Consider the following 67,948-nt stretch of genomic DNA (forward strand, 5'->3'; position numbering starts at 1 on the left):
AGCCCCCGTGCCCCGCAGCCCCCGTGCCCCGCAGCCCCCCCCCCCCATGCCTGTCTGCTCATTGTTTACTGAGCCTTTACTCAGGGTTTGTATATACACGTCTTATGAAGCCCAGACAGATGTTCTACTCTCGTGTGCGTCCTTGCTCATTTCTGCGATGCAGATTCCTTCCACCAGAGTGGGGTGCACCGGTTCCTCACCCTCTTTCCTGGACCACCACGTCTACGTGTGGTCTCCGGTTTTCGTGTGCATTGATCTCTCACTGCTCCGAGTTCAGTGCTTGCTTTGCTATTCTTACCTTCTCATTTCCTTCCCTCCTCACCTGTGTTTAGCTCACATGACTCTTTTTTTTTTTTATTTTGGTTCCTGTTAATCATAATTAAAGGTGACCATTTGCCTCTAAGATCGGTTTCCTCCATCCCTGCTGCAATGCCTTTCTGTCTTTTTTCCCCACAAGCCCCACATTTAACAGCAACAAAACTATGCCAAATTCCCAGTGCTTCAGTTTTTATTCATTTCTAAGCATTTTTTTAGTCTTTTTAAAAGATTATGGTATTTTGACAGATTCAACGCAATGCCCATCAAAACCCCAGCAAAATTCTTCAAAGACCTCGAAAGAACGGTACTCAACTTCATATGGAAAAGCAAAAAACCCAGGATAGCCAAAACAATCCTGTACAATAAAAGAACTTCTGGAGGCATCACAATCCCTGATTTCAAACTCTACTACAGAGCTACGGTACTGAAAACAGCCTGGTACTGGCATAAGAACAGACATGAGGACCCATGGAACTGAATAGAAGACCCGGATATCAATCCACACATCTTTGAACACCTGATCTTTGATAAAGAAGCAAAAAATATCAAATGGAAAAAAGAAAGCATATTTAACAAGTGGTGCTGGCATAACTGAATATCAACATGTAGAAGAATGAAAATAGACCCATATCTATCACCATGCACAAAACTCAAGTCCAAATGGATCAAAGACCTCAACATAAAGCCAGCCACACTGAACCTCATAGAAGAGTAAGTGGGAAGTACACTTGAACACATTGGCACAGGAGACCACTTCCTAAATAGAACCCCAGCAGCACAGACACTGAGAGAAACAATTAATAAATGGGACCTCCTGAAACTGAAAACCTTCTGTAAAGCAAAGGACACAGTCAGCAAGACAAAACGACAGCCTACAGAATGGGAAAAGATCTTCATTAACCCCATATCAGACAGAGGTCTGATCTCCAAAATATACAAAGAACTCAAGAAATTGGACACCAAAAGATCACATAATTCAATAAAAAAATGGAGTACAGACCTAAACAGAGAACTCTCAACAGAAGAATCTAAAATGGCTGAAAGACACTTAAGGAAATGTTTAACATCCTTAGTCATTAGAAAATGCAAATCAAAACAACTCTGAGATTCCATCTTACACCTGTAAGAATGGCCAAGATCAAAAACACTGATGACAACTTATGCTGGAGAGGTTGTGGGGAAAGGGGAACACTTCTGCATTGCTGGTGGGAATGCAAGCTGGTACAACCCCTTTGGATGTCAGTATGGTGATTTCTCAGAAAATTAGGAAACAACCTTCTTCAAGACCCAGTAATACCACTTTTGGGTATATATATCCAAAGGATGCTCAATCGTGCCACAAAGACATGTGCTCAACTATGTTCACAGCAGCTTTGTTTGTCATAGTCAGAACCTGGAAACAACCTAAATGCCCCTCAACCAAAGAATGGATAAGGAAAATGTGGTACATTTACACAATGGAGTACTACACAGCAGAAAAAAATAACATCTTGAATTTTGCAGGCAAATGGATGGAGCTAGAAAACATTATTTTGAGTGAGGTAACCCAGACACAGAAAGACAATTATCACATGTACTCACTCATAGGTGGTTTTTAAACATAAATCAAAGAAAGCCAGCCTACAAACCACAATCCCCGAGAACTTAGACAACAATACAGACACTAAGAGAGACTTACATATTTCTAATCTACATGGGAAGTAGAAAGTAGAAAAAGACAAAATCTCCTGAGTAAATTGGGAGCATGGGGACCTTGGGGGAGGATTGAATGGGGGAGGGGAGAGGCAGGGAGGGGAGTAGAGAAAAATGTAGAGCTCAATAAATATCAATAAAAAAATGAAAAATAAAAGAAGGTCACTACCCCCCCCCAAAAAAAAGATTATGGTATTTTGAACTTTTCATCTTGAACTTCAGACTTGTAGAAAAATTGTAACAAAACCAAGAAATCTTGGACTGGCTGATTTGACCTCTACACACACACACACACACACACACACACACACACACACACACACACACATCTTATTACACTTTATCCAGGTTCGGATTCTGCATTGTCTGCATGTGTGAACATGTACCACGTGTCCACAGAAAGCGGAAGGTGTTGAATCCCCTGTAGCTGGGGTTCCAGGAGTTTGTGAGCCCCTATATGAGCGCTGGGAATTGAACTCAGGTCCTCTGCAAAAGCCGCCAGTGCTTTTAACTGCTGAGGCATCCCTGCAGACCCCATTTGGCTTTACTCGATTCCTTCTTCCTTTTAAGAGTATTTTAAAAATATTTTATCATTTTGTGTGGATGGGTGTTTTATCTACACATATGTCTGTGCACTGTGTATGTGTGGTGCCCTCAGTGGCAAGGAGGGCATAGAATCCATCAAACTGGGTGCTAGGAACCGATTGTGGGTGTTTTTAACTGCTGGACATCTCTCTAGCCCGTCAATAAAGACTGTGTGTGTGTGTATGTCGCTGTGTGCGCGCGTGTCTGTATGTGTGCGCATGTCACTGTGTATGTGTGTGTCTATGTGCGAAGGTATGTCTGTGTGTTTTTTTTTTGTTGTTTTTTTTTTTTTTTTTTGGTTTTTCGAGACAGGGTTTCTCTGTGGCTTTGGAGCCTGTCCTGGAACTAGCTCTTGTAGACCAGGCTGGTCTCGAACTCACAGAGATCCACCTGCCTCTGCCTCCCGAGTGCTGGGATTAAAGGCGTGCGCCACCACCGCCCGGCTTGTCTGTGTGTTTTTAACTGCTGGACATCTCTCTAGCCCATCAATAAAGACTTTGTGTGTGTGTGTGTGAGTGTGTATGTGTGTGTCTGTGTGTGTATGTCACTGTGTCTGTGTGTGTGTGTCTTTGTGTATGAGTGTGTATGTCACTGTGTCTGTGTGTGTGTGAATGTATGTATGTGAGTGTGCATGTCATTGTGTGTGTGTGTCTGTGTGTATGTGTGTGATGTATGAGACTCTGTGTGTACACACGTGTGTACCCAGAAGCCAGAGGAGTGTGTCTGGCATTCTCTACCACTCTACTTACTCCTTTTGAGGTAGGATCTCCCTGCAGGTCACATTTGGGGACTCAGCTGAACACCAGCAGGCCCTAGCTACCCTGCCCCTGCCCCCAGGCCTGCATCTGATGCCTGGCTGGTTACAGGAGTGCTGGGACAGCAAGCATTCCACCTCTGGGCCATGGCTCCAGTCCCTCATTTCTTCCCTTTTCCCTAGCTGGCTGCCCTTCAGTCTGGTGTCCTGCGTTTCCGCAATCTTTCCTGTCTCTGGGGCAGGTTCCAGTCTGCAGGAGTCCAAGAGCTTATGGTTTATGGAGGTTTGATTAATAAGCTTAAAGTTATGCAATTTCATTGTGCTAATATTTAAGGTCCTTCCTTCTTCCCTTTCCCTCCTTCCCTCCTTCCCTCCCTCCCTCCCTTCCTCCCTCCTTCTCTTCCATTCCTTCACACTGGGGCTCAGACTCAGTGGTCTCCACATGCCAGATAAATGTTCCACACCATACCAGTTATCCTTGGCTGCTGTGACAAACACCATGACCAAAAGCAACTTAGAGAAGGAAGAGCTTGTTTTGGCTTGAGAGTTCATTGACGGGGAAGGTACAGCATGCTGGCTGAGCATGGAGCTGGCTGGTTACTTTTCATCCACAAACAGGAAGCAGAAAGTGCAAGCAGGAAGTGGGACAGGGCTATAAGACCTCAAAACCCATCCCAGTAACAGGCTTCCTCCAGCAAGGCTCCACTTTCTAAAGGTCTATATCCTCCCAAAACTGTAACCGGAGACTTCTTTTGTTCCCGACTTCCCAGAGCTGAATAATCACACAGAAACTATATTAATTATAACACTGCTTGGCCTATTAGCTCAGACTTCTTGTTAAGTAATTCTTACATCTTAAATTAATCCATTTCTATTAATCTGTATATTACCACGAGGCTGTGGCCTACTGGTAAAGTCCCAATGTCTGTCTCCTTTGGTAGCTACATGGTATTGCTTTGAATCTGCCCCCCCTCCTCTTCCAGCCTGGCTATTTTCTGCCCTTCCATAGGCCAAGGTAGCTTCTTTATTAATCAATGGTAATAAAACATATTCACAGCATACAGAGGGGAATCCCACATCACAAAACAGCACCACCTATTGGTGACCAAGTGTTTAAACACCCAAACTTGTGGGGGACATTCTCATTCAGACCACCATAGACACTGAGCTACAAACCAGGGCCTTTTATATTTTATTTTGTGTGTGTGTGTATGTGTGTGTATGTGTGTGTGTGTGTGTGTGTGTGTGCCTGGTGCTCACTGGAGGCCAGAGAGGGCACTGGATCCCCTGGAACTGGAGTTTGGAGTTTTAGATGGTTGTGTATTGCCATCTGGGTGTTGGGAACTGAACCTGGGCCTTCTGGAAGAGTAGCTAGGGCTCTTAACCACTGAGTCATCTCTCCAGTCCCCTTATATTTTTCTGAGGCAGGGGCTCATGTACCCCAGGCTGACCTTGAACTGCTATTGTAGCCAAAGATTACCTAGAATTCCCCATCCTCCTGCCTCTTTACCCCAGTGCCACAATCCCGTTTTTAATTTTGTTTTAGTGAGACCCCGCCTCACTGGAGAAGTTGGCAACAGGCATGAGCTGGGCCATGTGACGTCTCTTCAAGTGGATGTTGGTGAATTCCTTCTGGAGCCCGGACCTCCCTTTGGCTTGGTCAGTGGCTCATTGGTTTATTCGGAGCTGGATTTCTGGGTGTTCTCTTTTGTTCTCAGAATATTTGTTGGCTAACACGAGCCCCTTTCCCCTGCCATCACCAAGCATCTAGTTCTGCATGTCCTGCGACTTCCCTTGCCTATTGTAGCCAGGCATACTTCCGTTCAGCTTAGGAATTCTCTGAGCACCTCGTCGCAGAGACACCGAGGTTCTCTACCGTGTTAGCCCGGTGCTGGGTTAGAAAGAACCTCATTCGGCACAGCTGTGAAGACACACTTGCGACGCCATAGACCAGCATCTCGAGCCCTTTCATGTGAACGGATAGGGTAAATCTAAGAAGGATTGAAAGGCTCACTTCTGTGTGAGACCCGAGGAAGCTACTTCCCACAAGCAGCAAAACATGAATCCTACCCTATAGCAAGGGCTGCGCAAACAGAGAGATTCAACCAAGGGGAAAATGCTTGGGTGGGGAAACACTTTTGCTATGTAGACCAGGCTAGCCTCAAACTCAGAGATCCATTTGCCTCTCCTTCCCCAGGGCAGGGATTAAAGGTGTGAGTCACCACACCTGACTCATATATATCCTAAATTTTTTTTTTTTTTTTTTTTTTTTTTTTTGGTTTTTCGAGACAGGGTTTCTCTGTAGCTTTGGAGCCTGTCCTGGAACTAGCTCTTGTAGACCAGGCTGGTCTCGAACTCACAGAGATCCGTCTGCCTCTGCCTCCCGAGTGCTGGGATTAAAGGCGTGCGCCACCGCCGCCCGGCTCCTAAAAATTTTTTAATGCTAAAAAGCTTTTAAAAACTAAGCATCCCCAGGGTATGTTTTCTTATGTGGGGAGGAAGCTGATCTTGAGGCATGTAGGGCTACGTCCTGTGATAACCACAGTTTTGTTGTGATTGTTGCTGACCCAAACCTCCTACTTTATTCAAAGCAAGTCTTCACGCTTGAGAATATTCAAATTCTCACTATGTCCCCAAAGACCTCCCTTATTGTCTACAATAATTTGGCTTAAAGCATTTCTAGATTTTGGCTGGACAGAGCCCTATTTTAAAGCTATCTAAGGGAGTCCCCGGAGAGGGTAACTTGACCTAAACTCCTAGAACCAAACCCAGTAATTCCTACTAAGAAAAGTTATTAACCACGTCCAGCCAACTGGGTCACTTTGTTGATAACAATGACATTAGGGGGCCGTACACTCTGCCAGCAGAACTAAAAGCTCAGAAACTCTAGGGCACGGCAGACATCTGTCTCCTTAGAGTAACTTAAGCTCTACTGACTATTAAGCCCTAAAATCCTGGGTCGACTTTTCAAATCCAAGTTGTACAAAAACAACCACTCTCCAATGACAGAAACAATCCTGGTGGGTTCACCAAAATTGGCCAAGTGCCAACAGTAGATCCAAAGAGACCTTCCTCAGGGTGTATGTACAAGGACAAAATACACGTTTACAAAACAGTTCCTAAGGCCAGAAAGACAGCTGAGTAGGCAAAGGCATTTGACCCCAAGGCTGACGACCCGAGTTCCATCCCCAGGACCCTCAGGGTGGAAGAAGAGAACCAGCTCCACAAGCTTCCACACAGAAGCCTTAGCACGCATGTGTTAGCATGAACACACTCAGAGACTGTTTCAGCGGGGCTGTGTTAACAAGCAGAGGTAGCTGCAAAAACACAGAGTAGAGGTGGCTATAAAAGTCTGTAACCTAAAGCTGGGAGTGGTGGTGCACTCGGGAGGCAGAGGCAGGAGCATCTCTAAGTTTGAGGCCAGCCCCGTGTACAGAGTGAGTTCCAGGACAGCCAGAGCTACATAGGGAGACCCTTAACCCCTCAGCTACCTTGCCTCTCACCTTCCGGTCTCATATAGCCCAGGGTAGCCTTGAAGTCTCTAGGTAGCAAGGATGACCCTGAGCTCCTGATCCCCTACTGCATCTGGAAATCAAACCCAGAGTTTCCTTCATGCCAGGAAACCAGTGAACCAACTGGCCACATCCTCCCCCCTGCCCCCCAAGACTGCTCTTTGGCCTGCTCGACTCCATCTTTTTTCAGACTGTAAAGATGTGCCTTCCTGGTATTGTGGCCAGATGCATGGAAGCCGGAATTCTAACACCCCTTCCCAGGCTTGTGTTTGTGTGGTCCCTGCAGTGAGATCCAAATCCAGACTCCTGGTTAGCAACGTGAACAAAACTCATCAAGAAATATCCAGGGTTGCATTTGGTTGGGGGCTTATGATAAGAGAGAGAGAGAGAAGACAGGGAGGAGAGAGGAAGGAAGGGAGGGAGAGAGAGAGAGAGTTAGAGAACACAGCTCGCAGAGGGGAAAGAGACAGGCAGATCCCTGAAAACCTCTCTGCTCGGGACAGCTGCATTTCCTGATCAGTCTTTGCTGACACCTACAGGCTACCATGTGTTAGTGATTTTTAAATGAAAATTTAAATTCTCCCTTTGTGGGGTGCTGTTTTTGTGCTGTATATCTGGCACCTCTGCAGGTGTCAGTGGACACGAGACAACGCTATTTGAATACCCCCACCCCCGTTATCATGTTGACGACTCTGTAAGGTTGGTTGGCTGATTGGAACTTCCTGATTGTGGAGAGCTGTGGAGCGGATCCGGAGTCAAACCTATCTTGCATTATCTTTAGTGTCCTAACAGCCGTACGGAGTCCATCTCTGTAGCTGATGTGACATTTTGTCCTACTGTAATGTCTGCTGCACTGAGGAAGTACGCTGACAAAAAGCAGCACGGGAGGGAGGGCTTATTCCCGCTTACGATTCCAGGTGTCATCCATCACTGTGGGGACATAAGGCAGCCATTGGAAACAGCCGGTCACTCCACACCCGCTGTCAAGAACAGACAGAAACGAGTGTGCATGTTTACTCCCCGGCTTACACTTGGTTTCTCTCTGCTCTTACACACTTCAGGACGCCTGCCTAGGGAATGATGCTGCCCACAGTGGGTTGGGTCTTCCCACATCAGTAACTCATAAGGCAATCTCCACAAACGTGCCCACAGGCAACCCTGTGTGGAATGCTTTGTTGAGAGTCTTTTCCTAGGTTATCGTGAGTGAGTCGTTGGTTAAAGCTGACCGCCACATGTCCTTCCAACTGTCAGGAAGAGAATCTTTGGTGTGTATTAACTTAGCAAACTGCTGGCCTCCACCAACCCCAAGTACGATAGAACCTGACTTCTTCACCGTAAACTGCTTGCCCTGATGTCCCCACTACAGCTTGTTTTGCGACTTCCTTTGGTTCTGTGACTATAAAACATTTACGTAACTGCCTTCCTGTCATGGGGGCAAACGAAGTCAGTGTTCCTGAAATCTAGAATTTGAGATAGCAAACATTTTCTCTCATTTTTAAAAAGAGGAATCGAACCAGCTGGGTGGTGGTGGCGCACGCCTTTAAATTTCAATACTCAGGAGGCAGAGGCAGGGGGATCTCTGTGAGTTCGAGGCCAGCCTGGTCTACAGAGTGAGTTCCAGGACAGGCTCCAAAGCTACACAGAGAAAAACCGTGTCTTAAAAAAAATCATTTTATTCTAATTAATTCACAACTAAGAAGATAACACAGCTGGGTTAAGGAAGCCACTCAAACACCCGCCCACTCCCAAGATATCCGCCTCAGGGAGCGTCTACATAAATTAGAACAGCTGAAGCCAAAAGAGCGTCCATACAGTTAGAACGGCTATGCTGACTGTAAACCACAGGGCTCTGCCCAGGCTCCACGCTTTCACTCCAAACTGTATCCTTATGCAGTTATCCACCACACACACACACACACACACACACACACACACACACACACACACACCACACACACACCACATACACACACACAAACCACACACACACCACACACACACACACACACACCACACACACCCACCACACACACACACACACACACTCACACACCACACCCACACACACACCCCCACACACACACCACACACACACACACCACACACACACACACACCACACACACACACACACACACACACACACACACCCACCCCCACCCCCCACACGACAGTTGAAACCAGGGGAAAAATACCTTTCTATTCTCTTTCATGACTCCGTGTTTGAACTCCGCCTTTCCTCATTAGCTAATGCCACCCTTCTTGCTCTTCCTTGTATGGTGCCCACACTTATGCCTGCTTGCACACATGCACATATGTTATTGGTGAGAATCTGCATATGATGAAAACAATTTTTCCCTTTGGATTTGTATAACACTGCTTAATGTACTTTCCAGAATCATGTATTTTCCTGAAAGTGTGATCATCTCATTGTCTTACAGCTAAATAATATTCCATCTTGTATAAATACCACATTTTCTTTCTTTTTTATTGAAACAAGTTTATTTGGAATAGCAAGCACAAATACGGGTGAGGGGTTCTGTACAGGATCCGAGGTGACTCAGACAGCTGTGTCACCAGAGTTCATTACAGAATGGATGCCACTCAGGACAGCTGGAAACGCGGAGCACTGGAAGCCTTGCTGGAGATGGTTCTGTTTGTCTGGACTTCCTCTCTGCATCTCCGCGTGTCCGAGAGCGTCTCTCCCTCATTCTCACTCAACTATAGAGGGCTGCAGTTAAGTCTGGTCAGTCTCAGGGGCTTCCTGAAGTGATTGAATTGATTCTTCCTGAGGTTAGTGAACTTCTCTGTAGGATAGACTGTTTCGTCTGCCCTTGGATTAATGGTTTGCAACCTTCCTAACGCTGTGACCCTTCAATACAGTTCCATACGATGTGGTGACCCACAACCAAAAGTTATTTTTGTTGCTATTTTACAATTGTAATTTTGCTAGTTATAAATTGTAATGTAAATATCTGTATTGTCTGATGTTCTTAGGCAACCCTGAGAAAGGGCTGAATATTATCCTAGAACCCCCTCTTGTTTTATATCCGTTTGAATAGCCTATTTATTAATTAGATTCTCTCCAAGATGGGCAGTTTTGATCTTAGAGAAAACTGCTACCCACATTGCACTGAACACTGTCTGAGAATATGCATGAATTTCGGGTTTCCATAGCTCTCCTCAACGTAGTGAAGCTCACAGGACCTTTTTCTTTTTTCTCTTTATATTCACAAATGCACCTCCAGATAGCCCAGATAACTCACATCAATTAACCCCACTCTTATGTAATGGAAAATACAGGTTTATGAACATGAGCTCAGATATGCATCTAATATATAAAATGCATACCTTATAAGCACACAACAGTATCTGCAATCTGGAACATGCAATATATTCTACATTATATTTAATATAAATAACATACCTTCAATATTCTATCAAGTACATATACCCATGTCTATATCAATATGGTATGTATTGTATGTATGTATAGACATACCACATTTTCATAGCCCATCTGATGACCGATGTCCGGGATAGTCCCATCCCCTTGCTATAAGATACAAAAGTTCTAACAATGGCTAATGTTCACGTTCTGGACACTTAGAAAAGAGACAAATTTCCTTTGAAAGTTCCTCTAGCCGTTGTCGTTTTCAGCTTCATACCTTGCATTCAGAATAATAAAAGCATCAAGTTATCTCTTCACACTCCCAAACCTGTACATTTTCTCATCAGGCAGCCAATACCCATTTGTCCACTAGGTGGCGCCAGAGACCGACTCTTCCACGGCTCAGACTAAATTAGGTACTTAACATTCTTGGTGCTCATTAAAAGAGCAATCCTAGTATCAAATTTACAGTGTGGGGAAAACTGAAAAACAAAAGATGAAAACAGGAGTCCAAATCTTGCTTGGTGTGTAGGTTAGTTTTTTGCTAACTTGACATAGCTAGGATCATCTGGGAATAAAAGCCTCTTTTGAGAACCGTCTGGTCAGGTCAGACTGGCCTGTGGGACATTTCCTTGATTGATGAGGGAGGGAGCAGCCCATTGTGGGCGGTGCCACCCGTGGGTGGGCGGGCCTGGGTTCTGTGGAAAGGCAAACTGAGTGAGCCCTGGGTCACGAGAAACGCTCCCCCACAGCCTCTGCTTCAGTTCCTGCCCTGCCTTCCCTCAGTGATCAGTTGTGAACTGTGAACGGGCGTGTAAGCCATATCGGCCCTTTCCTCCCCAACTAGCTTTTGATTATGATATTTATCATAGCAACAGAAATCAAACTAGGACTTGATAATGTTTCTCTGGAGAACACTACTGATGTTTTTGTGACTGCGTAAGTTTTCAGGATGGCTTAGTCTACACTCTTGCTCCTATTTTGTGTCTGATTGTCAATAAGCCCATTTTTAGGAAGACTTAATTTCTGGATTTTAAAAAAAGCCTTGTGGTGGCGCATGCCTTTAACCCGGTACTCGGGAGGCAGAGGCAGGTGAATCTCTGAGTTTGAGGCCAGCCTAGTCTACAGAGTAAGTTTCAGAAGAGTCAGGGCTATACAAACAAGCCCTGATTTTTTTTTAAAGCCTTGTTGGTTAGTAGAAATTCAAATGTATGTTCCATGAACCGAACAGAAGATGGTGGAAGTTGGTAAAGCCACCACTGTCTAAGATGCAGTCTAACTTCAGAGTGATGCCAGGCAGGTCTTGGCGAAATAGTCACACGTGGGTGGCTCCTCTGCTCTGGTCACAGATGGACACTTTCTGCTTTCTTAGCACCTGAAGGCTTCTGCTGTGGGTCACCCGGTAAAAATGGGACCTCTGAGAGAAATGACAGAGAAGGACACTTTTCAAGCTCCGTGGAGTTGAGCCCACCAGGTATTCTTTACCCTTGGTATTTATAGAGAATAGAATTGCTTTGAAGAAATTTACCCAGCTGAGGGATATCGCCACCTGTCAGGTTCTAAGAGGACTTCAACATTCTCCAGAGGGCTGGAGAGATGGCTGCTTCTGCAGAGGACCCAGGTTTGGTCCCCAGCATCTACACAGCCCCTCACAACTGTCTGTAACTCGACTTCCAGGGATCCAAACCCTCTTCTGGCCTCTGTGAGCACCAGACACCATGTGCGTGTGTGCGTACACACACACACACACACACACACACACACACACACACACACTTGGTGCACATACATGCAGGCAAAATACACATATAAAATTTAAAAGTCCTTAAAATTCTTATCAATGTTTTATTTTGTTAGATTTTTGTAGCCCAGGCTGCTTTTTTTTTTTTTTCTTTTGTTTTTGAAACGCGGTCACTCTCTGAAGTCCTGGCTGTTCAGGAACTTGTTCTGTAGATCAGGTGGGCCTTGAACTCATGGAGATCCACCTGTCTCCTGAGTGCTGGGATTAAATGTGTGCACCACCATATGTCTCACTTTGCCTGAATCTTAAAACAGGCTAGATAAAAGAAACGATGCACACACGTCTTAATTCCTTTTCAATTGTTGTGGCAAAGCACCGTGACCAAGGCAACTTACAGAAGAAAGAGTTTTCTGGAGGCTTATGGTTTCAGAGGGTGAGTTCTGGTAGGATTCGCTGCAGCAGGCAGATTGGCATGGCACTGGAGCAGTAGTGAGAGCCCACATCTGATTCACAAGCAGGAGGCAGAGGTGGGCAGGGAGAGCTAACTGGAAAAGCCCTTCCCCAGTGACACACCCCCTCCAAGGCCACACCTCCCAATCCTTCCCAAACAGTTCCTCCAACGGGAGCCAAAGCATTCAAATACACAAGCCTATGGGGGCCATTCTCACTCAGACTCCCATAGTGTATGAAGCTAAACTGAACCACTTTGGGAAATATAGTCTTAGAGACTCAATTTTATTTTTATTTGCATGTGTGTGACTATGTATGTGCATGAGGATGCAGTGACCACAGAGGCCAGAAGAGAGCATCAGATTCCTTAGGGCTGGAGCTACAGGCGGCTGGGGACTGAACTCTGGTCCTCTATAACAGCAATGAGCTCTCTTAACTATTGGAGCATCTCTCCAGTCCCGTCTTGTCCTCCTCCACACTCCATTCTTCCTTGCTCCCTCCCTCCTGTCTTTCCTTTTTCTCCTCTTCTTCTACCTCCTCTCTATGGTCCATCTCTGTTTATTTGAGACTGGATCTCTCCATGTAGCCCAGGCTGGCCTCTCACTTCTACTCGTCCTGCCTCTGCCCCTGAGTGCTGGCTTACAGCTGTGTATGCCCAGACCTGGCTGGAGTTAGCTTTTCAACAGGAAATGTGGAGCAATGTATGGGAGCCTCCTCTTGTTTGGGTAAAGGGGAATATTCTGAACCACACACGATCCAGTAGCTGGCATCCTGCCCCTTTCCACTCACCCCCCCATTGCTGTTTGTCCTGTGGAGAGGAACTGACTTCACTGTGGAGATACCCAACCCATCTGCTTGGCCACTTCTGCCCCAGGAACCCCCCGTTACTTCTGCTTCCCCAAAGCCAGCCGCTGCTTCTCTTTCCCACTGCCCTTTGCCAGTGAGATGACTAACACATGGATCTCGCTTCCTTACGCTGCTCTTTTGAGAAGTGTCAGGTGCGTAGCTCTGATGGACAGGACTCAGTTCCTGCATTGGTGCCCTGACTTCAGAAAAGGTGGGGTGGGGAGCGAGTCTTTTTTTTTTTTTCATTTCTAAGAAGGTGGGATTTATGGAGCAGGGGAATTCCGCAGCACCCTGACATCTCCGGGTCTGAATCAGTGTAATCCATCAGTGTCTATACCCTGGACACCTTGAGGTGGCGGCTGTCAATGAGAGGTTTGCTCCCTAGCTTCACGGGTTATGGCAGCGGCTCTTAGAACCCAGGCGGCTCACAGCTCACCACATAGGATAAAATGGCTGCTTTTGCTCTAATAGCTAAGTTTTGGGAAAAACTCAGCTCTGACAGGCAGTGGGAAATTACAGTGTGAATTTTCTTTTCTTTTTCTTTTTCTTTTTTTTTTTTTGACAGCTTCCCTGTGTAGCTTTGGCTGACCTGGAACTCACTGTGTAGACCAGGCTGGGGGAGACAGCCATCCCTCTAGGCATGACTGGGGGTTATTTTGGGTAGATGAATTAAACCGGGAAGCTCTGTCTATGGTGGGTGGCACCATTCCCTGGAATGGGATCCCGGATGGTATAAAAACCGTGTTCTGGATTTTCAGCCATCTGCACTCACATGAAGATACAAATATATACATAATTTAAAATAAAATAAATCTTAAAAATGAAGGAGAAGTGAGCTGAGCGCAGAGTCATTGCATCCTGAACTAAAGTTGCCAGGCTGACGTGGTGTTTGACTTTGGCTTGGCTCCCCCTCTCCCACTCTCTCTGCCTTGTCCTGAGACAGATTTGCTCTGCAACGTCATTTGGAAGCTTTTTTTAAAAAAAATCTTGACCAGTTCCCACTGGAATGAAACATTCTGTAACTCATGAACTTATGCAAGATCAAGGGGAAAAGTCTTTCCAAAGTTTTTTCTTTCTTTTTTCTTTTTTTTTTCATCTTGGCATAAAGTCTGTCAAGACGCCTAGGAGCCCTGAAGGCTACAGCCCATGGCAGCAGGGGTCCAGTTGCATCCTGGAAAAGGGAGGAATCCCGGGCCCCTCATATGTCAATGGAACAGCGATTTTTGCGCACCATGGCCTAAAGTAGATGAAGCCCCTCACTGGGTCTGCTTCATGATGTAAAGACAGCAGATCCAATAAAGGACTGGCTTCGCAGCAGCCGTGAGCTGCCTGGCATGGTCCTGGGAACCAAACTCCAGCCCCTGGTGAGGGCAGTATGTGGGCTTTTTAAAAAATGGATGAGTGTTTTGCCTGCATGTGATGTTCACCGTGTGTGCAGTGTCTCAGAAGGTCAAAGAAGGCACCAGGTCCTCTGGAACTGGAGTCACAGATGGTTGTGAGCCACCATGTGGGTGCTGGGACCAAACCAGAGTCCCCTGCAAGAGCAAGAAGTACTTTACCTGCAGAGCCTCTGACCAGCGTCTTTCCCAGGTGTGTGTTTGTTTTCTCTGACTACGTAGCCTGATTAGCCTGGAACTCACTATGCAGACCAGGCTGGCCTTGAACTCACAGAGCTCCCTATGCCTCTGCCTCCCAAATGCTGGGATGAAAGGCGTGCATCACCAGCCCCAGATCTTTCTCAAATTTTTGAGAATTTTTAGGTCATTTACTTCTAACTTCTTTTGTTATAATAAAAATATATTTTCTCTCAAAATTACTGTATTTGCATTGATGATGATGATGGTGTGTGTGCATGCACGTGTGAGCACACACACTGTGCACAATACGGTGTATGTGTGGAGGTCAGAAGACAACTTTGAGGAGTCGGTCCTCTCCGTCCACTGTAGGATTCAGGAATCAAACACAGGACCAGGCTTGGTCAGCAAGTGCTGTTACCCACTAAGCTATCAAGCCATCTTGAGGGTCCAAATCAATGTATTTGAAAGGATACAGCTCTTTAAAGTACAGATTTAACTACATCCTATAAAATTTGACATGTGAATTATTTATTGTACATAGCACTGGATCTCATAAGGACATTTTCATATAAGTATTGTTGTGCTAGGTATTTTTTTTTTTTTTTTTTTTTTTTGGTTTTTCGAGACAGGGTTTCTCTGCAGCTTTAGAGCCTGTCCTGGAGCTAGCTCTTGTAGACCAGGCTGGTCTCGAACTCACAGAGATCTGCCTTCCTCTGCCTCCCGAGTGCTGGGATTAAAGGCGTGTGCCACCCACTGCCCGGGTCCTGGGTTCTATAAGAAAGCAGGCTAAGCGGACCGTGAGGAGCCGGTAAGCAGCACCCTCCATGGCCTCTGCATCAGCTCCTGCCTCCAGGATCCCACCCTGTGTGAGATCCTGTCCTGACTTCCTTGGATGATGAACAGTGCTGTGAGCCAGATCAACCCTTCCTCCCAAGGCTGTGTTGGTCATGGTGTCCATCACGCCAGAGTCACCCTAACTAGGACACGTATAAAAAAATGTGTTTGATCACATTGCCCCTTCCACTGCCTCCTTCCTGCACACACGGCTTCACTTCCTATAGACAGTGTGTGCTTTCCTGGACACTGAACTATTCCTTTGAGTCAAGATCTCACTGCCTATTCCTGTTCTGCCTGCACTACCCCCCTAGTGCTGGGTTTGTGCCTTGAACTCGCAGAGATCTGCCTGCACTACCCTCTTAGTGCTGGGTTTGGCCACATGTAACATTTTTAACATATAACATTTTTACCAGTCAGTTCCCAGTGAGCTATTTTGTGCTTTTGTCTTAAATCCTTGTTACCAATATTTTGTTAGTTTCCAAAGCATGAGGATTCTAAGCATCATTTTGTTGCCATGTTCTAATTTTCTCCCAGGTTGTTACAGAGCACAGTTCACGGGCCTCTGGTTCTCTGAAACTGACAAGGGATTGCTTTAGTACAGGTGTAAACCACTCAGTTCCCGGCCGAGTGACTTCAAAAGTTGAGCATGGCTTTTGGTATTTGAGATGGCGATTTAGAGACAGGATTTCCTTTCTCTTCTACCTGGTGTTCATTCCTTGCTTTCATGGACTTGTGGCTCAGAGCCAACTGTTGCCTGTTGATAGCTTGTGACACAAGTGTGCCCCTGTTAAATTAACCCTCTGAGAGCTCAGAAAGTCCCAACTTGAAGTGTTCTGATTTCCACAGTATAGACATTTCCACTGCAGATATCAGCAAGTTGCCAGGGGCTAACAACCGCCTTTCAAAATTCTCCGGCAATTTACATGGATCTGCCAACCAGTGTGCGGTGGTGCCACACTCTTTATCTATTGGCTTTCAGGATGCATGTGTGCCCTGAGGTCAGAGGACAACTTCAAGGAGTCAACGTTTTCCCTTGACCACGTGGGTCCAGAGACTAGAAGCTGGGTCATGGGGTTTAATGACCGGTGACTTTACCCACTCGGTCATCTAGCTGGCCGTTTTACTTTTTGACACTTATGCTGTGTATTTGATTTTTGTTTGTTGTTTGTTTGTTTTTGAGACAGGTTTTGTGTGTGTGTGTGTGTGTGTGTGTGTGTGTGTGTGTGTGTGTGTGTGTAACAGCTATCCTGGAACTCACTTTGTAGACCAGGCTGGCCTCTAGCTCACAGAGGTCTATTTCTGCCTCCCAAGTGCTCGGACTAAAGGCGTGCACCGCCACCGCCCAGCTGTATATTTGTTTTAGCCTTGGCTTTCTTTATTTTTCTTACCCTTACTTTCCCTTTGTCTCGGATGATTTTTAGACTGTCTGCCTCTGCTAGAGTTTCTGACTCTTGGGCTGAAGAGTGCAATGGTGTGGCTGTTTGAGCGATAGAAACAAAACGAACCCGTCCAGCTTGAACGGGTTTATATTTCGGTGTGTTTCTGCGGGTCTGTGTGGAGCTGGTTCAGGCATGCCTCAGGCTTGAGAGTCAAGGCTAACTGAGCTTGGAGAGTCCCCACACTGTCCTGTTCACAGTCCCTTCTCAGTTCCTCTCACTAGGGAGACCGTCCTGGCTGCCACTGAGCAACTGTGGCTGAATCCAGGGCAGGCTGGGTGTTCTGATTCTGCTCGCTGCCCACTTTCAGTTCTTGCTTTCTGAATCCTACCCAGAATTCCCAGTGGCCATCGTGTGTGTGTGTGTGTGTGTGTGTGTGTGTGTAGCTCTTAAACTAGCATTTTGATTTCAAAATAAATTAAGCAGCAGGGCAAGAGCAGCCCTGGCATTGCAATTTTAGACACCCCTACAAGCACCCCCTTCCAGAGGCATGGGATCGCTCAGTGTACCTTGAATCTGTGTGCTCGCTCCGCCTTCAGTCTTACTCGCCGTTCAGTTTAATATGCTTGCTCTTTTAGTTGTTATAACAAAACAGCAGTGCATACTGGAGACTCACACTGCCTCAAGGTCACCAGGGCATCATCTGACAACAGGAGGATGAAGGGGTGGTTGGCTCTGCTTCAGGACACAGAAAGATGGGAACTGGGAGCTGGGTTTACTTGGTTTCTGGGACACTTGTGACGGTTGCCTGCCAAGGGACAATGGCTCTGTACTCTCATCTGTGAGCCCCAGAGTGAACGCTTATCTTCCTTCCTTTGAGCTTTACCTCTGAGCTGCACCCAGCAGTTGTGTGAGAATTTTTATGGCTTGCATTATTTGAAAAAATTATTTATCTTATTTGCGTGTGGAGCCCAGAGGTCACTAGCAGGTGAGTTCCTCAGTCACTTTTGAGACAGGGTCTCTCACTGAACCTGGGACTTAGTGATTTGTTTGGCCATTGAGTCCACGAGTCTGTTCTGTCTCCCCAGCACCGAGGTTCCAGGCAGGTACCACTGTGCCTGGCTTCTGCATGGGTGCTAGGAATCTGGTCCCCAGTTTGTATGCACATCCAGCCCTTTACTGACTGAGCCATCTCCTCAGCACCTGGTCTACATTATGTAAAAACCACCCAGGGGCTGGAGAGATGGCTCCGTGTTTTTGTGGAAGATCTTGGTTCAGTTCCCAGCACCTACGTGGCAGCTCACAACTTAACCCCAGTTCCAGAGTTTCCAGTGTCCTTCTGGCCCCTGCAGGGACCTGTACAAATTCATGAGGGGAAAAAAATCTATATGCAGACAACAAAAGTAAATAAATCTTTAAAAGTTAAAAAAAAATCAGTACACAGCACCCTCTCATATATGAGGCTTTTTCTCCTAGCGCCCTCTGCCCCCTTTCTCTGGGGATGATGATGTTTTAGGTAAAGAATGATAAGTTGCCAGGCGGTGGTTGCGCATGCCTTTAATCCCCGCACTTGGAAGCAGAGGCAGGCGGATCTCAGTGAGTTAGAGGCCAACCTGGTCTACAGAGCGAGTTCCAGGACTGGCTCCATACCTTCTGGGAAACCCTGGCTCATAAAAAACCAACCAACCGGGCTGGAGAGATGGCTCAGTGGTTAAGAGCATTGCCTGCTCTTCCAAAGGTCCTGAGTTCAATTCTCAGCAATCACATGGTGGCTCACAACCATCTGTAATGGGGTCCGGTGCCCTCTTCTGGCAGAACATTGTATAATAAATAAATAAATAAATAAATAAATAAATAAATAAATAAATATCTTTAAAACAAAACAAAACAAAAAAAACCAACCAACCAACAAAAGAAACAATGGTAAGCATGAGTGTGAAGCTTCACAGCTGCCACTTGGACTCCCAAGTCTAACTGTTCATTGAGCTGTGAAGGTTTTGGATGTGGTTAATTTTGGTGTTGGATGTTTTCATTTATTTGCAATTTATTTATTTGTGTTTTATTTATTTTTTATTTGCAAGTGTTTTTTTTTTATAGCAAAGTTTATTTAAAAAAGAATGAAAACGGCACTCTGATATCTGGGTCGGGGAGGAAGCTCCCTCCCTACGCTGTTTCTTTCTGACACCCATTTCACTTTCTGTCCACGCTACCAGGATCTGGTTCCACGACGGGGGATTCTGGGGAGATTCACTCGTCATAGAACTTTGGCAGCTCGTCTCCCAGGATTACTCGGTGGTCCACGCCAGCAGCGGTGATGGTGGCCAGGTAGATGACACCCCCACTAGAGCCATCGCGGTTCATGGCCAGAGCGATGGCTGCAGAGGGTTTGCATTGGAGAGAGGAGCAGGAGATGAGGTTTAGAATCAATGCTCTTCCCTCTCCTTTCCAGCCACGTCTCCCTCAAAAAGGCATCTTCAGAAATGCCCAGAAGAGCAGCATCTGCCCGCGTCCCTACTGTGAACATCCCCACCGCGTCCTACTTCAGATTCTAGATGAACACACCATCCACATTGTCCAAATCAAGCTCATGCGAGCTGACTTGGAGTGGGGTGGTGCTAGCCCAGCCCGCTGCTGGTTCCCATAGTGATCTTATTCTCTTACTTCATTTGCCCCAAGCAGCCCCATGCATCCCTGCTGCTCCAGAGCTCTTTTAACATTTGCCTCGTTCCCTTCCAGTCTCCCAGTTTTGCAGGGTGCATCTGGGGAGATGGTTTAGTGGTTAAGAGCACTTATTGCTCTTACAGAGGACCCGGGTGAGTTTGGTTCCCAGCACCCACATCAGGTGGCTCACAACTGCTTGTAACTCCAGTTCCAGGAATCCTCCTCTGGCCTCCACGGACACACGCACAAGCCCACACACAGACACACGCATGTACCTACACATAACTAAAGTGCATATTGTCTAAAGTCTTGGACGTAGGCTGTTCACCCATGTATTCCTTTTCTGATTCCCCACACTCTGCTTTCTTTCCATGTTCACAACCCCCCCCACCCGAACCACCCCTCACTTGGCTAGTTACCATTTGTGGTGAAGCGCCTGCACTCCTCAGGGGTCATGTCTGGTTTATAGGCTGCGTCCACATAACCGTAAATGTAGGTACTGCCGGAACCCCCGATGGCAAAGGGCTGTCGGATCAGCATTCCTCCCATGGTTCCATACACCTAGAGACCGGTTTCCACAGGTCAGAGTCAAGGATCACCCCACAGCTTCCTCCACTGAGACAAGCAGACATGAAGACCGGGACCCCACAATTGAACCTGCAGTATCCTTCCTTCCTTCCTTCCTTCCTTCCTTCCTTCCTTCCTTCCTTTTGTTTTCTTCCTTCCTTCCTTCTTTTTCATTCATTCATTCATTCATTCATTCATTCATATGTTTTGAAGCAGGGTCTCACTGTGTAGCCCTGGCTGGTCTGGAACTCTATCTACATCAGGTTCTTCAAACTCTCAGAGGTTCACGTGCCCCCACCTCCCGAGTGCTGGGACTGAAGGCATGTGTCACCACACCTGTTCAGGTGTATGTTTTTAGAGGCCCTGTCTTTGAACCACATTGCCAGAATGATGTACGACTTTCATCTCTCTGAAGAGAGGAGTTGGGAACCCCGAGACTAGGAAGGGACACACTTACCTGGCCTCCCTCACGTTGGTCCCAACCAGCTACCATGAGATGTGCAGACAAGTCCTCACGGTACTTGTAGGTGATATTCCTTACCACGTTTGCAGCCGCCAGAACAAGGGGCGGCTCCTCCAGTTCCAACCTGAAGGGGACGTTGGGAGTTAAGGTCAGTACCATGTTCTAAGTCCCACCCTTGGCACCACGGTCACCCCCTCCCACCCTTCCCACCATGGTCACCCCCTCCCCTTGCCAGCCACATTTGAGCCCGCAGCAGCTGCAGGAGACTCCAGCTTCTCTCCCACGTGCCTAGGGGAGCTGGGGGTCCCACATCACCAGGGAGAGGCCTTCAGCTGTTCACCCTCTTTTTCTGGGCTCCACCTTCCCACTCCTATTGATAATCCTCTCCTTTGACTCTAAGGGCCTTGCCCTCGTGGGTAAGAGCAGATAAGCCTTGCTTCCGTCCCAATGACCTTGATTTCTCATCTAGCAACTGCCTGATATTAGGGGTGGGCCAAATTGCTATCTTCTTCCTGATTTTCTATTTCAGGGCAATGATGTATCCTTTTCAAGCCTCCACAGGGGGGAGACAGGGTCACCACTGTGATTTCCTCTCCACAGAAGCAGGACACTGGTCCCCAGACACTCCAGTGCAAAGCTGGCAAAGCCATGCAGCTGGGGGTTTTACAGGACCCCAGGGCTTTGTACCCGTGCAGCTCCAGCTGGTAGGCGGCCATGTCAGCTATGGCTTGGGCATCAGCAGCTGAGCCGGAGAGGGCACAGTAGATTCGCTGGTGCAGAGGGGACAGCTTGTCGAACACCCGGTTCACCACGGCTTGTCTGTTGGGAAGGAGCCAAACGTTCAAGTCGGTCTGACAAGAGCGAGGCTCGCAATGCTTCGGTTAAAACAGGAAAAGCAAACAGACATCATGTCAGCTAGGTAACTCACCGAGCTAACCACAGTGAGGCTGCTGGACTGGGGATGCGGCCCAGCTGGCATAGTCCCTGCCTGGCAGGCGCAAAACCCAGCGTGGCCCAAGCCAGACATAGTGGCACTCAGGAAGAACAGGCAGGATCAGGAGTTCAAGGCCAATTTAACTACATAGCAAGTTTGAGGCCAACCCGTTCTACAGGAGACTCTGTTTTAAACACTACAGTCCCCTGAATCTAGACTTTTAAATTTTATTTTAAATAAATTTTAAATGCTTATATTTTATAGCAAAACAATAAAAAGAACAGCTCATTAAGAGAAATGGGCCTCTGAGCCTGGTGGCGGTGGTGCACATCTTTAATCCCAGCACTCAGGAGGCAAAGGCCGAAGAATTTTCGAGTTCAAGGTCAGCCTGGTTTATAGAGTGAGTTCTAGGACAGTCAGGGCTAAAAACCCTTTTTCAGAATAACAATAAAAAGGTGAAGAGAAGAAGAAAGGTGTTGCCTCTTCCTGGCGTTTCTTTGCTGTCAGTCACCTTGAGGGGCTGTGGTAGGTTCTACAGAACAGAGCAGAAACAGCCGTGGTGCCAGCCACAGCCTCACTGGTGTGTGTGGGGAAATGGCCAGGAGGGAGACCAAGCAAATGCAGTTCAAACTGTGAGATCCCTGCTTGACAAAACCATTTTCATCCTAAGTGCAAATAGCAGGGTCCCTTTACAACCTACCCCGTACCCCTAGGAGACAAGATTTCTTTATGACCATCGAGCTACAAAACGTCCAGCCCTGCAGATCCTTGCCCAGGGATTCAGAGGTCGGAACACCTACCCAGCATTGCATTCTGATGGCTTTCTGGAAACTTCGGCTCCATTTCCTGGATGGTTACCATACTGTTCCAAAGCGGGTAAGGAAAAAACGTGCACTTAGGGCCACCAGCTCCCTTCCCAACACATAACGCTTTTATGATACTCACCCTGCTGAGACCCGGGAATCAGAACCCACCACGACACCCCCATCAAACTCCACTGCCATGATGGTTGTCTGCAGAGAGACACAGAGCATGAAATGTCAGAGCAAGAAGCGCCTTGGCCCTTCATCTTAAGGAAGACGAACTCTTGGTGGCAGGTGTGTGTGTGTGTGTGTGTGTGCGCATGCGTGCGTGCGTGCGTGTGCGTGTGTGTTGTGTGTGTGTGTGTGTGTGTAACTGACTCAAGGTCATACAGTCCTTGGGGCCTGAGTTTTCTTTCTGTGCTGTTTATATCCGACTGCAGGGGACTGTCACAGGGGACTGTGGTACAGCATACACCTACCCCCAAGCTCCAGCTTGCCTGAGTGTGACCCTTCCCACCCTGGAGAGAAGCTAGGATGGGCTCCCAGAGGCCGAAGCAATCTGGACAGGAGGAGGAGGCCAGAGAGCAAACGTCTGCATTGCTTGCCCCGTGCGCACCACTCGGGTTAGTGTCTGTGAAACAGACGGGTCTTTCCTGGTCCGGATCCCCCACCTTCACCCTTACTTAATCAGGAGCGGGTTCCCAGGGTTACTGAACAGGGAACATAGAAGAGTGCTTAACACAGCCAGGAGCCCAGGCAGGAGGAAGCTGCCAGGATCGCCGGAGAGAGCAGAAGTCTCATTGAAGGGGCTTCTCTTCAACCAGGGGAGGGGCTGCTGGGGAGCAGCAGCTCAAGACAAGAATTAAGGAAACGTGAAGGAGGATAAAGACGTGTCTACTTCCCCCACGCCCCTTGAGCTAAAAGGTGCCCGAGAGACTCTCGGTTGTACCGTTGCACCGAGAAAACCATTAGGAGAAGAACGGGTTTTCCAGGCTCACACAGGTCTCACTCTGAACCCTTGATTGATTAGACTTCTACTCCCCGCTGCTCCTTGGCAGCGAGGGGAGATTTCCCCAACCTTTCTGGCCACTCCACACCTCGTTCTGATCTCCAGGGACCCTGCACCTGAGTGTGCTTTCTGACGTACTGACCACAAATAAAAGGCCAGAAATGGCCACTCCGTTCCAGCAACTGCTCTCCCAAACCACGCTAGCAGTGTGGTTGGTGTTTCAGAGAGCAGAAACCAGTTCCCATCTCCTCCCCAGCTCCTAGGCCAGGGCAAAGTTCTCCTGTAAGCATGGGAGTGGAGGGGGGCGCAGGGCAGCGCCTGGGCCAAGGAGGGCCACCAATCACCCCTCAGCCCCCCGCCCCCGCACAACCCCAGCGCTAGAGAGCTTGTCCTCGCTTACGGTAGAGGTTGTGGGGGGCCAGGTTAAGCAAAGATATGTTTGACGTGTAGGTCCTTCATGTTATCTTTTCACCCAGGTCCTGCACCCAGGACACTGTCAGCCTCTCTCTGCAGCGCCCCCAAGCCCCTCACTTAGTTTAACCAATAGCCCCCCGCTGCACTGACCAGAGTGAAAGCGAAAGCGCTTTGTAGCAACTTCCCTTAGAAGCTTCCAGCTCGAGCCAAAGTACGCACCTTCCCACCAGCTTCGCAAGCGGGTCCCTTCACAGACCCCCGGACACCACACTTCTGAGCAGGGATACCCTACGTTCACTGTGGAGCGCAAACGCTGGGCGCCACAAGCTTCCTAAGTCTTAGTCTCCTGGTCCGCTTCCCAGCGCTTTAGGGTTCTCTGGTCACCCCACCCGCTGACTCTCACCCCCAGACCCATTACCCCGGTGTGGACTTCTCCCGTCCGGAACAAGCCGGCGGTAGGTGCTCCTGCCCGCAGCATCTTATCAGAGCGGAGCTCGGCTTTCCAATCGGCTGCCGCGCGCCGCGCGCCGCGCTCCCAGCTAGCAGCCTGCGGCCCCGCCCATCACCGCTCAAGGGGCGGGCAGTTCTAGACTCACTTGGCGCCCCGCGCTAACCTGAGCAGGGCAGATCTGCCCTGAGACAAGTGACGATTGAAGGCACCGCCCTGAAACTGGGGTGGGGCCTGGGGTGGGAAAATTCATGCAAGCACGCGAAAAAGGCTGGGAAAGAAGAAGGGAATGGAGTGATGGAGAAAAACATGGGGCGCAGGAGCCGCTAGCCGGAACTTCAGATCTGACTTTGGCGGCAGCTTCCAGAACAGCCAGAATAGGCCAGCCTGGGCAGGCGGGTCTCAGAAGGGGCGTGTCTAGTGATTAGGCCGCGGCTTTCGGTTTCTCCTTCCTGTAAACGCCTGTACTTCTGGGCAGCACTCCTGGGCAGCGCCACCAGCTGCACCGGGCGCGGGGACTTTCCGTGCACGCTACCCGGCCGTCCTTCTTCCCTCCCGCGGAGACTCCTGTGCAGCGGGGACGCGGAGAGTTCCAGTCTGGGACCAGATCCTGGACAGAGCGCACGATGGCTGCGCTTGCCTGGCTGGCGGCCGCGCTGCTGCTGCTGGTCGACTGGCTGCTGCTGCGTCCCGGGCTCCCTGGAATCTTCTCCCTGCTGGTTCCGGAGTTGCCCCTGCTCCGGGTCTGGGCGGTGGGCCTGAGTCGCTGGGCCATCCTTGGGCTGGGGATCCGCCGGGTCCTCGGGGTCACCACGGGAGCCCATGGATGGTTGGCTGTTTTGCCGCCTCTGGCAGCGGCGCTGGGTTTAGCTCAGCCGGGACTTGCCTTATTCCAAGAGCTGGCCTCCTGGGGAGCGCTCCGGGAGGGTGACGACGCTGGATTACTGTACTGGGGCAGTCGCCTCGACGCTTTCGCTCTCAGTTATGTGGCAGCATTGCCCGCTGCCGCCCTGTGGTACAAGTTGGGGAGCCTCTGGGCGCCCAGCAGCCGCAGGGGTGCTGGAGACATGGTGTGTCGATTGTTAGGCTTCCTGGGTTCCCAGAAGCGGCGCCTCCACCTGGTTCTGATGCTGCTGGTCCTCTCCTGCCTTGGTAAGAGGGACTCAGGGCGAAAGAGCAGGGCACAGGGGACAGGGAAGGAATCCAGAGTAATGGACAGAAAGGAAGATAAAATGGTCTCGGGATGTGTCAGAGCCTACGGAGGCAATTTAGGCAGAAAGGGAAGGACCCTGGCCCGAGAGGTAGCTCTTACAAGGGTGCTGGGCACAGGGAGCAGAACCTGACATCACAGCCCTAGTGTGAGGGTTTCTCTCCAATTCGCCATCTTTCTTTTCTTTTTTTCCTTCTTTCTTTCCTTTGAGACAGGATCTTTCTATGTAGTCTGGTTATTCTGGAACTCACTATGTAGCCCAGGCTGGCCTCAAACCTAGAGAAATCTGCCTGCTTCCGTCTCACAGTGCTGGGACTAAGGACTTGTGCCTCAAGCCCCGCTAACTGACATTTTCCTTAATTAGTCCTTGAAGTTTGATGTAGCTGAACAGGCTTGGGTCGGCAGGCTCAGCTCCTGCTTTCCGGATGGTGAAGGGAGAGGGTGTGCCCATAACGTTTGTGACTGAGCGATCGCCCCTCTCTCTCTCCAGGGGAAATGGCGATTCCCTTCTTCACTGGCCGCATCGCTGACTGGATTCTTCAGGATAAGACAGCTCCTAGCTTTGCCCGCAACATCTGGCTCATGTCCATTCTCACCATAGCCAGGTGTGGAGGATGGGAATGGGGAGCCCCAGAGCAGAGGGAACTCTGTCCCAGCAGCACATCTGACCCTCCTTTCGTCTCTCCATCCCTCTAGCACAGTGCTGGAGTTTGCTGGAGACGCCATCTACAACCTCACCATGGGCCACATGCACAGCCGCGTACAGGGAGAGGTGTTCCGGGCTGTCCTTCGCCAGGAGACAGGGTTTTTTCTGCAGAACCCAGCAGGTAGCTCACAAAACTTTTTTGTTTGTATAATATAACCTAAATATCTCTATACACACTGCCCTCAACTGCCCCCCTTTATAAACATCTACATACACATGCCTAGGTTCAACTCTCAGCCATATAAATGGGGCGTGGCAATCCCAGCAGCACTCGGGAGATGGAGGCAGGGGATAGAGGTTGAAGTTCGAAGTCATTCACCCACAGAGCCAACCTGAGGCCAGCCTAGGCTACATGAGATCGTGTCTTAAAATCCAGGACTTCCTGTATGTTAGGCAAAAACTCTACCAGTTGAGCGACTTCCCAGGCCTCCTTATTCACGATGTATCACAAATGGAGCAAAGCATTCTTGGTTGGCCCGGAATTCACTGAGTAGACCAGGTTGGCCTCGACCGCCTCTGCCTCTGCCCCTCAGAGCGTTGGCATTAAAGGTGTGTGCCACCACACCCAGCTACAACTTCTTTATAGGCCAACGCAGGTCTGCCAGAGCTTTCCTGCACTGAGGTTCCCACACCTACCCAAGCTCCTACCCCTGCTAGCTGCAGCCTCCTCAGGATGCCGCGCTGACGTGCCCGCTGCCGTGGCGCCCTGTTGTCTGTTAGCTCCTCTTGTCTCTCTCACCAGCTTTCTCACCCTCAATGTGGCAGGTTCCATCACATCTCGGGTAACGGAGGACACGTCCAGGGTCTGTGAGTCTGTCAGTGACAAGCTGAACCTGCTGATGTGGTACCTGGGGCGAGGCCTGTGTCTCCTGGCGTTCATGTTTTGGGGGTCACTGTCCCTCACTTTGGTCACTCTGCTCACCCTGCCCCTGCTTTTCCTTCTGCCTCGGAAGCTGGGGAAAGTGTACCAGGTACGTTCTCAGGGTCCTCAGTTCCCACGTTCTGTCTTTCCTGCACTGCACTGGGTGCGACTTTCCACGGCTTCTCCGTCATCCTGAGCCCACGCCCCGGTTGCCTCTGGTCCACACCGCCCTGCATCCACAGCCATGTTCTCTGCCTTCTCTGGCCACAATCTGTCCTTATGAATCGGATCCCAGGCTGGAGAGACAGTTCAGGGTTAAGGGTGCTGGCTGCTCCTCCAGAGGACCAGCGTTTGGTCCCCAGCACCCACGCCAGGCAGTTCATGATGGTCTGCAGTCTGATGCCCTCTTCTGACCCACGGATGCCTATACACACATGATGCATATACATGCATAAAAATAAAAATGAATCTTACAAAAACTGAATTAATTTCTTCTGCATATCTTCTACCTAGAAGTATGGCTGCGGACCTTTCTCTTTCCTCTGTCCCTCTGACTAATCTCCACCAGGGAAACGTAGGTATTGGTCTTTCTCACTTGCACGCCCAGTGTGATGCCTCTGCTCCACGTCTCCCCACAGTCATTGCAAATGAAGGTGCAGGAGTCTCTAGCGAAGTCCTCGCAGGTGGCCATTGAGGCCCTGTCAGCGATGCCTACGGTGCGGAGCTTTGCCAACGAGGAGGGAGAGGCCCAGAAGTTTAGGCAGAAACTGGAGGAAATGAGGACACTCAACAAGAAGGAGGCCTTGGCCTATGTAGCCGAAGTCTGGACCATGAATGTGAGTGAGTACCCGGAGATGAACGCCCACTCCGCTGTCCCAACGTGTCTTGGTTTTACTGTTTGCCAATCCCACCCTGTCCAGTGGGGGGTGACCGACTCAGGGTTTTTGGCCACTCGACTCTCTCCCCTTCATTCCCTCCATGCTTTCCGGTGCGGGGAGCATCCTTCCACAGAGGCACACAAGTTCACTCAACCTGTGTGTTAGTGAGACGTGCTCCCCCAGCTCCAGTCTTGTCTTTGCCTCTCAGAAAGCCACACATTCCTGCGCTGTGTGTGCTTCATGCTGGCACTGTGTGCCTGAGCTAGTGGGAGCCACAAGAAGTGCCAGAGGCCAGTGGTCAGAGGCATCTGTGATAAGGACATTGAGAGAATTAGAAGCCATCAACCAGCTCGTAACCACGCACACACTACCTTTTTCTTTTTTTTTTTCTTTTTGGTTTTTCGAGACAGGGTTTCTCTGCAGCTTTTTTAGAGCCTGTCCTGGAACTAGCTCTTGTAGACCAGGCTGATCTCGAACTCACAGAGATCCGCCTGCCTCTGCCTCCCAAGTGCTGGGATTAAAGGCGTGCGCCACCACCGCCCGACTCACACTACCTTTTTCTAAGGCTGCTTCCCTGTTTTGAAAAATGGGAATAAAAGCAGGCGCGTTGGTTCTCATCTGTAGCCCAATACTCAGGCCGAGCACGGGCCATGGGGAGAGTGAGGGCCATGAGATGGCTCGGGAGGTAAAGCTGTCTGCTGCCGAGCCATGACCTCAGGTCCATCTCTGGAGCCCGCATGATAGAAGGAGACAGCTGGCCCCTGAAAGATGACCTCTGACCTCCACAAGGTGCACCCTAGTGTCTACTCACATATAAACAAATACATGTAGCTTTAAAAAGTAAATAATAAAAGATCCAAAACAACAACAACAAGAAAGGAATAATAAACTCCCTGGTGTAAGAACTAGCTGATAGCTCAGTCATTAAGAGTGCATGCCTTTAACCCCAGCACTCGGGAGGCAGAGGCAGGTGGATCTCTGTGAGTTCCAGGCCAGCCTGGTCTACAGAGTGAATTCTAGGACAGCTTCCAAAGCTACAGAGAGAAACCCTGTCTCAAAAAAAAAAAAAAAAAAACCAACCAAGAAATAACAAAACAAACAAACAAAAAAAACCAAAAAACGTGTACAAAAACGTGTATCGACCTCTTTTCCAGATGACCAGCACTTAGGTAGGGCAGCTCACAATGGCCTGCAATTGTAGCTCCTGGGGTTCTGACGCCCTCTTCTGGCCTTTGTAGGCACCTACACTCATGCACACATGACTTCAGGAAGACACACACACACACACACAACTTAAAAGTGCAAAAATAAATCTTTTTTAAAGAATCAGACGTTCCACAGCCAAGGAGACGATGGTGATGAGGACTTCCTGAGCTGCGCTCAAGTCTGACCCTTGATCCCTCCTTTCCCGTCCCTCTTGTCTGGGAGAATGGACTCAACTTGTGACCATTCTGGTCCATTTTATTGCGTGGTTTCCCCGTAGGTCTCGGGAATGCTGCTGAAGGTGGGCATCCTGTACGTCGGCGGGCAGCTGGTGGTCAGAGGGGCTGTCAGCAGTGGGAACCTCGTCTCCTTCGTTCTCTACCAGCTGCAGTTCACCAGTGCTGTCGAGGTGAGACCCCCGCACTGCGTCTGCCGTCTGCCTGCCCACTGCTGTCTCTGCCTGCCCATGGATGTCTCTCCCTGCCCACTGCTGTCTCTGCCTGCCCATGGATGTCTTCCCTGCCCACTGCTGTCTCTGCCTGCCCACTGCTGTCTCTGCCTTCCCAGTGACTGTCTGTCTGGCATTGGCTGTCTCTGTCTGGCATTGGCTGTTTCTGTCTGGCATTGGCTGTCTCTGTCTGGCATTGGCTGTCTGTCTGGCATCGGCTGTCTGTCTGGCATTGGCTGTCTGTCTGGCATTGGCTGTCTCTCCCTGCCCATTGCTGTCTCTCCCTGCCACTGACTTTCTCTGTCTGCCCATCTGTGCAGGTTCGCGATTCTCTGCTTCTTCACATCACTGAATGCTGTCAGTCAGGTCAGACTGCTTTCCTTCTCCATCCTGCCCCCACCCACATTCCACTCTGCTACGCAGGTTCTGCTCTCCATCTATCCCTGGATGCAGAAGGCTGTGGGCTCCTCAGAGAAAATATTTGAATACCTGGACCGGACTCCTTGTTCTCCACTCAGTGGCTCATTGGCACCCTTAAACATGGAAGGTCTGGTCGAGTTCCAAGACGTCTCCTTTGCCTATCCAAACCATCCCGATGTTCAGGTTCTTCAGGTACTGCCCACCGACCCCGAACCCCACACTCCTGCCTTTGCCTCTTCCATCTTCGTACCAGGGCTCCTTCCTAACCCTCAAAGGTGCCGATGAGAGCCTTGTGTTTATACATGACCCCAACCCAAGCACAGGCTTGGTTTACCAATGACAAGAGGAGGAGGCTTCACAGAGAAGGCTTTTGGGGCTGGAGCGATGGCTCAGTGGCTAAGAGTATGTGCTGCTCTTGCAGAGGACCCCAGTTCAGTTCCCAGCATGCATATGGTGGCTTACAACCACCTGCTCCAGTTCCAGGGGGATACTGCACCTTCTCTGGACTTCTGTGGGCACAAGGCATGAACGTGACATGGATGCATACATATGCTGAGAAAGTAACAAAGGAGTTGGCATGGCAACATGCGACTCCAGCTGCCGTTTGAGATGCAGATGTTATTTCTACTTCTTGGGATTGCCCAGCCTCCAGTTTTACTCCCCATTGATGCTTCTTGCCCATTCATTTGCCCCAACATCTCTCGCTTCTCCTTCCATGACGTCATCCCAGAAGCCCATGCATACAGAGGCTAGGGATTGCTCTGTATTCTCCCATTTTTCCTCTTGGGTAATATGTCACGTTACACATGAGAACAGTGACAGGCTCCAGGCTGGAGGAGCTCCTGCCATGTGCTTCTCTGCCTCTAGGGGCTGACGTTCACACTGCACCCTGGAAAGGTGACAGCGTTGGTGGGGCCCAACGGGTCCGGGAAGAGCACCGTGGCTGCCCTGCTGCAGAATCTGTACCAGCCCACGGAGGGCCAGGTGCTGCTGGACGGCCAGCCCCTGGTCCAGTATGACCACCACTACCTGCACCGCCAGGTGGGAGGGGCTCCAGAGAGGGAGGGGCAGGAGAGAGGACCAAGCATAGGGGAGGGGAAGAGACCAAGCCAGGAGGATATTCTCAGTAAAAACTCTTGCAGAAGCTCGGGGGGTGCAATGGGGGCTGTGTGCAGGACACATGACTGTATGGTGTGCCCTTGCTTGTGAGTGTGCAGGACACGTGACTGTACGGTGTGCACTTGCTTGTGAGTGTGCAGGACATGTGACCGTACAGTGTGCCCTTACTTGTGACTGCAGTCCCTAGACAATAACACTCCTGTGTTTCCTGCCTGTGGCTCTTCACATTTCACCTTAGGTGGCCGCAGTGGGACAAGAGCCACTGCTATTCGGAAGAAGTTTCCGAGAAAATATTGCCTACGGCCTGATCCGGACTCCAACCATGGATGAAATCAGAGCTGTGGCCATGAAGTCTGGAGCCCATGATTTCATCTCTGGACTCCCTCAGGGCTATGACACAGGTACCCCAGACTCCGATAACCCTGCCTTTGTTACTCAAGTCCTCCCGCCCTTCACATCTCTATTTGTAGCTGAAACTATTCTTTCTGTGGATCACATCCTCAGAACTCCCCTTCCAGCTGCCTCCATTGGCCGTGTATGTGTGTGTGTGTGTGTGTGTGCACGTGTTTGAGAGTGTATCTCTGTATGAGTCTCTCTGTGTATGAATGTGAGTGTGTCTGTATGTGTGAGTGTGTGCATGTTTGTGTGTGTGCGCATACATGCATGTGTGTGTCTCCATCTCCTATCTCTATCTCAGCTGGTCTCTTCCCTCTGCAGAGGTGGGTGAGACTGGGAACCAGCTGTCAGGGGGCCAGCGACAGGCAGTGGCCTTGGCCCGAGCTTTGATCCGGAAGCCACGCCTGCTTATCTTGGACGATGCCACCAGTGCCCTGGATGCCAACAACCAGCTACGGGTGAGGCTCTTGTTCTCCTCTTCTTTCTCTCTGGGACCATCTTGCCGTAGTCTTGGCTGGCTTGGAACTCAGTTTGAAGACCATGCTGGCGTCAGACATGTAGCAGGCTTTCTTTTTTCTTTGGCTGCCACCCAGCTCCTAAATCATAACATGGAGACTTGTTATTAGTTTTGAATGCTTAGCCTAGCTTAGGCTCATTTCTGGCTGTCTCTTTCAACTTAAATCAACTTGTTTCTCTTTATCTATCTTTTTGCCTCAGGCATTTTTGCCTTTTCTTTCTGTGTGTCCTACTTTTCCTGTTTCTTCTGTGTCTGCCTGGCTGGCCCTGGGCATCTCTCTTTTTCTTCCTCATTTTCTTCTCCTTCTCTCTCATTCTTTTTTCAAGTCTAGATTTCTTCTATTTATTCTTTCTATCTGCCAGCCTCGCCTATCCCTCTCCTGCTTAGCTAGTGACCATTCAGCTTTTTATTGGACCAATCAGGTGCTTTAGTCAGGCAAGGTGAAACAAATGCAACCCATCTCTATGTAATTAAACAAAGGCAGCAGAAACAAACGTAACACTTCTTTACATTGTTAACAAAGGCAGCAGAAACAAATGTAACACTTCTTTACATTGTTAACAAAGGCAGCAGAAACAAATGTAACACATCTTTACATTGTTAACAAAGGCAGCAGAAACAAATGTAACACATCTTTACATTGTTAACAAAGGCAGCAGAAACAAATGTAACACATCTTTACATTGTTAACAAAGGCAGCAGAAACAAATGTAACATCTTCACCTAGTTAAAATAATATTCCACGACCCTAACCCACTGCAGTCTTCTTGCCCTTCGAGGGTGGGGTTGCCCTGCTCTGTCATCTCCTTAAGGTCTCCGAGCCATAGACCTTGCTTCTGTTGCTCATCCAGTTAGTTACGCCAACAACATAACTGTTCAAACCTGTCTTTGGAATTTTCAGTTCCTGCTCACTTTTCTCCAGGACACTCAGAACCCATAAAAAGGGCCTCTGTCCTAACAGTGTTGATGAGGGCTGAGTGTGCGTTGTGCCCCAGACGTGTGTCGACGAGGGCTGAGTGTGCCTTGTGCCCCAGACGTGTGTCGACGAGGGCTGAGTGTGCGTTGTGCCCCAGACGTGTGTCGACAAGGGCTGAGTGTGCCTTGTGCCCCAGACGTGTGTCGACGAGGGCTGAGTGTGCCTTGTGCCCCAGACGTGCTACCCTGCCCTTTGTACTCATTTGTCCATCAGGAGTCCTTTGCTCTGCTTATTCTGTGGATGGCAAAATAGAGACTAAGAGAGGTTGATTAACCTTCTAAAAATCACACAGCTTTTGAGCAGTGGATCCAAATCCAAGTCCTCTGCCTGAATTCTCATGTTCTTTGTTACTAAGTTAAATTTTTCTTTACATTTTTAGACTTATTTATTTTATGTGTATGAACATTTATTTTATGGATATGAGTGTTTATTTTGCATATGAGCATCTTATTTATTTTATGTGTACGAGTGTTTTGCCTAAATATGTGTGTGTGTTGCATAAGAGCCTAGTGCCCCAGAAAGTCAGAAGAGAGTGCTGGATCCCCTGAAACTGGAGTTATGGGTGAAACACCATGTGATGCTGGGACTCAACTCTGGGTTCTCTGGAAGAGCAGCCAGTGCCTTAGCTGCTGAGACATCTCTCGGTAGACGGGTTTTTCTTTGTGCTGCCAGCTTGCAAAAAATGACTTGGAGACTTATTATTATTTATAAAAGCTCATCCTGGGGCTGGAGAGATGGCTCAGCGGTTAAGAGCACTGCCTGCTCTTCCAAAGGTCCTGAGTTCAATTCCCAGCAACCACATGGTGGCTCACATCCATCTGTAATGAGGTCTGGTGCCCTTTTCTGGCCTGCAGGCATACAGACACAAACAATACTGAGAATACTGTATGCATAATAAATAAATAAATCTTTAAAAAAATAAAAAATAAAAGCTCATCCTTAGCTTAGGCTTGTTTCTGGCTAGTTCTCTCTCTCTCTCTCTCTCTCTCTCTCTCTCTCTCTCTCTCTCTCTCTCTTTCTTTGTTTTGAGACAGACAGTGTCACAGCCCTAGTCATTCTGGATCTCATCTGTAGACCAGGCTGGCCTCGAACTCACAAAGATCCACCTGCCTCTGCCTCCCAAGTGCTGGGATTAAAGGCGTGTGCCACCACCGCGCAGCCTAACTAGTTCTTTTTTTTTTTTTTTTTTTTTTTTTGGTTTTTCGAGACAGGGTTTCTCTGCAGCTTTTTTAGAGCCTGTCCTGGAACTAGCTCTTGTAGACCAGGCTGGCCTCGAACTCACAGAGATCCGCCTGCCTCTGCCTCCCGAGTGCTGGGATTAAAGGCGTGCGCCACCACCGCCCGGCTTTTTTTTTTTTTTTGTAATTATATTTATGTACAGAAAACTCAGCAGTACATTTAACCCAGTGTAGTGGCGAGTTCTTTGGCCTTTGCCTTTTCCAGCTTGGCAATTTGAGCCACAGATTTAGGACCCAGGACGTTGCCTCCCCAGTGGCGGCGGATCTCATCATATCTGTTGTTGTAGTTGGTCCTAATAGCTTCCACCAGCTTGGCCAGAGCACCCTTGTCTTCCGAGTTAACTTGTGTGAAGGCAACAGTGGTGCACGTCTTCCTATGGACCAACCGCCCCAGCTTGGCCTTTCCCTTGATGATGCAGTAGGGGACCCCCATCTTCCGACACAGGGCGGGCAGGAAGACCACCAGCTCAATGGGATCTACGTCGTGGGCAATCACCACCAGCTGAGCCTTCTTGTTCTCTACCAAAGTGGTGACTGTATTGACGCCCGCCCAAAGGACAGGTGGTCTCTTAGTTGGGACATCCCCTTTGCCGGCAGCTTTCTTCTCAGCACGGGCCAGCAGCCTCTGCTTCTTCTCCTGCTTGGTCTCTGGCCTGTACTTGTGGGCAAGTTTAAGCAACTGGGTAGGTGTTTGCCGGTCCAGGGCCTGGGTGAACAGGTTAATGGCAGGAGGAACTTTGAGCCGCTTATAGAGGATGGCCCTCTGCCGCTGCAGCCTGATGTAGCGGGGCCATTTGACGAAGCGTGTGAGATCTCTCTTGGGCTGGATGTCCTGCCCAATGCCAAAGTTCTTAGGCCTCTTCTCAAACAAAGGATTCACCACCTTCTTCGCCTCCTGCTTCTTCACGACGGCGGGGGCCGGGGCCACCTTCTTCCCCTTGGCCTTCTTTCCCTTGGGCATCTTGCCGGGCTGGAGGAGAGAGCCTAACTAGTTCTTATAACTTACATTAACCCATATCGTTTAATTTACATCTTTTATGTGGCTCGGCTACCTTTCCTCTGTGCTGCTCATCCTGTTTCCTCTCCATCTTGCTGGCGACTCTGGTTTCTTACTCTCTGCGTCTTCTCTGTCCCCCGAAGTCCCACCTAACCTCTTCCTGCCTAGCTAATGGCCATCCAGACCTTTATTAAGACCAATTACAGTGACACATCTTCACACAGTGTAAAGAAACATTCCACAGCATTGCTGCAGCTCCGAAGTTAAATTTCTTTAAATATAAAAATTCTCAGTTTATTAGTGGGTTATTTAAAAGGGTGTATGCAGTAGGGATGGGGAATTTGTGGGTGGGTGGGGGGCAGGGAGGAGGGAAATGGGAGGCAGTATGATTATATTTCATTGTGTACATGTGTAAATTCTCAAAGCACAAATTGACATATATTCTTGAATGTAAAAAAATACCCACGTAGTAAGGCTAGACTTGATATGCCATGCTTGATAGATATCCCAGGAAGGCCTGCCTTTTCTGAAGGGAAACAGGGGAGAAGGGAAGTGAAGGGGAGGGACTGAGAAGACAGGAGGGAGGGGAAACTGAGGTCAGGATATAATAAATGAAAGAAGAAATTAAAAAAAATTAAAAATTCCCAGCTTATGGGTAGATGAGGGAGTGCTCAGATACCTCCACTGGTGCTTTAGTGAATCTGTGCCACCTCCTGCGAAGAGACCTTAACAAAAAAGGCTTCAGACCAGGAATGTCCAGTAGTTGTCGGCCAGTGCAGTGTGCACCAGCCCTGGAGTTCAGAGGCCCAGCCCTGTAAGGTCTGTGTTTCTGCAGGTCCAGCGGCTCCTGTATGAGAACCGGGGACCGGCTTCTCCAGCGGTGCTGCTAATCACCCAGCAGCTCAACCTGGCGGAGCAGGCTCACCACATCCTCTTTCTCAAAGACGGCTCCATCTGCGAGCAGGGCACCCATCCACAGCTCATGGAGAAGAGCGGAGGATGCTACCGGGCCATGGTGGAGGCTCTTAGGGCTCCTTCAGACTGACAGGCCTCTGGACCCGCGCTCTGCTCTGCACACTGCCCTCCCCCACTGTCCTCTGCTCTGTGTGGTGGAGACCCTGGGAGCAAAGATATCACCACGCCCATTGGCCGGGTTCAGCTGAGGAGCAAGATAAAAATGTAACACTTGGGAGATGCCCGGAATTTACCATGAATGTTACCCCCACACCTGCCCGTTAGTTAGACTGGATTTCAGGTACCTCGGAGTGACTCTAAACGTGGAAGACCTTGAACTCTGGATTATCCTGCCTCCTCCCTCCCGGTGTTGTTCTGGTACCACAGCACCGAAAACCTGGTTTATGCCGTGTTGGGGATGGAACTGATGAGAAGAAACACCCAAAATGAAGCAGCTTTTAATTAACCAAAAGCAGAGGCTGGCTTATGGGTAACCCGTGGGTTCTTGATATTTATAATAAAACTGTTGTTTTGTACTGCAGCTTCCGTTCCTCAGCATCCACAAATGGCTCACTGAGTTAGCCATGCTCTTCCCAACACACAGCCCGGCGTCTCACTCTTCAGAGTTCTCTGTTTTACTCTGAGTCCTATCATCTTTGATTTCCTCAGCACCGAGTCCCTGTACTGAGCAGGACCAGGAGGCAGCCCCCCCTCCCCCATCCCTGCGGGTTCCTCAGTAGTTGCGTCTCAGAGCCCGAGGCGAAAGGAAGCGTGGAAATGGGGAAGCCAGGGTGCCACAGGGCCACCTCGTCCGATTTGATCCTTTCTGAATCTCTCACCCGGCTCCTCAGAGGCACACGCCGGGATAATCTCAAAGAAGCGGATAGGATTATCTAGTAAATCTCTCCATTCAGGGAGGACCAGGTGACTGTGACGCCAGCAGTTGCTGGGCAGATGAGGTCCGTATAGGTTGCAAGGAGAGGCGGGATTTAGAAGAATACGAGGAAAAGCGCTCAGCCGGAACCTGAGTACGGCAAACAGCCGGGGTAGAAGGGCGCGTTCTCGTGGGTGGCCTCAGGGTGCTGAGACTGTTAAACCGGGAGGAGTCCTAGGAGGGACCACATGGAAAAACTCGAACTGTGCGCTCTCCTTAAACGGCCCTTCCTTAGGCACTGGCTGGCTCCCCGACACCCCCCTCCGCCCCCGTCGTCCCAGGAACTATGGGCCCCATTGGCCCTTTTATCGTATATTCCAGGTTCTCTAAAATGATGCGCCTTTGCATGCCGCCCCTGTCCCCAGGACGCACGCCTAGGTGAAGCTGCTCAAGGCTCCTCACAGGCTCCAGCTTTCTGGAGCACCTCTTTAGGTGTCGGTACCCTGTCCGGTCCTCTGCTGTTTCCAGAGGATGCCCCCGCCTGTGGGCTCTCACCTACCCCACTGCTAGGCGCCTCTGAAGGCTCACCTCTTCTTCCATCCCGCCGCCCATCGTCTAGCTGGTCTCACCCACCGGGCAGCAGGGAAACTCATCCCCAGTGTGACATTCTTAGTTCAGACACCCATTCATTGGGTTCTTCTCGGAAAGGGCAGGGGATGGGGGGGGGGGTTCTGGTTCCCTCCCCTTCGTGCTGTGGCTTTCGCTTTCACTTCCTTGTCGGAGAGTCGACGGATCTCCGGGGCTGAACGGTCATGGCGTTACTGGATCTGTGCGGAGGCGCTCGGGGGCAGCGGCCCGAGTGGGCTGCCCTGGGTGCAGAAAGCGGGTATCGCTCGGACCCGGGACACTACAGTTTCTCTGTGCAAGCTCCGGAGCTTGCGCTTCCGCGGGGGATGCAGGTGAGGACTGTAGGGACCCGTGAGAGATGCAACGGGCGGCAGAGGAAGGACGGTCTGCCTGGGTCTGAGGAGGTGAGGAAGCCTGGAGAGACTGCCCGGGAGAGCAGCATCCAGGCCAGCCTTAAAAAACCCACGTGGAGATGAAGGCAGAGGAGAGAGGAAGGGGGGAGGGAGGGAAGAGAGAGAGAGAGAGAGAGAGAGAGAGAGAGAGAGAGAGAGAGAGAGAGAGAGAGAGAGAGAGAGACAGCACAGAGAGAATATGGGGGGTGCCCACCCCAAGACACTGCACAAATCACCACACCTTCACAGACACACCACTGCTACAGGGGCCCAGCATTGTATTGGATGAATGACCCGTGAACTTGGGTGGCTCACCTGGCCTCGATAAACCACCCTTGTGTGTCCTGGAACATGCTAGACAGTCTTGGTCTCAAGCCTCTCTACTGTAAAGTGAGCGTAGGTTAATACAATGTGCTTTGTGAGACCTGAAGGAGCCATGGATGAGCAAACACCTTGAAGTCAGTTACCACGACCTTTGCTCCCTCGTGCTGGAAAACAGAAAGGTTGGCGGCCATGCCTCCTGCTTTTCCTCCTCCTAGAGAACCCGGAGACCCCTCCTCATCCACTACTCCCCAAAGCCCTGCTGCTACTGAGGTGTCCAAAGCCCCCTTTCCGCCTCTTCTCTCTTAGCCCACTGACTTCCTGAGGTCCTTTGGTTGTGACCAAGAAAGGAATGTTCAGATCGAGATGGCCCACGGCACAACCACACTAGCCTTCAAGTTCCAGCATGGGGTCATCGTGGCAGTGGACTCCCGGGCCTCTGCGGGCACTTACATTAGTGAGTATGCGTGATTTAGGGTGGGAGGTGTTCTCTCCTAGCCTGAGGCCTGCACACCGCCTCGGGTAGAGCAGCTAAGGAGCTGGTGCACCGTGGGCTCATTCCCTTGATCTCAAAATTCTTTAGGTGCCTTAAGGATGAACAAGGTGATCGAGATTAACCCTTACCTGCTTGGCACCATGTCTGGCTGCGCGGCAGACTGTCAGTACTGGGAGCGGCTGCTGGCCAAGGAATGCAGGTGGGCAGATTTCTTCATTTATCCTCACATCTTCCAGGTCACTTACCCCAGCTATCCAGCCTAACGCTAATAAGGGATTTTTTTTTAAAAAAATGGCTTTGTGCAATTAAAAATCTCCAAATCTTAGACCTTTTCCCTGCTTATAAAACCAGGTAATCTGTTGATTGTTTAATGTGGATGCCATCAATCCTGTAGGATGGTGTTCTTGTTGTTTTTTGAGACAGGGTTTCTCTGTGTAGTCCTGGCTGTCCTGGAACTCACTCTGTAGACCAGGCTGGCCTTGAACTCACAGAGATCCTTCTGCCTCTGCCTCCTGATTGCTAGGATTAAAGGTGTGCCCCCACTTAACCAGGCTTTAAAAAATGTGGTTCAGATCATTTAAATTCCAAATATCTCCCTTGTTCTTATATCGCACCAGTGCATAGCTTCCAAGCACTCATCTCTGCCGTCCTTCCTTGCTTCATCCTGTGGGAGTCCTCCCACCTGCCACCCCTTAGGCCTCCCTCCTTCTCCCCTAGGCTGTACTACCTGCGGAATGGGGAACGTATCTCCGTGTCGGCAGCCTCCAAGCTACTTTCCAACATGATGCTGCAGTACCGGGGCATGGGCCTCTCGATGGGCAGCATGATCTGTGGCTGGGACAAGAAGGTACGTGACTGCTCCTATGCTCCCCACTCTGGATAAAGCTGTTTCTTACCCATTGAACACCGCCCTCCCCCATGCTCTGTTCAGGTTCTGTTTTTTTTTTTTTTGTTTTTTTTTGTTTTTCGAGACAGGGTTTCTCTGTGGCTTTGGAGCCTGTCCTGGAACTAGCTCTTGTAGACCAGGCTGGTCTCGAACTCACAGAGATCCGCCTGCCTCTGCCTCCCGAGTGCTGGGATTAAAGGCGTGCGCCACCACCGCCCGGCTCTGTTCAGGTTCTGATGTTTGCCAGAGTGTGCTCTCTTAACTCAAATGTTCCCACGGCAGTATCACCGTGAAGGGCTACTCTTCGCCAATCACACTTAAGTCTTTATATCATCAACAAACCAGTTGCAGACTTTACTCAGGATGGTTTCCCATCCTATAGGGACCAGGACTCTACTATGTAGATGAAAACGGGACTCGGCTCTCAGGACAGATGTTCTCCACGGGCAGCGGGAACAGCTACGCCTACGGGGTGATGGACAGTGGCTACCGGCAGGATCTCAGTCCTGAAGAGGCCTATGACCTTGGCCGCAGGGCTATCGTTCATGCCACCCACAGAGACTGCTATTCTGGAGGCGTAGTCAATAGTAAGAGACTGGTCTGGGGTTCCCCAAACACCTTGGGAGGGGGGTTCCAGACTGGGGATTTGGGGGCACTGGAGTGGAGATTTTCAGGTTTGACAACACAGAAGTCCCAGGAAAAGGTTTTCAGCTTGTGTGTGGACGTGGGGTGTGAGTGTGAAAGCCCACATAAGCAGCTGCTGCCAGCCACGCCACACCACTGATGGGAGGCTTACTGAAGAACGGGTTGACACCATTTTTTTCCCTCAATTGCTCACAGTGTACCACATGAAGGAAGATGGTTGGGTGAAGGTGGAAAGCTCGGATGTCAGCGACCTGATGCACAAATACCGAGAGGCCAGTCAGTGATGGCGGCGGCAGCTGGGCACTTGGGGACCTAGGTCAGCTTCAGTGCCAGGAGAAAGAAGGGCCCAACCCCGGGCTGGGGACAGAAAGCTCTGAGGCCATGGAGAGGACCAGGTTCACCCTCTGTCTCCCCAAGCTGCCCATCCCTGGGTCCCTTCTAGTACAATAAAAGAAAAACGGTTATACATATCTCTGTGTTGTGGCTAAATGGAGTCAGGCTGTGGGGTCCTTTGGAGGGAGGGTTAGGGAGCAAACAGGAAGCCAAGCAGGGCTTCAGTTGCGAAGGGGGCGCCGCCTGCTCTCTGAGTAGCCGAGTGTCACTAGGTTCTTCCTGGACATCCCCTGGCACTCAGCTCTAGGGAGGACCCATCACCCTTCTCTTTGGACACTCATTTTCCATTCCATTCGCCCCACAGCCCTTCCTGGAGTGTCAGGGCCTGGGGATGCCAGTGTGCCCCCTTGTGGATGTTTTGGGGTGCCTCAGAGGGCTTTGTGAATCTCTTAAGTAGCAACTTTGTGACACTGGATATTGAATATAAAGATACTGCTGGGGTTCAATTTCACGATGTCACCTCTGGCTGCGTGTGAGAGCGTAATGAAGAGGTGAGCCGGACTCCCCCGAGGCGGGGAAGCAGAGGAAAAAGAGAACGAAGAGAATGTAGGGTCGGAAGCACAGGAGTGGTCAAGAGCCAGGCCCCAGGCTAGAGAAGACGGAGCAGCCGGGCAGGAGCTTTCTTCACTAGGGACAGATAAGGGTGGCCGTGTAGCGGGACCCAACCCGAATTTAAACACCAAGTGTTTCATGAGTAGTCAAACATTTCAAAGGGGATTTGTGTTTCTTTAGAGGTAGTTTCAACCCACTAAGTCATTTCTGTGTGTGGCGCTTGGTGGAGGGACCTGGCACGTGACCTTGTTTTCACAGCTGAGAACGGAACTAGCGTAGCGTCAGCCTCAGCCTAGAGAAGGGCTCTACCCTTGAGCCCCGAGGGCTGATTTCTTTGATAACCTGGGCTCTGGGGGAGGAAGTCCGTAGAAGCTGTCCCAGTTTGAGAGAGTTAGCAGCAGCCTCTCCCTCATCTCAGGTGCGGCACTGAGAAGGAAGTCTGAGGACAAAGGGCCAGAGCCTCCAGGGTTCAAAATCTGTGAAAGGAAACCTTAGGCCTGGTGGTAGTGGCGAGGCCTTCTATCTAGGCCCCATGTTTTACCCCAAAACCCAGTCCTGAGAGTGCTTGGAAAACAAAAACAGAAACAAAACAAAACAAAACAACAAGCCCCTTGTCACCCCCTTCCCCTCCCTCCCTTTCCCAAAGTGACTGGAAGTGGGTCTCCTGTGTGGTTCATTGTTAATTGTTTGGGTGACCAGAAGGGCACCTAAAACCCCTTTTTGTTTTTAAAAACTTAGCTGGGCAGCTGCGCGTAGACTTGCGGACCAGGGCGGCGGGTGAACAGACGGTGCAGCGGCGGGTTAACGGCACAGACACAGAAAATAGACATAAAGCTTTATTAAAGGAGAGAGGGAGAGGGAGAGGGAGACAGGGGGAAGCAGAAAAGTGGGGAGAGAGACAGAGGCGAAGATGAAGAGGAGGAAGATGGAAAAGAGAGAGCTCAGGCCGGAAGCTGAAGATCAGCCTGCCTCAGCTGATGGGGAGGGAATGGGCATGGCTTGTCTCTTAAAGGGACAGGGACCAAAACCATAACACCCCTCCCTCCTCCATTCTCGCCTTCCTTCTTTCCCCTCCTTCTCTTCCTCCACCCTCTCCCCCTTTCTCCTTCTCCCTTCTCCGTTTCCCTCCTTTCCCCTCCTCTTCGCTCCTTTCCTCCTCCGCCCCTTTCCCCTTCCTCACATCTACTGGAGAGTGAACCTAGCGCTCAGGCAAGTGCTCTCTACCTCTGACCTATAGTCCCAGACCAATGAGCGCTTCTTGAAATAGTTCGGAGCTCGAGAGAGTAACCGGGGAAATTCAGGCTTTTTCCCTTACAAAGCAGCTCAGAGCCTCTGAGAGTTTTGGTAGTAGCGGCCAACGAGGGTGAGCCTCCTTGGGGACCTGGGCGGTCACCCCGCCCGCAATAGCAGGCGCCACCTGCTGGCCGCTGTGCGCAGCGTTGATCGAAGTGAAAGCGAAAGCCGGGGACCAGCGCCCTCATTAAGAGAGCCGCCGGCGCACCCAGGGGATCCAGTTTGGGAAGAAGCAGATTCCAGAAGACCTCCTGAGCTGCTGTTCCGCAGGTGAGTTCTGTGGACAGAGTGCGAGCGCTAGCAGGGGTGCGGCCCACTCCCAAACCCTTGGTGTCCCCATCTCGCTCTGCTCGTTCTCCGCGTTACCTGTCTTAGGTCTTCTGCCTGGCGCTCCTCCCTGCCACACGTCCTCTGCCCCGCTCCCCTGCCCCATCCAAGGTCCCAGATCCTTTGTTCCAGGTCCTGTGCCCCGCACCCAGTGTCCCAGGTTCCCTTTCACCCCTTGCCCAGGTCCTCTGCTCCCTTGCCCGGAGTCCACTGCTTTCGTCTTCTGTCCGGCGCTTCGCGCCGCCTGCCGCAAGTCCTCTGTGGCTTCATCCCACCGCTGCACCTGAGGACCAGGGGAGTGGAGGGAGTGTGACTGGGGACTGAGTCTTCTTAGTTAACACCAAGAAGCTTCAAGGGTACAGGCGTGGTGGCAGCAGACCAGTTCCCCCGCCCCAGCCCGTGTGTGTATGTGTTTGTGTGTTTGTGTGTGTTTGTGTATGTGTGTGTGGTGGCCTTCCCCACTCCTTCAGACAGGCAGCGTACCATCTATCCGGGGAGAGGTGTGACTAGGAGGGGACCTTTCCGGCGAGGCTGAACAAAATGACAGAAGCTGAGAATCCTGATGCGGGTTTGGGGCAAGAGGCCCGTGATCAGGGTTGGAAACTCCACCACCCTAATTTCTCCATTTCTCCCTGTAGAGCCCATCATGGCGCTGGCCCACCTGACGCCCTGGGCCTCTCTGCTGCTGGTGGACATGGCTTTACTTGCGTTGCTACGAGGGTCTCTGGGAAATCTGCTTCCCCAGGGGCTTCCAGGACTGTGGCTGGAGAGCACCCTGCGCCTTGGAGGACTGTGGGGGCTGCTAACAGCGGGAGGGCTGCTCGGACTAGTTGGCACCTTTCTTCCCTTGCTCTGCCTGGCCACCCCACTTTTTTTCTCGCTGAGAGCTCTGGTGGGAGGCACCATGAGTGCCCCAGCAGTCAGAGTGGCGTTTGCCTCCTGGGGCTGGCTGCTGGCTGGCTATGGGGCTGCCGCGCTGGGGTGGGCCGTGTGGGCTGTGCTGAGCCCTCCGGCAGCCCAGGAGAAGGAACCAGGCCAGGAGAACAACAAAGCCCTGATGTGGCGCTTGCTGAAGCTCTCCAGGCCGGACCTGCCTTTCCTCATAGCTGCCCTGTTCTTCCTCGTGGTGGCTGTGTTGGGTGAGAGGGAGAGGCCTCCGTGAGAGGGAGGTGGGGGGAAGGGCCTTCGCAGGGGGCAGCCCCTTATCCTTCTTGACTCTTCCAGGGGAGACCTTAATTCCTCACTATTCTGGTCGTGTGATTGATATCCTGGGAGGCGATTTTGACCCGAATACTTTTGCCAGCGCCATCTTTTTCATGTGCCTGTTCTCTGCCGGGAGGTGAGTGGACGATTGACTTCAGGCCCCTTGGTAGACTGGCGCCTGGACAGGAGCCTCCAGCCTGACTTTGCTTTTCACAAAGCACAAAAATCCTTCAACTGAAACATGCACAGTTATTCACCACCGACCTCCGTTCGTCCGTTTTCCTCCTCCTTTGTATTTTCCAACATCCTCAAAGTTTATGTCATAGGGCTAGGGAGGAGGATCACATGGAACAGAAGCCCATGTGTCAAAACGGGACCGTTCCCAGTGTCTTGAAGTGTCTGCCGGGATTCTCCAGCAGGGGAGGGTGTGTCTCTTCCTCCCCGCCTTCCTCCCTCCTTCTCTGCCCCCCCCCCCATCTTATTGCTTCCTCACTGTGTGCCTTGCTTCTTATACAGAGACAGGAGCCCGCAGTCTCAAGTAAACAAAGAAATAACGGACTGACTGGCAGAGCTGTGACTAACATGACACCAGTCGCTCAGGGGCAGAAAGAGGGTGCAGATTCAAGAGGTTCTGCCTGCCTGTCTGTCTGTCTGACTGTCTGACTCTCCCCTCCCACCTTCCTTCCTAGTCCTTCATTGTGCCTCCAGTCTAGTTTTGCTGTTTGTTTTCCCCCTGAAGCTATGCCCAGGTGAACCCAGTTTTCTCCCAAAGCCTCCAGACCCAGGCTCTCATTCCCTGTGGTGTCTCTGTAGCTGCTGACTTTCGCGCTTCACTTTGGTCTCTTCCTGAATTAGCATTTGCGAAACTCCCTTCTACCCTCAGATCTATTTTGCCCTTTTGGAGACAGTTTGGCCTGTTGGGTGTATTCTAAACCACCCCCCCCCCGTCGTTCTTTTGTGAGTAAGGGTGTGTGCGCCTTGGAGGTCGGAGGCCAGCTTGCTGGGTCAGCTCTGTCCCTCACTGTGTGGGCTCCAGGGGAGGCAGTTCTGTCATTGCCAGGCATGGCCAGGCAGTGTGTTTCGGTTTCTTAAAAATATTCTTTGCGGCAGGTGGTTCTCAGACGTGGGTTCACGCTGAGCTGTTTTATAAACCCGGGTTTACTTACACAGATACATACATAGACACACAAACATACAGATACACTCAGAGACATATAGACACACACACACACACATTCTTACTGTGATTGCCCAAATTCTATCATTTCCTATCTGCTTATCCAATATGCTAACTAACTAACATGAAACCTACATTTTGTAAAACACCCGCACTTATGTATTTAAAAACATTTCTTCCTGTAAGTTTTTATTATAAAAATTTGGTTGGAGGATGGTATTGGAGACTGGGAGGTTGGTAAAATGGGAGGGAGGGTCTTGCTGCTGTTCCCAAATGAGGCACATATGAGTGTGTGGGGATTCATCCATATTCTGAGTTTGACCCCACTTCTAGCCCCCAATCTACCCTCCTACCCATTTATTCATGTGTTCTCACCTCCCTTTTCCGTTTGCCTCTTATTTACTTCCCCCAATTTCCTCCCTCCCCCTTCTCTCTATCTCCCTCTCTTCACCCCACCCTCCTGTTCTCTCCCCCTGCCCCCAGCTCCCTGTCTGCAGGTTGCCGAGGAGGCTTCTTCCTCTTCACCATGTCCAGGATCAACCTGCGGATACGAGAGCTGCTTTTCTCATCCTTGCTGCGCCAAGACCTTGGTTTTTTCCAGGAGACCAAAACAGGTGAACCTGGCATCTGGGTCTGGGGTCCTCTGTCCCTTCCTTGTCCTGCCACTCTCCTCCCTGCCCCCTCTTCCCCCTTCCACCTCTGGGGCCTGGCAGGTGCCTTTTAGAGTAGGGTAAAGGTATAGCCCAGTCTCTGTGGGGGAAGAGGTGGGAGAGTCTTTTGGGTTTCTGCAGTGTTCATAGTCTCATTCTCTCTGTCCTCCCCAGGGGAGCTGAACTCACGCTTGAGTTCGGACACCTCCCTGATGAGCCGTTGGCTCCCCCTGAATGCCAACATCCTGCTGCGGAGCCTGGTGAAGGTGTTGGGGCTCTACTTCTTCATGCTCCGGGTATCTCCCAGACTCACCTTCCTCTCGCTGCTGGACCTGCCCCTCACAATAGCAGCCGAGAAGGTGTACAACCCCCGCCACCAGGTACATGTGCATGTCACAGTGCCCTGAGAGGAGACTAAAGTGTGGAGGTGTGCAGGCTTCCACACGCGAATCTCAGCATGGGGAGAGAGAGAGAGAGAGAGAGAGAGAGAGAGAGAGAGGAGAGAGGGAGGGAGGGAGGGAGGGAGGGAGGGAGGGAGGGAGGGAGAGAGAGAGAGAGAGAGAGAGAGAGAGAGAGAGAGAGAGACTTGGTGAATGCCTTTCCCATAAATGTTTGAGAATCAGTGCGAAGAACATCTTAGGAGGTTTACATTTTATTCATTTATTCATTTTTATTTTATGTGTATGAGTGTTTGGCTTGAATGTATATACATTATTTGTGTGTAGTACCTGAGGAGGCCAGAAGAGGGCGCTGGAGTTACAGATAGTTATGAGCAGTGTGAGTTCTGAGATTGAACCTGGGTCCTCTGGAGGAGCTGCCAGTGACCTCGCCCACTGAGGCATCTTTCCAGCCCCTAGAAAGTTTCCCCTTTCACCTCAGCATACATACTTGGATGGCGTGCAGGGGTGGGAGGACTTGAGTCTGAATTAGTTCCACCTCAGGCTTTCTGTTGTAGTAAAGCAAAGAGGTTGTAAAAAACACCATGCTCCTCACCTTTGGACCACAGTTCAAAGTCAAGCCTTCTGATTCTTCAATCCCCACCAACTTACTGCCATTTAATTTTTAAAATTTTACTGGCTGCCATTCAGTGGCTCATTGTGGCTCTGGTTTGCATTTCCCTAATCACTGATGTTGTTAAGTGTGTTTTCACGAGCTTTTGGGACATTTGACATTCTTTGGAGGGATGCCCATCCAATTCCTTTTGTTGCTTTTTGGCCCTTTGGTTAAGAGAAATTCCTACGTCCATTTTTTTCTTTTATTTAAAAAAATTTGTAGTTTTGTTGTTGTTGCTGTTTTATTTTAATTTTTGGTTTTTGGAGACAGGGTTTCACTATGCTGCCCTAGCTGTCCTGGAACTCACTCTATAGACCATGCTGGTCTTGAACTCACAGGGATCCAACTACCTCTGCCTCCCATGTGCTGGGATTAAAGGTGTATGCCACCACCATCAGGCTTAAAATTTGCTTTTTAAAATTTGCTTTCTAAAAGACAATCTTTATAGGTATTTTTTTATTTATTTTTTATTTTTTATTTATTTTTTTTTTTTTTTTGGTTTTTCGAGACAGGGTTTCCCTGTAGTTTCTAGAGCCTGTCCTGGAGCTAGCTCTTGTAGACCAGGCTGGCCTCGAACTCAGAGATCCGCCTGCCTCTGCCTCCCGAGTGCTGGGATTAAAGGCGTGCGCCACCACCGCCCGGCCTATAGGTATTTTTTTAAAAATTGTATTTTTAAAATGTATTCTGCATATTTTCTGGATATTAGTTGGCATGCTGGGTAGGCTAGTGACACACGGGCTGTGGCAGAATATTCACCAAGACAGGAAAGGCAGCAGCAGAGGGTTGACTAGAGACACCGAGGTACAGCCTCAGCCGAGACAGCAGGGATGCTGAGCGCACAGGAGAATTCTCAGGGGCTGCTGTTACATGTGTGTGTGTGTGTGTGTGTGTGTGTGTGTGTTTCTACACACGGTCGGGCTGTGTTCAATGTCACAGTGTCCTGGAATAGTCACTGTTGTGCATGTCGTGGCCTTGAGGCTCTGGCGGTTTCACCGTGACTCAGACTCAGCTCAGCCCAGAGCGCAGGTCTTAAACTGGCACCCACACTTGGCAGCTGGTGCTTGCTGTGGTTCACTCTTTGGAGATAACAATCTGTTCAGAGGCCGAGGCCCTGCTGAGCCCGGCCTGCTTTGAAGCAAAACATTCCTGCTGTGCAGCTGGGGTGCTCAGACCGGGTGTCTTCCCAGAGCAGCAGCTGCCTTAGCCTCTTATCCAATTTACAAAGATGCATCTTGATGTCTCTTTCACTGTGGACAGGGTCCTGTGCTGCAGTGTGGACAGACAGGGTCCTGTGCTGCCCTGTGGACAGACAGACAGGGTCCTGTGCTGGCTGCAGTGTGGACAGACAGGGTCCTGTGCTGCAGTGTGGACAGACAGGGTCCTGTGCTGCAGTGTGGACAGACAGACAGACAGGGTCCTGTGCATCTGTCTTTGTCTCTTGTGCTTTTGGTGTCCATTTAAGAAAATATTATCAAATCCCATGTTAGGAAGCTAAGTTAACTGGGGGCTGGAGAGATCGCTCAGTGGCTCAGAGCTTTACTGCTCTTGCAGAGAACTGGGGTTTGGTTTCCAGCACCCACATGCAAGCTGTTCAGTTCTCTCTTCCAGCCTCAGAGGCCCCTGCTCTCTCTCTCTCTCTCTCTCTCTCTCTCTCTCTCTCTCTCTCTCTCTCTCTCTCACACACACACACACACACATAAAATAAATCTTTATAGGAAGAGTTTTACAACTTTCACTCTTAAACTTAGGTCTTTGATCCATTTCTAATTACAGCTCCACCCCCTTTTTTTAAAATAAAGGTTTATTTTATCATTTGTGCATGTGTGTGCACTCCACACATGTGTGCAGCTGCCCACAGACACCAGAAGATGGCACACAATCCCCTGGAGCTGCAGTTGCAGGCTATTGAGAGCCGCCTAGCTTGGGCGCTGGGCACTGCCCTCTGGTCATCTGAAGGAGCAGCAAGCTCTCTAAAGAGCCGAGCTAATCCTGCCAGCCAGGTCTCTATCGCTCTTAACTACTGAGTCTCTTTCCCCACCTGACATCATTTTCTTCACATGGAAGTTAAACCAAATAGCACGCATGTACCACAGTGCTCACCAGAGAGAGTTCAGCAATGTACATCCTCTCCTTCCTTTTCTCTTGTGAGTGTGCGTGTGAGACACACGATGGGGGTGGGTGCCAGGAATGTGTGCACACGCAGGTGTTCCTTAGGAGCAAGGTGAGGTCCCTTGGGGCTTCCGGTCCTTAAGCAGGCATGGCAAGCAGTGAGCCATCCCCAGCATCCCCCCCCCCCCATCCTCTATTCTCTCCCTTTCAGTATTCCTTCTGGGAAGAAAGCTAAGAAACAAGGACCAAGGGCTGGAGTGAAGCCCCCCGCTCCCCCTGGCCTGTTGTGTTCTGCCACATTAACCAGCTTGCCCACTGTCTCTTTCCCAGGCTGTGTTAACGGAGATCCAGGATGCGGTGGCCAAGGCTGGGCAGGTGGTGCGCGAGGCGGTAGGAGGGCTGCAGACGGTGCGCAGCTTTGGGGCGGAGGAACAGGAGGTCAGCCGCTATAAGGAGGCCCTGGAACGATGCCGACAGTTGTGGTGGCGCCGAGACCTGGAAAGAGCCCTGTATTTAGTCATCCGGAGGGTGAGGCGGCCTGTGGGGGGAGACGGGGGATGAGGAGCCAGACAATGGAGGTTCTGGGGACCAGGGTGGCACACTGGATGGGGAGGGGGCTCACTCATCTCTCCCCTCTACTCCAGGTGATGGCCTTGGCCATGCAGGTGCTGATTCTGAACTGCGGGGTGCAGCAGATCCTGGCTGGTGAGGTCACTAGGGGAGGCCTTCTCTCATTCCTGCTATACCAGGAGGAAGTGGGACTCTATGTCCGGGTGAGTGAGATGCCTCAGGACAGCCGTTGGCACTCTTTCTGGACCTTTGGGCATGAGATTTGTTTGTTTAACAAACAAACTAGTTAATATTCTTATGGATAATTTTGAACACTCTTTAAAAAGACATTATAATGTATTTTCAAATAACTATTATCAGCTTTAATGATGGTCAAAACCCTAACCTTGACTCTAACCCCAACCCTAACTCTAGCCATAACTAACTCTAACCCTGGTTTAACTCCATTCTAAACTAGCACTAACCCCATCCAAACAACCCAACCCCAAATACCCGTAACCCTAACGTAACTTCACCTTGACTGACCTTATCCCTAATTGCAATCCCAAACCCAACCCTACCCCTAGCCTTAAACTAACCTTAAGCCTAACCACTCCTAACAGCCCACCGTGTTGGGTTCGCCCTTACTCCCTCATACCACTTTGAAACAAATTCAGACTATCAAGTCTTATCTGTAGATATTTCCATGTTGGTCTTTAGAATATAAGCATCTGAGGTATGTAGCCCCAAAGTCATTATCACACCAAAAACTTAGCAATAAATTCTTAGATCCATCCAGTCACTCAGAGACTCAGAACTCCGCAGGTTTACACGGTGTGATTGGTTGGTGTCCTTTCAACCTCTCTGTATCTGCTGATTTAAAATCCCCAACATGCTATTTGTTGAAGGAAGGCATATTTTTGTCCCGTGGTGTTTCCTGTGGACTGTGTTCTGTGGGCTGAGCCTCTGTAGTGTTGCTCCAGTGTCTACCTCTGTCTCTATTTTCTGTCCACTGGTAGATAAACAGAAACTTTAAGACGCATCATTTCCCCTTTTATGGTTATGGCTGTGTTCTTTTTTAAAAGAGATTTATTTGTTATGCATTCAGCATTCTGCCTCCATATATGCCTGCAGGCTAGAAGAGGGAGCCAGATGTCACTATAGATGGTTGTGAGCCATCATGTGGTTGCTGGGAATTGAACTCTTCCAGGACCTCTGGAAGAGCAGTCAGTGCTCTTAACCTCTGAGCCATCTCCCCAGCCCAGGACTGTGCTCTTTATCTGGGAGACATAGAGTATCTGGTTCTCTTAGTGCTGGTGTCTGCCACTGATAACCAATGCCTTACATTTGTTAAATCAGAGCTATAAAGAGTTCTGCTCTGTGGGGCCTTCCCGTATTAACTCGGATGCATCAGCTGAGAGACTTGATCTCATCCACTGCTGGGCTACCCAGTGACGTAGTTTCACTAGGACAGGTACTTAGCTATTTCTTTATATTTGATACCTTGTTTCTGCTCTGACCATAATTTTCCTGGTTACTTCTTCACCATCCTTCATGTGTGGAGACCTGTGCCAGGCACTTTGTCAATTTCAAACGTGAGTTGGCCACAGTGGCCACTTTTCAAAGGGTTCCCTGTCTCTAGCGAGGCGACACTGGGCACACAGAGTGCAGAGCAGTGAGCGGAGCCTTGGGGTTGATGGACTTCAGAGCTTTTCAGTTGCAAATCAGGACACTGCAACTTTAAATTCTACCAAAATTACTCTGGTCACGAGGGCACATGTCTGTAATCCTATGGTTCTTGTCACCCTGGGGGAAGATGTCACATTCGAGGCCAGCCTGGGCTACAGAGCCAAAACTGTTCAAAAGAGCAAAGGCAAACCCACTCTCTCTCTACTCCTAACTAAAAACAACCCCGCCAAGTTTCCCTCTCCGAGTTTCACCCAAATCACATGTTCAAAGGTAAAGGCTCATTTTTGGGTAGGGGCGGGGAGAGGCTGGCGGAGGTCATGTTGTTGGCAGAGTGTGTGGGGACCTGTCTTCCTGTGGGTGTGACTAGTTCTCCTGTCCGTTCCTGTTTTCCAGAGCCTGGTGTACATGTACGGAGATATGCTGAGCAACGTGGGTGCCGCTGAGAAGGTTTTCTGCTACATAGACCGAAAGCCAAATCTGCCCCAGCCTGGGACCCTGGCCCCTGCCAGTCTGGAGGGCCGCGTGGAATTCCAAGATGTCTCCTTTTCGTACCCCAGTCGCCCCGAGAAGCCTGTACTCAAGGTGACTGCGGGAGACCCCGTGGTCAGGCACCGCAGCCTGTACATCGGCTTCTCTAGAAAGCTGCCCTTACCTCTTACTGCTTTTCTAGGGGCTGACGTTCACACTGCACCCTGGAAAGGTGACAGCGTTGGTGGGGCCCAACGGGTCCGGGAAGAGCACCGTGGCTGCCCTGCTGCAGAATCTGTACCAGCCCACGGGAGGCCAGTTGCTGCTGGACGGCCAGCCCCTGGTCCAGTATGACCACCACTACCTGCACCGCCAGGTGGGAGGGGCTCCGGAGAGGGAGAGGCAGGAGAGAGGAGCAAGAGTGGAGGGCAGATGAGGCAGCCCCTGGGAAGAGAGGCTGGGGTCCATCCCAAGGACCTCTGTGGGGAGACTGGGTGTGGGGGGGGGGTGGGGGGAGGAGGTACCAGTTCTCTGCACGCGTCCCCTCTGTCCAGGTGGTTCTGGTGGGACAGGAGCCCGTGCTCTTCTCCGGGTCTGTGAAGGACAACATTGCCTACGGCCTGAAGGACTGTGAGGATGCTCAAGTGATGGCAGCTGCTCGGGCAGCCTGTGCAGACGACTTCATAGGGGAAATGGCTGATGGGATACACACAGGTACCTACAGGTCCCGAGCCCATCCTGGCAGGGGAAGGAGAAAAGGGGGCTGGTGCAAGAGTCATTGGATACAGTGCTTGTGTTGCGAGCGTGAGGATCTGAGTTGATCTCTGGAATCCATTCTATAATGGAAAAAAAGCCAGGCTGTGCGTAATGCCAGCTCTCGGGCTGCAGAATCAGGAGGGGGAGGTTCCTTAGGTCTCATTCCAAGCCAGTGAGAGACTGTTCCAAAAACAGACAGACTCTGCCTGAGGAACAGCCCACACACGTACACCCGCCCCCAGCTCCGCCCTTTGTTCCTACTTATTCTCCACCCCCCTTCCCCTCCCGCTAGGCTTTGCTATCACCTGATTGGCTAACAGAAGCAGATGGGGTAGCGAACTTGTTCTTCCCAGCAGGGAGGGGTGTTTTCTGACCTGTTGTGTCTCAAGAGGGGACTTTCTCTGATTTCCTCAGAAATAGGGGAGAAAGGGGGCCAGTTAGCTGTGGGACAGAAACAACGTCTGGCCATCGCCCGGGCCCTTGTGCGGAACCCACGGGTCCTCATCCTGGATGAGGCTACCAGTGCCCTGGACGCCCAGTGTGAGCAGGCTGTGAGTACCAGCGTGGGGAAGGGCAGAGGACAGTGCGATTAAGGGAGATATTGAAGGGTCAGGTGGTGTGGCGCTGGGCGGGCGGGGAAGGGCGGATGTCCCACTGATGGGGAGAAAGTCTGCACCTTGCAGGGCTGTATACTGCTTGAATTGCAATGGTTACTTTTTTTCTTGCTGAACTAAATACCCGAGAAAAGGAATTTAGAAGACAGGCCATTTTGGCTCACGGGGTTGAGAGAGCACACAAGCCGTCGTGGCAGGGACAGCATGGCTGTGGGAGTGTGTGGTTTGCACTCCTCACATCTTGGTGGATCGAGAGGCAGAGAGTGATCCAGGACCCAGGGCAGGGAATGGTGCCACCCACTTTCAGGGTGGATTTTCCCTCAGTCAAGCCCTCTCTGGATTGAGTCAGTCCTCATAGACACATCCAAAGGTGTTGCCTTGCCCATGCCTGGGCTTTCTTAAGTTGAATTGGCAGTGAGGATGAACTATCTTCAGGATGAAAGGAGAGTGCTGTGGGTGTTTGGTCCTCCCTAGCTGCCTTTCCCAGCAGCAGTGGTGCAGCCAGGAGGGACAGACCCCATCAATCACCTGCCTTTGCAGCCCCTGCACAGCTGTGCCTTCTTTACCCCAGTCACAGGGGATGGCCCAGCTGTGGTGTCCCATTCTTGCCTTTCTGAGGCTTGTGACTGTCCTCTGCAGCTGCAGGCCTGGAGATCGCAGGGACACAGGACGGTGCTGGTGATTGCCCACAGGCTGCACACGGTTCAGAACGCCGACCAGGTCCTGGTGCTCAAGCAGGGGCAGCTGCTGGAGCAAGACCAGCTCAGGAAAGACCAGGACGTCTATGCTCACCTGGTACAGCAGCGGCAGGAGGAGTGAGTGCTTCTCAGGCCTGTGGCCAGAACAGACCCACAGGGACTGTGCTGGAGGCTGGATAAAAACCGGGACCATCTTTGGACCTTGTATGTTTTGATGAGCTCGAGTGGGTGGGAGCTGGGGGATGGAGTGGTCATTGGGTGGAGTGAGTGCTTTGTGGATCTAGAAACATTTTTTTGCTTAATATAATAAATAAGTATAAAACACTTTTCCTTAATATGTGTTATGGCTAATATTGATTGACATTTTAGCAGCACCTAGCATCACGGACAAACATCTGGGCATGTATGTCAGCGAGTTATAGACTGGGTTAGCTGAGTTTGGAATAACTGCGGGGAGCCATTCCATGGGCTGGGGCATGGCCCAGACTGCACCAAAGGGGCAGTGAGCTCAGCACCAGTGTCATCTCTCTGCTTCCTGCCGTGGAGGCCATGTGACCAGTCGCGTCTCATTCCTGCCTTCCCTGATATGACTAACTGCACCCTGAGTGTGAGCCAAGTAAACTCTTCCTTAAGCTGCTTTTGTCAAGCATTTGCTGCACCAATAAGAAAAGCAGCTAATAGTGTGTGTGCATGTGAACAGTGTGTGTGCATGTGAACAGTGTGTGTGCATATGAACAGTGTATGTGCATATGAATAGTGTGTGCATGTGAATAGTGTGTGTGCATATGAAGTGTGTGCATGTGAATAGTGTGTGTGCATATGAAGTGTGTGCATATGAATAGTGTATACATATGAATAGTGTGTGCATATGAATAGTGTATGCATATGAATAGTGTATGTGTGCATATGAATAAATGCACATTCATTTAGACATGAAGAAAAATAACTAATATATGTGCATATGAATAAGTACACATTCATATAGACATCTCACAAAATATACAGTAAGTCTGTCTGTGATTTACTTCCTGGTTAAAACTGTTGTTATTCTTTTGTTAGCTGTCGTTTCAATGTATGTCTGTTCTTTGATATGCAAATTACACCAATATCACATGAATACTCATAAGACTGCCTTTCTATAGCCTTCCTTATTCCCACCAGTATATATATTCTTTTTTTTTTTCCACAGGGTTTCTCTATGTAGCTCTGGCTGTCCTGGAACTTGCTCTCTAGACTGGGCTGGCCTCAAACTCAGAGATCCACCTGCCTCTGCCTCCCCAGTGCTGGCATTAAAGGCTCATGCCATCATGACTGGCCCTGTGCTTGCTATTTTGGGGGAAACAGAGGATGACTGGGTGAAGCACAGTCCGAGTTAACAGTGTTGATAGCATAGCTGTGTGGATGAGAACAGCCTGGATGTGAGCAGGGACTGTGCTAAGTGGCCCCCATGTTGAGCAGGTCTTTCTTTGGACCACCAGCTCCTCATTAATGACAAGGAGACTTTTTTTTTTATTAATAATGAAAGGTTGGCCTTAGTTTAGGTTTGTTCCCAACTAGCTTTTAAAACTTAAATTAACTCATTTACATTAATCTGCATTTTGCCACATGGCTCGTTACCTCTCCTCAGTACCTTGCGTCCAACTTCCTCCAGTCCGGCTGGCGAATCTCCTGCCTCAGATTCTCTCCCAGAGTTCCTGTCTTTGCCCAGAAGTCGTGCCCTAACCCTATCCTCTCTGCCTAGCTGTGCAGCAGCTCTTTATGAAACCAATCAGAAGGTGCCTTAAGCAGGTGAGGTAAAACAGAGACATATTTTCACACGGGATACAAAAGGATTATCTCAATCCCATGTGTTATTTTTAATTGTTATTCTGAGCTCTTTAAGATTTGTAGATTTACTATTTTCAGTTTCTTTATCATTTCTATTTTATCAGTGGGGAAACTGAGGCTTAGAGAGATTAGAGGACTTTCCCAAGCCGCTCAGTTTCATTTTGGTTGCTATGATAAACACGCTGACCAAAATCTGGAGGAGAAAGGGTTTATTGGCTTCCAATTCCGGGTCCCAGTCCACCAGTGAGGGAAGTCAAGGATCACGATGGCAGGCCGCTTTGTTCTTTCACACAGCACGCCTCTGACCAAGGAACTCACTTCACAGCCAGAGAAGAGCAGCGGGAGCCAGAGCGGCTGCTGCACAGTGGTGCTAGGCAGGTTTCTTCTCAGCCAACTCCATACAGCCCAGGAAGACCTGCCCAGGGAGTGACGCTGTCCTCAGTGGGCTGGACCCTCCTACGTCAGCAATCAAGGGTGACCCCAAGAAATGCTCACAGGGCAACCTGGTCTAAATAATCCTTGCCAAGACTCTTCCTGGGTGTCTCAGTGACTTTCCTGTCACCGTGACCAGTGGCAGCTTTGAGAGGGAGGGTTTATCTGACTTGTGGCTCCAGAGGGAGAGTCTGGGATGGCGGGAGGTGCAGCAGCAGTGGTGGGGGAGGTGCAGCAGCAGGCATCAGAGCAGCAGACCCCAGATCACATCTCTACCCACAGAGGAAGCAGAGGGCACCTGGAAGTGGGGCGAGTCTGAACTGTCAGCTCTGCCTTTAGTGGCACACTTCCTCCAGCAAGCTGCATTACTTCCCCCAAAGCATCATCAACTGGGGACCAAGTATTCAAATATTGGGTCTATGGGTGACGTTTCTCATTTAAAGCACCATGCCAGGTAATTCTAGGTTGTGGCAAATTAGCATTAAAAATAGGGGTAGGAAGCCGGGCGGTGGTGGCGCACGCCTTTAATCCCAGCACTTGGGAGGCAGAGGCAGGCAGATCACTGTGAGTTTGAGACCAGCCTGGTCTACAAGAGCTAGCTCCAGGACCGGCTCTAAAAAAGCTGCAGAGAAACGCTGTCTTGAAAAACCAAAAAAAAAAAAAAAAAAAGGGGGGGGGTAGGGCTGGGGGAAAGGTAGAGGGAGCAGGAGGAGGGGAGAGAGTAGGAATAGGCATTGGTATGTAAAATAAAGAATGTTTCTTTAAAAAATAAATAAAAGAAATTAAAAATAGTTTTTTTCTAGATTTATTTATTTTCTGTGTATGAACTTTTGCCTGCATGTTTGGGTCTGTGTACCACATGTGTGCCTGGTGTCTGAGGAGGACAGAAAGGGCACCCCCTGATACAGGTGACTGTGAGCTGGTATATGGGTGCAGGGTGGGGATCCGACTCAGGCACTCTGCAAGAGCAATGAGTTCTTTAAACCCCTGAGCCACCTCTCCAGCCTGCAGGTAGACATAAGTAGCCAGCCACCACACAGGGTCATGCCCTGCAGGAGCTGGTGTTGCATGGAGTCTGAATGGTATCTCCTGCCCAGAATCTCCAACCCAAGTCAGGCCACGTGAAGCCCCTGGCTCTTTGGAGATCAACTCCAGCGTGTTCTCCCCCAGTGTTTTGCCATTCACTGCTTCGGTCATTCTGTCTCCAGAGAGGTTTCTTTTGAGTTTCCCTCTCCCAGCTGTCCAGGAAGGCAAGGTTTCTTCCTGGAGGGCCCTTGGGCTGGTGGCACTTCTACGATCTGCGTCTGGGCCTGGAGCCTTTGCCCAGCATACATGGACACCCAAACCTCCCTTCCTTGGTCCTATCAGCCCAGGCCACAGGAAGTTCCATGGCCACCGTCCTGGTTTCCCACAAGCCTTTCCTAAGCTAACTGGGGGTTTCCAGGAAAAGCCTCCCCATGCTCAGCTGGGAGACTTCCTTCCAGGAGTTTGGTTCTTACCTCATTTAAGCTCCCTGCCCACTTCTCCTCTAGGCCAGGAGCTCCCAGGGCAAGTCACATGTCTCATTAGGCTGTGTGTCTTTGGCCTGGCACAGAGCCCAGGCTCACAGACCATGAATAGCAAGTCTGTTGGAGAAAGGAACTCCTGCCACAAATCCACCGCTGAGAATTAGATTCCATCTAGTTCACGGGCACTGGGAGTGCTGGGATTGGCACACTCCTGTTCTAGGAAACAGAAACTTAGGCCTTTCTGGAAACAGCAGGTACTTTCCAGAGCCAGCCAGAACCTGCCAGGACAGCTGTTTGCTGTCTCCCGGCCTGGCCGCCCACAGCGTGCACAGCAGAGGAGTGAGAACTCACAGCAGCCCGAGACCCTCCCACCTCCCCGGCGGGGCGAGAGAAGAATTAAGGAGAGGAAGCCTTGTCCTTCCCTCTCCCACAAAATGCCCCTTTTTGTAAGGTGAAAAGAATTCTTTCATTTAGTGACCTTAGGGAAGCTGCAGCCCTCGTTATGATGGTCTGTGAGGAGTCTCTGGTAGTTTTGCCACAATCACACGGACGCTTGTCATTCCTGACACCTGGAAGAACACCGTAAACATAATATAGCAGGGGCTGGAGAGGTGGCTCAGTGGTTAAGGGCTCTGTCTGATCTTCCAGAGGATCCAGGTTCAATTCCCACACCCACATGGCAGCTCACAGCCACCTGTAACTTCAGTGCCAGGGGATCTGATGCCCTCTTCTGGTCTACATAGGCACTGCACTTACCTGGTGCCCAGCCAAAGATGCAGGACCCTTGCTGGTTGGGTTATTTGCTTCTTAGTGTGTGAAGTTCTGAGACTGTTGCATGTTCTGGGTATTCGTCTCCTGTCAGAAAGACAGCTGGTCAAGTGTTCTCTCCCATTCTGTCTGCCTCTCCCCTTTCACCTGTCTCTCCTGTTCAGTTTCTTTGATTCTTAAGAAGCCTTTTAATCTAATGCAACCCCACTTTTCAATTCTTTACTCCCCACCCCCAGGTTGCTGGAGCGTTTGCAGGCACCACTCACACCCCGCTCTTGCAGTGTCTCTTGTGGCTGCGTTTCCAGCCCTTACATCGAAGTCTTTGTTCCATTCTGACTTGAGTTTTTGGTAGAGGATGACGGGTAGGGAAGGCTTATTCTTTCTAAAGGAAAATATGAATGGAGAGCGGACATTCTTAGGAAAGCTTTGTCTGTATATTTGGGACATCTAGTCAGCTCCCCATTCAGTCCTGTTCTCTGTGGGGACAGCAGCCAGTCTCAAGTCCTCAGTGTCTTGCACAGTGGGTGGCCTCCTGGAGGTCACACAGCCTTCATGGATCCCCAGGAGGGAATGTGGAGTAGTCAGGGTTTGGGGGATGGAGACCTTCCTTAGTCTGGCAAGCTAGGGACCAGCACTGGTCTGAGTCTGATGCCACCTGGTGGCTCTAGATAAAACTGGGTCATTCTGGGGACTCTTACGAGCTGGATGCTTTCTGAATGCTATGCCTGGCATACACATTCTTACTTTATTCTCAAGATAATCTCATGTAGCAGGTGTGGCTATCCCAATCTGAAAATAAGGACACAAGTTTAGAAACTGCCACTAACGTCATAGGATCTCACTGTTGAACAAGGTGGACTTTGACTTGGGAACAAAAGTCTTCAAACACTTGTGAACATTTATTCTCTCACAATTCTCCTTTTAATGAAAGCAGAGATCAGACGCTTAATGAAAGGAATCCCACAGTAGCTCAGAACTAAGAAATATACAGATATTTATTAATAGATAAAACTTACAAATCAGGATTCTCTGTGGGAACGATGATAAAGATGAGATTCAAACAAACAACCAGCAAAACCTTGGCTCTGTAAGCTTACCCCATTTCCTTCTTTTATTAAAGCTGATTAATTAAGGCTGGTTTTGATTATTTCCCATTGCCGTCTGACTGCCACGCTTCACATGGTGGTTCACAACCATCTGTAATGAGGTCTGGTGCTCTCTTCTGGCCTGCAGGCATACACACAGACAGAATATTGTATATATAATAAGTAAATAAATAATTTTTTTTTAAAAAAAAGAAATCAGGCAGAGCAAGTCAGTAAGCAGTGCTCCTCCATGGCCTCTGCTTCAGTTCCTGCCTCCAGGTTCCTGCCTTGGCCTCCTTCTTAGATGAAAATGTAATGGAGATTTCTAAGCCAAACAACACTTTTCTCCCCCACTTGCTTTTTGGCCGTGACATTTATCTCAGCAATAGAAAGCTGGGATGTAGTAAGGAGAAGGCTGCTTGTTGGTTCCTGGCTGCTTAGCCCCGGAATAATCACACAAAACTGTATTAATTAAATCACTGCTTGGCCCATTAGCTCTAGCTTCTTATTGGCTAACTCTTACATATTAATTTAACCCATTTCTATTAATCTGTGTATGGCCACGTGGTGTGGTTTACTGGCTAAAGTTCCAGCATCTGTCTCCAGCGGGGCTACATGGTGTTTCTCTGACTTCATCTTTCTTTTTCTCAGCATGAGCTGCTCCCAGCCCAGCTTTCCCTGCCTAGTTCTGTTCTTCCCTGCCATAGGCTCAAAGCAGTTCTTTATCCATTAACCAATAAAAGCATCACACAGACAGAAGGACCTCCCACACCACTGGGATTTATGAGTTTACATATTCCTGTTTCACATTTTCCAAATAGCAGCTCTCTAAATCTGCTTTTCTGAAATGTATGTTTTACACTGAAAGTTGTAGCTATGGGAGACGCTAGTTCATGGTCGCGCCTGCCAGTGACGTAGTGCACGTGACGTTGGGCCAGTGACACGCAGTGCACGTGACGCATGTGACGTTGGTGAACTCTCACATGCTGCTTGAGCTCCTTGGAAGTGGACTCTGGGAGCGAGGAGGCCCCTCCCCCTTCTCTTCCAAAATTCCTGCCCTGGGTCAGGCTGACCTTCTAACTGACACAGGGAGAAAGGAAGACAGCAAAGAGCCAAGGGCTTTAGAGAACAGCTGGAAGCCGAGCCATTTCTAACTGAGGTCTTAACTGTTTATCACATAATACGATGATGCCTGTGGTGGGGCTGGGGAGTCAGAAGCTCTACAGGGAGAGGAAGAATCCTCCACCTTGGCCTCTCTAATTTCCAGCTGACTGCCTCAGGGCCACTCAGCTAGGACTCTCCCCACCCATGGGACCACAGCTGACAGCCTCAGTGCAATTCCCCAGCTGATTTCTCTTGGGAACCTGCTTGGTGTGCTCTCTTTGCTTGCTCTCAGTTGGCAACGCTAGTCCTCTCTGCTGGGTGTGCGGAACATCGATAGATGGTGTTGTGCTTTATCTGCCATTTCTCTCTGCTACTGGCTATTCATTCTATTCATTTTGCTTGCCATATGTTTAATAAACTCACCCATTTTGGAATGGGAAGCTCAGCTATTGTAGATCACCCTCTGGATCACACAAACAAGTGAATGGCTCGGTGATGTTATTACAGATCTTTTGCCATTGTCCACAATGTCTTGTTTAGGTGCTAAAATGCATATATAAACATGTCAATAGGATAAAATTCTTTGCATAATATACACATCATTAAATTACTTTGTTGGGTATACTGGCCAGTGTGTATGTGTGTGTGTGTGTGTGTGTGTGTGTGTGTGTGTATGTGTATGTGTGTGTGTATGTGTGTGTGTATGTGTGTGTGTATGAGCATGCAAGTGAGAGCATGTCTGTCAGCTTGACACAGCTAGGGTTGTCTAGGAAGAGGGAACCACAGTTGAGAAAATGCTGCCATCATATTGACCTAGACAAGTCTGTAGGACATTTTTTTTTACTTGATAATTGATGTGGAAAGACCAGCCCACTGAGGGTAGGGCCGTCCCTGGGCTGGTGGTCCTGGGTTCTTTAAGAAAGCAGGATGAACAAGCTATGAGGAACCAGTGAGCAAGCAGAGATCCTCCTTTGCCTCTGCCTCAGCTCTGCCTCCAGGATCCTCCCTGAGTTCCCCCCAATTTCCCTCAGTGATGGACCGTAAGCTGTGGGTGAAATAAGCCCTTTCCTCCTCCCTGGTGCTCACCACAGCCACAGAAAAGCTGACTGAGGAGGCAGAGGTGGATTAGTTTACACTTCTTTCCCCATGCAGTTTTCAGCACAGTATTAAAGCCATTTAAACTTTTGTCAATCATTGACTATCATTATTTATTATTATTATTATTATTATTATTATTATTATTATTATTTTGAGACCAGGACTCACTCTGAAGCCCAGGCTGGCACTGAACCCATGGACTGGTAGTCCTGCCAGCCAGTGTGTTCTATAGAACCCCACCCTTCCATCTTGCTGACCTGATTTCCCAATGTTTTCTTATATTCTGTTCTTATGAATATATTTGCATGATTTTATTCCTTTGAGAATTCTGTCTCCCTGTCTGTCCTGTCTCAGTCTCCTCCCCCTTTCATGCTTGGGATACAAGACACAGTGCACTCTGTCTCCTGCTTTGTGACGAGCCCACCACTGACTCCCTTTAAGCAATGTCCACAACGCTCTGTCTTAGCTCAGCACCCTCTGCTGTATATGTCAGCCACCCTGTAGGAGGAGAGACCTCCTGGTCAGGATAGTTCAGATGTCAGCCACCCTGCAGGAAGGGAGACCTCCTGGTCAGGATAGTTCAGATGTCAGCCACCCTGCAGGAAGGGAGACCTCCTGGTCAGGATAGTTCAGATGTCAGCCACCCTGCAGGAAGGGAGACCTCCTGGTCAGGATAGTTCAGATGTCAGCCACCCTGTAGGAGGGGAGACCTCTTAGTCAGAATAGTTCAGATGTCAGCCACCCTGCAGGAAGGGAGACCTCTTGGTCTGAATAGGTTAGGGACCCTGTAATGAGGACACAGGATGCACAATAGGCAGCCTGCTTTGTTCTAGGACCTCAGACTCTGTAGCCTTCCTCCCTTCTGACTTAAACCGCTGATCTCCAGGTAACCAGCTCTTGGCTCTCACAATCCAACTTCATCAAAGTGTTCTGCCTAGCAACAAATGATGCAAAAGTCTTCAGATTTGATTGGTTAGCAGTGTGAAGATGGTCCCAATCTAGAGGAAGCTGGAGAGTTATCTATGCTTTGTGATTTTCTTTCAGTTATGTGGAAGACAGCCCCATTCTAAAGAGGCTCACCAGCCTCTTTACTGTCTCCTTGTCCCCTCTCCCCCCAGAATGGGTGCTGGGAGGTCCCTCTGGGTGGTGGCTCTCCTAGTGAGCATCATGAGGCTGGCTTCCTTCATGTCTGAAGGCAGAGACTCCCCAGGTAAGAACGGAGATTGTGTCTGGGTGTGTTTGTTGGAATTGGTGTGGGGGTTACTCTCCCCCATAGAGCAAAGTCTCAGGACAGAGTGGCTCTCACTGAAAGAGCAGCCGTCCTCCCGCTGACCAGGAAGCCCTCACGCCCTAGCTGCCTGGAAAGGGATTCCCGTAAGTACCCGAGTCATAGACGCCAGGGGCGGTAGGAGGGAAGAAGGAGACATTTGTCCTTATTGGGTTCCGTATGCATCAATACCAGACCCCAGAACCATGAAAGCCGGAGTCTGAGAACCACTGAGTTTCCTAAATAAGAGTCCACGCTGTTCTGACTTTCTGTTTATCTGGGAAACTGGAGAAAACCTCTTCTGTCCTCTATTAAACCCCATGTAAGTGTTCAGCACTGTACTGACAGTTCTGAGGTGTAAGAGAGAAGTCGAATATGCTGATTATCTTTGGTCTTAGGTTACTGTGTGCAGTTTGTTTTTTAGCCTGGGAGACAGGCTGTGCAAACATGAACGTTGTTGGACCATGTGGGGTTATGAGCAGAAAACAGGATGTGATGTGCTAAGAAAAGATTTCCCTTTAATGTCAGGGTCTCAACCAATACAGAAGAGGAACAAGGGCGGGGGGGGAGCATGTCTTCTCTGAGAAAAACAAAACAAAACAAAACAAAAACAAAAAAACCCGATCTGAGTTCACCATGTCTATTTGACAAACGAAAAAAAAATCATAGAGTTGCTTTTTTGTTTTGTTTTTGTTTCTGCTTGTTTGTTTCTTAGACAGGGGTTCCTGTGTAACAGCTCTGGCTGTATTGGAACTCACTCTGTAGACAGGCTGGCCTCGAACTCACAGATCCTCCTCCCTCTGCCTCCCAAGAGCTGGGACTAAAGGTGCCACCACTGCCTGGCTTCAGCATAGATTTTAAAGGATGAAAATAATCTACATATTTTTCCTTCTTTGGCTTGTACGAGGGACTGGAGAAAGGGAGAAATGCTGAGGGACTGGAGGATGGCAGGTCACCTGAACTCAGTGACCAAGACAGAGGAGCCTGGTCGGCCATTCAGGTCATTCTCGGTGGAGGCTGAGCCTCCCTGGAGGAGGCTGAGGCTTCTTGGAGGAGACTAGGGCTCCCTGGAGGAGGCGGGGCCTTTCTGGAGGAGGCGGGGCCTCCCTGGAGGAGTCTGGGCCTCCATGGAGGAGGCGGGGCCTCCCTGGAGGAGACTGCTGAGCTCAGCAGTGAGCAGACCACAGATCCAGCACAACAGCTGTTATCCTTCGAGTCGTAGCTCAGAGCCGATTCGTGGAGCTCTCCCGTGCCCTGCCTGCTGTATCACTATCCAGTGTGCAGAGCTGAGTCACAGCGCGCCGTCATTACAAGGAGTCTTTCTCTTCTTCCTGCTTCCCTTCTCCTCTTTCCTCTCCATGAATACCATTCCAAGTATGTTTTTAACATGAGCGTAGTGACCAGAAATTTAAAATGTGTTCAAGATGGCTCAGTTGGTAAAGCCGCATGCTGTCAGCCCTGACAACCTGAGTCCAATCTTCAGGACCCACATGTTAGACAGGGGAGGACTCACTGCTGAGAATTGTTCTCCCTGTAGATTTCACATTTCTAATAAATATCATTGAGAATTGAAGACATTTGGTGTTGTCATCTCTTAACGTTATGCTTTTGGGCATGGTGCAGTCAAAATGACTCTCAAATCTGCACCCTCTGACTTGGTATATCAGGCACAGGCTTTCCCGGAACTGAACTGGTGCAGCAGGCAAGGCTTTCCAGAGCTGCAGCTGGTTCCTAACCCTTCTGTGGTTTCCAGAGGATTTTGTGATTCAGGCGAAGGCGGACTGTTACTTCACCAACGGGACAGACAAGGTGCGCTTCGTGGTCAGGTTCATCTTCAACCTGGAGGAGTATTTACATTTCGATAGTGACCTGGGGATGTTTGTGGCGCTGACGGAGCTGGGGGAGCCTGATGCTGAGCAGTGGAACAAACGCTGGGACCTCGTGGAGCAGAGCAGAGCATCTGTGAACATGGTCTGCAGGCAGAACTACAAGCTGGGGGCCCCCTTCACAGTGGGGAGGAATGGTGAGTGAGGGCTGGGCTAGTGGGGGGCTCCATGGGAACCTTTCTTATGAGAGGCACTTAAACTGTTTTAAAGCACATTTATTTATTCATTCATTCATTCATTCATTCATTTATTGTTTGTTTGTGTGCGTGTGTGTGAGTGCATGTGTGTGTGTTCCATGAATGCCACAGTGCACCTATGGCAGTCAGGGGACATCTTGAGGCAGCTTGTTCTCTCCTTCCATTGTGTGGGTCCTAGAGACTGGACTCCGGTCCTCAGCCTTAGTGGCTGGCTCTCTTATTTGCTGAGTCATCTTGTCAACTTTTCTTGCACTTCCAGCTTCTACTTAACTCGCCTGGGACATGGATCAAGAGTGATCACAGCCCCTATAGAAGCTCTTGTCCTTGTGTGCCCTTTCTTCTCTCCCGCTAGTGCCACCGGAGGTGACAGTGAGCCCAGAGAGGACCCCGCTGCTGCAGCAACACAACCTGCTGCTCTGCTCCGTGACAGGCTTCTATCCCGGGGACATAAGTGTTAGGTGGTTCCGGAACGGACAGGAGCAGAGGTCTGGGGTCATGTCCACTGGCCTTGTTAGGAACGGAGACTGGACCTTCCAGATGACCTTGACGCTGGAAATGACCCCGGAGCTTGGTGACGTCTACAGCTGCCTCGTGGAGCACCCCAGCCTCCAGAGCCCTGTTTCTGTGGAGTGGGGTGAGCTTTATTTAGTCCTTTTTCTGTATTTCTGGGGCTTGACTGGTAGGGCTGGTTTCACTTCTGTGTTCATCTTGATCTGTGAATTTTAGGGTCGGGGTGGGAGAGAACATGGCAGACATCCATCCTCAGAGTGTCCGAGAGACAAGGAGGCTCTTAACTCAGCACTTGTCTCTAACCCTGGGACCTAGGATCCTTTATCATGCTTTGCCTTTGTTGTTAGGGACACTGTCATGGTCTCTAAGTCAGGGACAGGGCTGGAGAAGTGGCTCAGTTGGTAAAGTGCTTGTCATGCGAGCTTGAGGACCTGAGGTTGATCTCTAGGAGCTCTGGTGCCTGCTTGTAGTCCCAGGGCCAGGGAGGTGGAGACAGGCGGACTCTGGGGCTCATGGGCTCCCAGCCTCGCCTGCCTAGTGAGTCCCAGGCCAATGAGGGACCCAATGCAAAAACAACTACAGCAGCATCAGCAAAGGTGGATGGCAGCTGAGGAGGAGACCTGAGGTTGACCTCTGGTTCACGCACACACACACACACGTGCACACACACACACACACGTGCACACACACACACGTGCACACACACATGCACACACACACACAGAGAGAGAGGGAGGGAGAGAGAGAGAGAGAGAGAGAGAGAGAGAGAGAGAGAGAGAGAGAGAGAATCAATGACAAATGGGAAGCAACTCCAGTTTTAGACTTAATACTTCCCTGAGCAGTACTGGATGGGGTTCAGTATAGGCTTTGGGGTTTTAAAAAGTTATGTTCAGCAGTGGTGAATCATGGTGTTAAATCTCAGCACTCAGGAGGCAAAGGCAGGAGGGTCTCTGAGTTCGAGGCCAGCCTAGTCTACAGAGTGAGTTCTAGGGCAGCCAGAGCTACACAGAGAAATGCTGTCTCTAAAAGCAAAACAAAACAAAACAAAAAAAAAAAACAACAGCAACAACAATACAAAGTTGTTTCATCCAGTATTGGGAGCCCTGAACATTACCTTGACTTTAAATCTTGTTTCCCACAGTGGCTCAGTCTGAATATTCGTGGAAAAAGATACTGAGCGGAGGTGCAGCGTTCCTGATTGGGCTAATCGTCCTCCTGGTGGGGGTTGTTATCCACGTCAAGGCTCGCAAAGGTAGCACACCTGTGAGGACCTTTCTGCGTGCCCTGTACTTCCGTTACTGTGCAGATCCGAGTGAGAGAATTCTGGTTGTGCTCGGGCATCACTGTGACAGTGCTTTGTAAGGCCAGGGGAGCCGTGTGTGTGTGTGTGTGTGTGTGTGTGTGTGTGTGTGTGTGAAGCAGAGAGGAGTGTTGGTATTGCAACCCCAAGGGGTAGGCAGAGACAGTGGCATTGCAGGCCACCCGTTTAGGAAAATCATTTTTGATCCTGACTGGGGATCCCATTCTCTCTTTCCAGCATCCATGCAGACCTGGTCAGGCAATGAGGTAAGCGCTCCTGTTCCTTGTCTTTGACTGACAGATCATTGCCTGGTTCTCTGGCCACAGTGAGACATCATGGAATGAAGGAGGCCTCTGGCTGGGTGGTTGTCTCCGGAGCCTCTGGGATGGGAGGGTGGGAAGCCCCTGAGCCCCTCCCATTGTTTCTGCAGGTCTCAAGAGCTTCTCTACCTCATCTCCAGTAAGATCCTAATGGACGCTTCTCCCCCAGAGCTTGAAGGAATGTTGAAATCCAGGACCCTGGGGTGGGTAAAGAGTCAGAGATGCGGCGTGTATCTTCTTCCCCTTCGGTCCTTCTCCCTCCTGTCTGCACTCAGCAGTCCCCATTTCCAGGACACTGTCCAGAGATTCCCTTAGGACCTAATTCATTCCTGTCCCGAGTTGTTTAGTCTCTGTGGTCTGACTCTACCCCTGTGAGTGGGGACCCCAGTCTTTCTGTCTTCCAGCCATAGCTTCCAGTCTTCCAGACGTTCACTTTAAAATCCCTTGCATTGTAAAATAAAACAGGCATAGATAACTGTAGTGAATGTATAATTCAGTTACTTATTTAAGACAAAACCCTTGTAATTACCAACTCAGCAAGACACAGACCTTGGCAGTCTCTGAGGAACTCAT

At 49.9% G+C, this 67,948-nt stretch overlaps 6 protein-coding genes across 7 annotated transcripts; 4 read left to right on the forward strand and 2 right to left on the reverse strand.

Annotated features, from left to right (window-relative positions):
* Positions 1-19,121: 19,121 nt before the first annotated feature.
* Positions 19,122-24,505, reverse strand: Psmb9 (proteasome 20S subunit beta 9). The gene is made up of 6 exons (XM_038342883.1): positions 24,348-24,505; positions 22,649-22,716; positions 21,457-21,588; positions 20,764-20,893; positions 20,159-20,300; positions 19,122-19,453 (listed from the first exon to the last, which is right to left on the reverse strand). The coding sequence occupies exons 1-6, from the start codon at positions 24,405-24,407 to the stop codon at positions 19,326-19,328; spliced, it is 660 nt and encodes a 219-aa protein (XP_038198811.1). The 5' UTR covers positions 24,408-24,505; the 3' UTR covers positions 19,122-19,325.
* Positions 24,506-24,636: 131 nt separating this feature from the next.
* On the forward strand, positions 24,637-36,837 carry Tap1 (transporter 1, ATP binding cassette subfamily B member). Its single transcript, XM_038342881.2, has 11 exons — positions 24,637-25,529; positions 26,078-26,192; positions 26,284-26,414; positions 27,059-27,264; positions 27,794-27,991; positions 29,517-29,645; positions 30,108-30,296; positions 30,972-31,145; positions 31,462-31,624; positions 31,941-32,077; positions 36,183-36,837. Exons 1-11 carry the CDS (start codon positions 25,004-25,006, stop codon positions 36,390-36,392), a joined length of 2,178 nt encoding a protein of 725 aa, XP_038198809.1. The 5' UTR covers positions 24,637-25,003; the 3' UTR covers positions 36,393-36,837.
* LOC119823091 (60S ribosomal protein L7a-like) lies at positions 34,511-35,328 on the reverse strand. Its single transcript, XM_038342882.1, has one exon. The coding sequence runs from the start codon at positions 35,309-35,311 to the stop codon at positions 34,511-34,513; it is 801 nt and encodes a 266-aa protein (XP_038198810.1). The 5' UTR covers positions 35,312-35,328.
* A 1,096-nt stretch (positions 36,838-37,933) lies between the features above and the next one.
* Positions 37,934-41,012, forward strand: Psmb8 (proteasome 20S subunit beta 8). Its single transcript, XM_038343182.1, has 6 exons — positions 37,934-38,134; positions 38,825-38,972; positions 39,099-39,210; positions 39,729-39,858; positions 40,280-40,484; positions 40,738-41,012. Exons 1-6 carry the CDS (start codon positions 37,988-37,990, stop codon positions 40,824-40,826), a joined length of 831 nt encoding a protein of 276 aa, XP_038199110.1. The 5' UTR covers positions 37,934-37,987; the 3' UTR covers positions 40,827-41,012.
* A 1,888-nt stretch (positions 41,013-42,900) lies between these two features.
* Tap2 (transporter 2, ATP binding cassette subfamily B member) lies at positions 42,901-54,408 on the forward strand. Of its 2 annotated transcripts, XM_038344077.1 has the most exons (13): positions 42,901-43,050; positions 43,291-43,401; positions 43,746-44,246; positions 44,332-44,446; positions 45,971-46,101; positions 46,312-46,517; positions 49,630-49,827; positions 49,944-50,072; positions 51,931-52,119; positions 52,208-52,381; positions 52,560-52,719; positions 53,176-53,312; positions 54,015-54,408. In XM_038344077.1, the coding sequence occupies exons 3-13, from the start codon at positions 43,754-43,756 to the stop codon at positions 54,192-54,194; spliced, it is 2,112 nt and encodes a 703-aa protein (XP_038200005.1). In that variant the 5' UTR covers positions 42,901-43,050; positions 43,291-43,401; positions 43,746-43,753; the 3' UTR covers positions 54,195-54,408. The 2 variants fall into 2 exon arrangements, with proteins under 2 accessions (XP_038200005.1, XP_038200004.1); XM_038344076.1 differs by lacking the exon at positions 43,291-43,401 and having other exon boundaries at positions 42,906-43,050.
* Positions 54,409-62,949: 8,541 nt separating this feature from the next.
* LOC119822584 (HLA class II histocompatibility antigen, DO beta chain) lies at positions 62,950-67,850 on the forward strand. The gene is made up of 6 exons (XM_038342027.1): positions 62,950-63,105; positions 64,916-65,185; positions 65,598-65,879; positions 66,897-67,007; positions 67,293-67,321; positions 67,486-67,850. Exons 1-6 carry the CDS (start codon positions 63,015-63,017, stop codon positions 67,516-67,518), a joined length of 816 nt encoding a protein of 271 aa, XP_038197955.1. The 5' UTR covers positions 62,950-63,014; the 3' UTR covers positions 67,519-67,850.
* The last annotated feature ends 98 nt before the right edge of the window (positions 67,851-67,948 follow it).

Source organism: Arvicola amphibius, chromosome 9 (genome assembly GCF_903992535.2).
Source record: "Arvicola amphibius chromosome 9, mArvAmp1.2, whole genome shotgun sequence".
Lineage (NCBI taxonomy): Eukaryota > Metazoa > Chordata > Mammalia > Rodentia > Cricetidae > Arvicola > Arvicola amphibius.

What these genes read in the sequence shown, in the direction of transcription:
- Psmb9 (XM_038342883.1), bottom strand. Translation starts at nt 24,407, where the DNA reads ATGCTGCGGGCAGGAGCACCTACCGCCGGCTTGTTCCGGACGGGAGAA. An exon ending in CGGGAGAAGTCCACACCGGG is followed by an intron (nt 22,717 to 24,347) that starts GTAATGGGTCTG and finishes GTCTCTCTGCAG; the next exon opens with ACAACCATCATGGCAGTGGA. An exon ending in TACCAGCTGGAGCTGCACGG is followed by an intron (nt 20,894 to 21,456) that starts GTACAAAGCCCT and finishes CGTCCCCTTCAG; the next exon opens with GTTGGAACTGGAGGAGCCGC.
- Tap1 (XM_038342881.2), top strand. Translation starts at nt 25,004, where the DNA reads ATGGCTGCGCTTGCCTGGCTGGCGGCCGCGCTGCTGCTGCTGGTCGAC. An exon ending in TCCATTCTCACCATAGCCAG is followed by an intron (nt 26,193 to 26,283) that starts GTGTGGAGGATG and finishes CCATCCCTCTAG; the next exon opens with CACAGTGCTGGAGTTTGCTG. An exon ending in CCGATGTTCAGGTTCTTCAG is followed by an intron (nt 30,297 to 30,971) that starts GTACTGCCCACC and finishes CTCTGCCTCTAG; the next exon opens with GGGCTGACGTTCACACTGCA.
- LOC119823091 (XM_038342882.1), bottom strand. Translation starts at nt 35,311, where the DNA reads ATGCCCAAGGGAAAGAAGGCCAAGGGGAAGAAGGTGGCCCCGGCCCCC.
- Psmb8 (XM_038343182.1), top strand. Translation starts at nt 37,988, where the DNA reads ATGGCGTTACTGGATCTGTGCGGAGGCGCTCGGGGGCAGCGGCCCGAG. An exon ending in CGCTTCCGCGGGGGATGCAG is followed by an intron (nt 38,135 to 38,824) that starts GTGAGGACTGTA and finishes CTTCTCTCTTAG; the next exon opens with CCCACTGACTTCCTGAGGTC. An exon ending in TCTGTGGCTGGGACAAGAAG is followed by an intron (nt 39,859 to 40,279) that starts GTACGTGACTGC and finishes CCCATCCTATAG; the next exon opens with GGACCAGGACTCTACTATGT.
- Tap2 (XM_038344077.1), top strand. Translation starts at nt 43,754, where the DNA reads ATGGCGCTGGCCCACCTGACGCCCTGGGCCTCTCTGCTGCTGGTGGAC. An exon ending in CCTCGTGGTGGCTGTGTTGG is followed by an intron (nt 44,247 to 44,331) that starts GTGAGAGGGAGA and finishes TGACTCTTCCAG; the next exon opens with GGGAGACCTTAATTCCTCAC. An exon ending in GGCTGATGGGATACACACAG is followed by an intron (nt 52,720 to 53,175) that starts GTACCTACAGGT and finishes TGATTTCCTCAG; the next exon opens with AAATAGGGGAGAAAGGGGGC.
- LOC119822584 (XM_038342027.1), top strand. Translation starts at nt 63,015, where the DNA reads ATGGGTGCTGGGAGGTCCCTCTGGGTGGTGGCTCTCCTAGTGAGCATC. An exon ending in TGAAGGCAGAGACTCCCCAG is followed by an intron (nt 63,106 to 64,915) that starts GTAAGAACGGAG and finishes TGTGGTTTCCAG; the next exon opens with AGGATTTTGTGATTCAGGCG. An exon ending in AGACCTGGTCAGGCAATGAG is followed by an intron (nt 67,322 to 67,485) that starts GTAAGCGCTCCT and finishes TTGTTTCTGCAG; the next exon opens with GTCTCAAGAGCTTCTCTACC.